Below are 72,089 nucleotides of genomic sequence, written 5' to 3' on the forward strand. Positions count from 1 at the left end.
TTTCTGCTGCTGCTTTAACACACCAAATAAAATGTCCAGTGTTTTTAATTATACATTTTATGATTATTTATATGATAGGACAGTAAGCACACTCGTGTGATCAACCTGCGATTTGCCCAGCATCAGTTTTTCAGTTTTCCAGTTTTCTTTTTCAGTTTATTTGTTTTGGTATAGCCCTGTTTGCCATTCGGCTCTTGAATCGGGTGCAACTATAACAAACAAATAAAAACACGAACAAGAAAACATCTTAAAGTGACTTTAGGGCGACGGCGCGCTGCGAATGGCACTGCGTCTGTGTTTCCTTGCGGTGGTGCTCCACAGCTGCCCAATGCGAATTCGGGTTGTCCCGTGTTTGACACGATTGTCCGACGTTTCACTCCACGTGCTGGAGGTGGGAGGAGCTTCTTGAGGAACGGCTGGATTAATGAATAATCCAGGACTAGCAGACCGTGCTTTTTGACAATCCCATAGACAGCAGTGGGTTGCGCATGACACCTTTCTCCCCAACAATGATTGCGGACTCGAACCGAAGTCGATGTCCCGCCCCCTCCACCGACCGACAGAGGAATTCATCCTTCTCGTATGCCGGGAGGTGGGCTGATGGATTTATGAGTGTGGGAGTCGGTTCACGATTGCAGATGCACGCAGCGAGTAGACTTGAAGAGGACGTCTCTAAGGCACGGCAGTTCTTCACCCAAACACGTGTTCCCATCCGACTCTAACCCTTCCTCCCACGGTCCCACGTGGTGCTCTCATCCAGGAGAATGCCAGCACGTGACCTCGGCCCGCCACTGTGTTACAAGCAGCACGTGTTGGGAATGGCAATTAGAGAACCAGACAGTGCTGTCCTCACATGGAAATATTAATAAATAAGACGCTGCCAAGTGATGGATGAGTTGAACAGTGTCACTCGGGCCTGCGGAATAATTATTCAACAGTTTGGCGTTTTTTTAAAAACGTCGACACGAGCCTGGAAAATGTTTCGTTAAGAGGGAATCATTTAAAGAGAGATTAAATTACTTTCTTTCCACCGATGATAATTGATACGTGGACATTTAAGTAATCGTATGAGCTCATTGTTGCGAATGAGCTTCGGTTTAAATATAGATGATGTGCAAATTCGGAGACACGTTTATTTTTTAAAATATAAACGAAGCCTTATTCCAACTGAAAGGGGTAAAGGCACTTAGCCAATACTGCCGAGATCCTGAGTTCTAACTCCGGTAGCCAACTCTGATGCCACGAGACTCCCGAGTGGATGGTCTCAGCGCTGTCACCAATCGCTGAGAGAATCAAAACAAAACAACTATCATAGTCTTGGTTCTTTCGGTAAAGTCACGTAGAAAGGAAACAATAAAATAATCAAATTTTCTTGCTGTGGTTTTCACACCTGATGATGATTGCTTGTGTTGCAGTCGAAACGTCGTGAGAATTGTATTGTTTTATATTTTTATTATTTTATTGTTTCCCTTCTACGTGACTTTACCGAAAGAACCAAGAATATGAATCCCTGCAGTCACGAAAGCTTTAAATCAAAATTTAAAACAACTATCGTGTCGACGTTTAGTTGAGTCTGACAAAAATTATATCTCTGAGAATAAAAAAAATCGCGCTGCCTCTTCGCAAGGAACTTCTCCGCAGCAGGGCCTGGCGGCAAAGTGTACGTGTCAAAAAGGGTTACTTGATGGGACCTCAGGAGTAGTTCTATGGTGACTTCTTACACAGGGCCCGGGGTGATCCTGTGCTTTATGAGGGTTCGGAATGAACACTTCATGTCGTGACTTGACACTCCTGGCGCAAATTAGAACAACGTTGTGAAAAAAAGGCAAAAACATGGATGTGTAATGATTGGAACGTCACACACAAGCGTTGTTATTGTTGCGTTAAGTGTGCGTCAGTTACATTGTGGGAGAAAGTACAACCAACCCATGCAATTGAATTGCCTTGATATATCTGCATGCATGCCAATGTGTGTGGTTTTTTTAAATCAAGCTTTCAAAATACAAAGCTTCATATGCTTGTGAAAAATCGCATTAGTTTATGCTTATAACGGAGTCATTAAACCAGGTTGGTCCGTGTTTGTACATACAATCTCGAACATTCTGATAGGAAAACCATTAATTCTAATGATGTCATCTGTGAATTTAGAAATGGAAAAACAGATTAAAATCATGCATTTGCAAACGTGGCAAATATTGTGTGGCGAATATATTTTTCATCATCAAGTTTTAAGAAACCCGAATGCAAACTTGAATCAATAAAAAAACAATTGAATGCTCCAGAACAAATAAGATAACTTGTATGCCTATATGTATTAAAACCCAAACTGTTTTTACAACACACGACATGAATATTGCATTGTGACGCGAGGGGATTAAAAATAATTATAGATTTGAAGTTTTCGTGACTGCAAGGATTCATACTTTTGGATTTTTCGGTAAATTTAGTGAAAGCACACCGCTGAAGTGATGTGCTTTTGCTAAGTTGTCCACACCTGAAGAAGGACGCTTGTGTTGCGCCCGAAATGTCGTGATTTAATTTATTTTAAAATTTTGTACCTACGTGACTTTACCTAAAAAAACAAAGAGGATTAAAAACAAGTTTGAGGCTGTAGTTTACAAGAGAAAATGCGTGATTTTGGCAAACATTCCACCGAGAAGCACAACAAATATTTGCTCACATATGAAATATGGTTACAAAAAAACTGGCATGATGTTCATAAAAACAACAACAACTTTGTGTTGAATATGACTATGCAAGATGGTGGATGGCCTACATGCATTGGCTAAAAGTGCATTGTGAAAGTTACATCAACGTACTCTGAGGCAACATGTTCGACAATGAAGCGTGTTCTTAATGTGTCACATGTGCAGCGTAAAACAACAATTAAGATATCTACAAGACAACCAAAAGTATGAATGTGCTTTCGTTTTAGATGATATAAAAACAAACAGCTGGGAGTAGACCCACTGGCCCAGAGGTCAGAGCAATCAACGGGCATCTCTGAGAACCTCGGGTTAAACCTGGTCAGGCACCCACAACTGAACCGGCTGGTCAGGTGTGGGTGAGTCCATGGTCTCAGCTCAGTCGCCAGCGATTGCAAAATAAACATACTTTCTGTTTTGCACTTTCTCCGATGGAACTCCAGCTGAGAACGAAATTCGGCGTAAGCGTCACGTGACGTTCTCAGGGCAGAGTGTGGGGGAGGGTGCCGGCTATGCTGTCGATGGGGGGGGGGGGGCACTTGAAGGGAATTTCAGAATCCCTCAAACAAATGTCTCTCGTAGCCTTTCCCCAACACGCAGGGTGCCTCTGCCCTGTAAGGTCTCAAAATGTATTCTCTGTCCCACGACATTGCTGGTGATAGCGCAATTGGAAGACATTGGGGAGCGGGGGAGGAGGAGGACCAAAGCATGATTGAAGTTTTGAATAAGAACCAAATGGCTCACAGGTCATTGGCTGATTTTATACATATAATTTATTCCTTTAATGCGGTGATTGCAGTAACTGACTGGGACAGTTATGTTATAGTTTGGTTGCTAACAACACTGCCACACGCAATTACTTTTTCTTGAAAATTGTTGTGACAGGGTCTAGGACTACGGTTGCCTCCTGTCCTGGTTTTCCCTGCACCGTCCTCTTGTTGTGCTGTGGCTTTGAAATCTGTAAATCTTCCCGGGACATTGAAAGTCCTTGCTTATGTCGGTACAATCATAATACGCTGCTAAGTCAATTAATTTACGCGTAACTTTCCTCTCTGCCAGAATATATTGCGAGATATTCTTCCCGTGATATGTCATGAATGTGCGTAACCTTAGAGGTGGCGACCCTATGTGCAAGTCACGTCACACTGGAAGCAGCACGTGATACTTTCTCCACACAACGTATCACGTGGCTCCACAGAATAGACCAGCGAGATAAGATACGATGGGCGATTGAAAAGTTTGTGCCCTAAGAAAGTAAACAATGACCATGAAGCTGCTATTTTCCTACATAGTCCCTGCTTCCGCCTCGATAGAACATTGGTTTCCTGGTCTGAAACTGGAAACACGTGAACCCCACCTAGAGCCAGGTCTGATTAGTAACGGGGTTTCTCCAATTGTGTTTCGATTTTCTCCGATATATTTCCAGATTTCTCCGCGCCATTTAATAAACACAAACAAAATTATTTTAAAACACATGCAAACACCGATAATATATTCCCAAAAAATGTTGGTAACCCGTCAAAGATGCTGAACGGTACACATTAGACCTTTTGTTTGTAAGCACACTCGTTTGACGAGGTATCAACTTGTTTTGTTGATTAGCTGAAACTTAGTCTAGGTGGTGTCCTGGACAACTTGGAGAAACGCTTTGCAAGTTTCTGAATTTGAGAATCACCCTTTACTTGTCTGGCAAATGTATGGATTTTACACAGCCCGTCTTCCTTCATCATCACCACCACACGTTGTGTTGAACTTCTTTCGCACCGCAACGTAGCCAACCGTGCTAATCGGATGATAGGCGTGTCAATTGGTGCATTCTGAAAAAAAGTCAAGAAGTGGTATCCCCATCAGATGAATAGTGAGGTGGCATTCATCTCAGATGAATAGTGAAGTTGCATCCCCATCAGATGAAGAGTGAGGTGGCATTCATCTCTGTTGGTGGTCCTGAATGTGTTTTCCACGTCCTCTGTTGGTGGCCCCGCACCTCTGATTAGCGCAGTTGGCTACGTACTGTGCAAAAGAAGTTCAATCAGACACACATGAGGCAGTAGTGGAACTTCCACATCCCACGGTTGGGTCCAAGCTCTGCGTGAGATAACCTCAAAGCAGTCGCCATTTTGTCAACCCCTGAGGTATGAGTTGACCTCCCAATCCGTATTTGCCCTCCTAGCCAATAATGCTATCAGATGTTCAATATGGATAAACCAGTAAAATTCTGTAAAACCTTTCCAGCTCAACTTACATGTGTAGACAACATATGTGAATAATATCCGAATAGAAAGCACTTCAATTATTAGCACTGCTTCCTAGCAATGGTTTATGCCAAAATCACTTAATTGGTTTATCCATTATGAGACCTCCTTTGCCAGTAGCTATATCCATTATGAGACCTCTTTTGCCAGTAGCTATATCTTGCTACTGGCAAAGGAGGTCTCATAATGGATAAACCAATGAAGTGATTTTGGCATAAACCATTGCTAGGAAGCAGTGCTAATAATTGAAGTGCTTTCTATTCGGATGTTATTCACATATGATTGTCTATACATGTAAGTTGAGCTGGAAAGGTTTTACAGAATTTTACTGCAGACTACTGCGCAGGTGGTTTGGGTTGATGCACGATGTTAGACGCTTCGATCCAAGTGGTGGGAGCTTCTTCAGGAACTGAATAGTGAAAGTGAATTGAAGCTCCCAGCACCTGTGAGCGAAACGTTGGACATGCGGTAAAACCCGTAACACACCAGAGAGCGAGAGTGCTGCAGGTCAGAAGCAAAAAAAGAGAAACACCCACACATCTTTATTTATTCTTATTTTTGTTTTAATATACAGTCAGCACCCCGAGACAATCAGTGCACTTATTCTAAGACTGGCACGTAAAGGCGAGGCCGTCAAATAAGCTCAGCGTTGGGTCAGCGCAGTTGTTCCCAAAGCGGTTTCACCGCCCTCCGCGTGCAATGTGCGTTCAATGAAACGTTCTTTATTTGGCAACGCTCATCGTGTTGTTGGTTGGCGGCTTTTTTCTCTCTCTCTCTCTCTCCTGACGCAATATTTTCAAATCTCCCGTTCGTAACACCGGCACACAATGGCCTCTGCTTCAGTGGACAACGCCACAGGGTCTTTAACGTCCTCAACAACCCCCACCGTTCACAGAAGACGACGCGCTCCGGTAATGCCCTGCCGATGTCACCGGACGGTCCTCGCGGGGATCGAACCCTCGGACTGGGTGCACACCGGCTCAGTGGCGAGCACACTGACCACTCGGCCTCCTGGAGGTGTGTGTGTGTGTGTCTATGTATACCGTACATACACTCGCACACACGGCAGTAGAAGTATAAACACAGACAAAGACAAAGATCTCTTGTGGAGACTTTACAGGCGGACACCGGCACGGCACACGAGGGGGTGTGTGGCCAACACCGCGCCCAGGCCGCCTTTGTCTCTCCCCAGTGGTAATGTTTTACACACCGCACCGGGTACTCATTTGAGGCTGAGTCGACCTAGAGGAGGCCCGCGACCGGTTCAGATAACCGGTGTTGGTGGTGGCCGTGAGCGGGAATCGAACTCGGGCCTTCGCCGCCGGGTTCGTAGCGCCAACCGTTGCGCCACCGCTCCCCGCCAGACGGACAGACGGACGTACGTACATATGTACACCTACATACAAATTTACACGCCCACATATACATTACGTACAAATATAAATGGTGCCAAAGGTTTCACGAGCGGTCCCCGTGCGGCGCGCCGCGGTGAGGCCCGCGGACGTGCGGCGCCGGTGCCCCTATCAGGGGGCCCAGGGCGGCCTACGGGGCGACGGCGGGGCCAGCCCGGGCGGCGCCCGGCCCCGCCCGGCCCGCAGTGCCCAGGTTGGTGAGCGCCATGGCTGCGTGCAGCTCGTTCCAGTAGCTGGACGGGTCGCTGGGCCCTCGCTTCTGTCCACTGTGGGTGAGCAGTTGTGGGTGAGTGTGTGTGAGTGTGGGTGAGTGCGGGTGAGTGTGTGCGTGTGAGTGTGTATGTGTGTGTGCGTGAGAGTGTGTGCGTGTGAGTGTGCGTGTGTGAGTGTGTGTGTGCGTGTGTGCGTGTGAGTGTGTGTGTGAGTGTGTGCGTGTGAGTGTGTGTGTGAGTGTGTGTGTGTGAGTGTGTGCGTGTGAGTGTGTGTGTGCGTGTGTGAGTGTGTGCGCGAGTGGGCAGGTAGGAGTGCGAGCGGGTGGTCGGCGTGCGGAGGGGCGGGTGGGTGTGTGCACGTGTCGGCGTGTGGGTGTATGAGTGGGATGGTGGTCGAGTATGTGGGCAGGTGGGTAGGTGAGTGGGTGGTTGCATGATTGGGTTGGTATGTGGGTGGGAACGTGCACGTGTTGGTGTGTAGGTGGGTGCGTGGAATGGTGTGTATTGATTGTTTCATTGTTGGTGTTGTTTGGATTTTCGGAATGTGTGCGTGTGGGGTGTGAAGTTTAGTGTGTTGACGTGCGAGTGTGTAAATGCGTGTGCGAGTGTTGGTGAATGGATGGGTGGGCAAGTTGGTGGGTGAGAGGAATGGGAGTGGGCAAAGGGCAAAACACACACATGCAGCAAACCATGTTCATCATCTGCCATAGCCTCCACGCGTCTCTAGGGTTACGTCTAGGCACATAGCTTCATCTATTTCGAACCATTTAAGTGTGTAATGGGGAGCAGTACAGCACCACAGTAGCTAGGATGCTAAACCGCTGACCCTGTGACCTGCGTTCGATCTACCGGCCAGGGTTAACGTTAGTGGGGAGTGAAGCGGACCTGGGTCTCCTCTTCACCAACCCACACTGACCAGCACGGTTAAGTACGGAGAAGCATCCATGCACTACTAAAGTGACAGTTCTGGGATGTATTATTGCGTGTGAAGGCAACGGCTCCCTGACCTGGCACCGTTACTCGAGCATTTGAAAGATAATTGGAAGGTTGCAGATTTAAAACCGGGTCAGCTCATCATTCCTCTGAGGACTATAAAATGAGTACCACTTTTAGGAAAGTCAACGGTGGCCATCCCATAAAAATTCTGGCATCTGCAATGGGAATGTGGATATTTGCCACTGGATCAATGCAACTAATAGTCACGAGCAGCATCCAATCACTCGTTTGAGAATGGAGAAAATGTGGCTTTGTCACGTACAAGCATGTGACGCGTTCATATTTGCAACAAATGCATGACTTCATTGGGCATGTTTACGTACATTTACAATACACGGATCATCAATAAAAATTAGATGCAATTTCACAAGTTATACGCAGATACACAGTTTTACTACAATCACAGCCAAATGGGATTTACCCAAATATATGACAAATGCTTACCGGCAAAATCATTAAGTTAGTTTTTCCCTCTCGGGGTCATTATAATTCCATTGTTTTTCAAGCTTTTAAAGTTTGCCAATATGACAACTAGATATATAGTTTTACTTCTTGTAAAGGATAAATAAACTAAAGCCTGTGATCTTTGAGAGCTGAGAATTGATTTTTTTTGTCATTAGCCTCATGTCATATTTGTTATTTTGTTAATTTTGTTTACACTTGAACACAATCCATCCAAAGGCTATCGTGTAAATCGTCTGCCAGCAGCAGTGCGGGGACATTTTATCCCAATGTATCTGAACATTGCACATTTAATTAATACCCCACATGGAAATCAAAGTATGAATGTACGTGGCCAGCCAGTCCTGGATTCATGGTGCTTGAAAAACAACTGTAAGTTTTGTAGATCAACTCAGTCCATTATCCTCCTGGGATCAGTAAAATGAGTGTTACTTTGAGGGAAAGCAAGAGTGATTAGATTACGGACAAATTTCCATTACTGACCACCAATCAAAATTAATGCCAACTCGAGCTCATGTGAGCACAGAGCCACATTGAAATTGATTGCATAAAATCAACGTCAAAAGAAAAAAATAAACTAAAATAGACCAAATTTTGATTTAAAGCTTTCGTGACTGCAGGGATTCATATTCTTGGTTCTTTTGGTAAAGTCACGTAGAAGGGAAACAATAAAATAATAAAAATATAAAACAATAGAATTCTCACGACGTTTCAACTGCAACACAAGCAGTCATCATCAGGTGTGAAAACCAACGGCAAGAACATTTGAAAGAAGTGGCGGTTTGTATTTATTTACTTATTTTTAAACGTTAGCACCACGGATAGCGATTTGACAGTTTGTTTAGATGGACGAGCGCTTTTTCAGGAGCGACCTGGCCACAAATGAGAATTTTATTGTTTATATATATTTTATTATTTTATTGTTTCCCTTCAACGTGACTTTACCGAAAGAACCAAGAATATAAAAGAGACCACTTCGTTTTACATCCATCCACCTCTGTTGGCTGCGTTAAACAAACTATAACAGGAAGTTTGGGCGACTATCGTTACATGGATGTCAGTCACCGCGTAGTGGCAGATTCATGGTTGTGAGTAGCATTCGCCCTGTAGATGATCATAATAACGCGTTTGCCACCGTAGTGTCAAACTCTGGGGTGCAAGTGGTACAAACATATTTAATTACCTTAAAGAATTCTGCTCCAGAATTTTGGCTGCACCTTAAAAAAGGAAAAAAAAATGCCATGTCATAGTAAGGTGCGCAGAGCGAGTAAATAATTATGTGTTCAGAGAATGCCAGTAAATTGACCAGAATGCTGAATATGAAATGCTTAACAATAAAGAGAGCAGTGTTCTCGTGTGTGTGGTTTAAATAGAAATCATATCATGTGGGTGCACACATTTTATTTTAATACATATTCTTCAAAGAGCTTATACATATTTAACGTTCTTTATAAGATAAAATTGCACTTCATTATCTGATTTTAGCTGGGAAATTATCCAAGCCGAATGCATGTCCTGCCCGTCAAAGTTTCTCCATCCTCGAATGAGCAAGCGACAGTTGCTCTTGTCTTTTAGTGCCTCTGAACCGGTTACAAACATCCACATTACTCTGGCAGAAGCGGGTTCATTCATAGCACATCTCCAGGTGACTCCCACAAAGTGGTACTTCGTCCCCCCCCCCTATAATGAGATACACGACTGACATTTTAAACTGCAAAAAAAAAGAGAGTAGCCGTTTGCCATTCGAGCGATCTAGCCACAGCACGACTCGGCCGTACAGTATGATCGTACCGAGTATTATTTAGCTGCGTGTTATTCTCAGGTTCGGGGATTTCAATGAGCGACAGCACACAAGCCCACTCACTACTGCGTCGCTGGTTCTCGTCCCTTGCTCACCACCTGACGTACACGAAAACTATTGGCAGTCTCAGCTTGGTGAGGTTTGATTCCTAGCGAGAGACGTGCACCAGTCATAGAAACGTGGAAATGTCGCTGTTGGTTTAGGGCCACCAGTGGAGATGAGTACTGTCCACCTAACTTTTGACTTTGAATTCCAGGCACCTGTTAATTGTAAGGTCTCACCTGCAATCCTCCATCGAGCTTTCAGACTTACAACAGATTTGTGTTTATAGGCAGTGCTTAATTGCAGCCATATGTGTGAATTTGTGTGAATTTATTTCGCACCATACGTAGCCATCCACACTAATCAGAGGTGTGGCGGGGGGAAGGACAACAGACTAAACACAAAAAGCAGCACTAAAGAAATCAATTTTCAATCTCGATTTAAAAGTGCATAGCTCCAATTGCTTCCTAATGTCGTAAGGAAGAGCGTTCCAGACGGCCGCAGAAGCGCATCTGAAAGCGCGTGATGTGGTGACCACCGCCTTTGTTCGATGGCCAGCAAAAAGCCGCTGCTGCGAGGATGAGCGGAGTCCACGTGATGGTTCATGCTCCTTGACGAGATAAGCGAGGTGTGGTGGTTCATTTGCGGCAAGCACTTTGCTTGTAGTGAGTGCGACCTGATGACAGCCTGGCAACACTGTTCTGACCATTACATTGGCACCCCACGTCCACCTCGTGACACGTACTGTAGTTGGTCTTCATAGCCTTACAAAAATATACGGGACAATATCGCAGATTATGAATGGGTGTATTTTGCACTCTCGCAGTAGTGCCATACACCCGCAAATCCCTCCTCCACACCGGCCCAACATATCGCTTGAGATGTGAACTTAGGTCACGGAGGGTGGTGTGGGGTGTGGTGTGGGTGCCATCGTCATGGGCCGTCCTGATGCCGCAGTGCATTACCGGCGGCAGGAGCTTGCTGCCTCCTCTCCGACTCGCTGGACACGGGCGACAGGGATCCGTCCTCGTAGCACGCCGAGCTCAGCGACGCCGGGTGGCTGCTCCGACGGGGCTCACGCTGGTGGCGCAGCACGCCTTGCTGGTGGTGCCCGCTGGCGCCGTTGCTGCCGACGATGTTGATGATGTTGCTGCTGCTGTTGTTGTTGTTGATGATGCTGATGCCGCTGCTGCTACTGTTGTGACTGTGAAGCAGGTGGTGGTGATGGTGGTGATTGTGGTGCAGCTGATGCTGCTGGTGCTGCTGCTGCTGCTGATTGTGGTGATGGAGTTGCTGCGCGTGGTGGTGGTGGTGGTGCTGCGCGTGGTGGTGGTGGTGGTGGTTGTGGTGAACGCCTCCGGGTCCCTCTTGCACCGCCGCCGCCACCACCGCTGTTGCCGCAGCGCCCCGTCCTGCGAGCGCGTGCTTGCACGAGTCTCTCAGGTAGCGGTGCAGGAGGCTGTTCTTGTACTTGCGAGGGAAGGCGCGGTCCTGCCCTTGCCGGCTCACGTTCTCCACCGTCAGGCTCGAGTCCTCCACGTCCTTGCGCCTCGCCTCGTCCTCGTTGTCCTCCGTGCAGAGGACCTCGCCGTCTGAAATCGGCGAGGGCGTTAGGCCGTGCGTGGAACGACTCCGTGTTGAGAGGTGACACCGTTCTCACCCCCGCCTCCCCCTCCCGAATTCAAATACAAATCAGGACGATTACCAGACCCTTAATATGGTTTTACACGGTTATTTCAAACTTGTAAAAACTATCTGACTTGTAAACCGGAGTAAAAACATAGCAATGCCTCTCTGCTCAAACCTCCATTGGTGGACCTGAGCCAGCAGTGGAAATTCCAAATTACTCTGAATTCAAATCCGAATAAATATAGAAAGCGAATGTACAGGCATTCCAACTAATCCACTCTCGTTTATATCTTGTCAGCATATCTCCTCTCTGCAGCGCTCAGCTACATCTCATATCACTTCATCTCCCACGTTTGCCCACACTTCACTCATCAGGCGACATCTACATGTCTTGCTCTACATCTATTCTCTCAACTCACTCGTAAATTAAATGGAAGGTCCCCTAAATCATTATTTTGGCGCCACCACTGCCACAAGAACGGTGTCTCCTCCAATCCACGTGAGAGAACACACTGAGTCCTGCATGCAATGTGGGGGTTAATTTTGGGGGAGTTTAGCGGGGGGGGGGAGGGGGGTTAAATGAAGACGTAATATCAAGCTCAAAGGTCAGAATCTGTATTCATACTGGAGGAATCCGATGAGCTTTTAAGCTCTTTTCACAGATGCCGAGTAGAGGCGGGTCACAAAGTCCAGAAGCGGTGGGTCAGCAAGTTGAGCCGCGTGCAGAGCACCGCGATCTGGGCAGGAGCTGCGTCTCCAGGTGGTCCCAGGTGAGAGCCGTGCTGTAGCATTGCTTGGCGCCATCCAGAAAAGACGTGTTTCTTTCGGTAGTTTCAGCTGTGGGTTTTGCCTGTCCTCTATATTCAGAATATTCTATTTGTGATTGATAAAAATCAATCTAAATAACATACCAAACTATAAATGGGCTTCATTTGGTCTTCGTGTAAACATTGGGGTTTTGTTAAGAAAACGGATAAACCGGTACTGGGGCAGCCCACCTCTGAATCATCCAGATATTCCGATGACCCCACGTTACTTTAGACGGCTGAAGGGTCATCGGACTGGTTACAAATGTGAACATTGTATGTATATGTTTTAAAAGACGAAGCAAAACTAAATAAAATGAAAATAGAGGCCGTTACACTGAAAACAAATCCTCCGGATGTGTACCTCGCACGGGTTTAAAACCAACGAGTATGGGTTTAAAACCTTTTGCCTAAATACCAAAAACAGAACTGGAAAGTCACAGCCACGTGCCTTTCAGGCACATCGCTACAGTGCCCTCTAGCGGCATCACCGCTACACTGGAGCTCTTGTCAGCCTCGGAAACGGCGGAGGAGGGATGAATGTGACGCTGGCTGGATCACAGCACAGGACAGGCAGCAGTGCATGGACGGGCCCAATCCATGTCTAATCTGAACTATTTATTTTATCTTACACCAGGTAAGGCCCACTGAGCTATGTGGCGCTTTTTCAGGAGCGACCTGGCCACAAATGAAAGCTCAACGACGTAGCTTATCATATGTAAATGTATAGCAGCCAAATAATCTAAATGTGGGTGGGAAAAACCAGAGGACCTGGAGAAAAATCCACGCGACCACGGGGGAGATAGACATGCAAATTCCAAATATACAGCAGGCGTCAGGGTCGGGATCGAACCCACAATCTCCTACATGCCAGGCGAGGTAGTTAACATCTCTGCATCACAGCATAGGGCAGGCAGTAGTGCATGGTAGGGGCCCACCCCATGTATTTGTTTTACAGAACCAGACTTAATCGTTCACATTGTTGTAGATTGATATCGTTGTTGTAATGTAATAAAACACACTTTCCGTATATTTTTTTGGATTGCGTCTTTCTTACAACAATGAGCCGCTATATATACTGTGTTGACAGCCAAGTTGTGACTCACCGCGTGCGCGGAAAGCACACGGCGAATCTGTATACTCCGCTCGCATTGTAACGCATTGTGTCAAGTGTGATGGCATGTGCTACAGCTAGCCCAATACTATGCTAGCAAACTGCACGTAGGGCGAGTGTGAGCAAATAATGCGCTATGTAATTTTACTTTTGGGAGACGGTGTTCATTGAGGACATGGTGTGGTGTGGGTTTTTCTGTCTGCACCACAGCAGATCCAGATGTGGTGACACACATGCAGAGCTTTGCAGGTGTGGTAGGTGTTATCACGCATTGTTATGTGTTATCACGACCGACAGGGCTGTGCAGAAAGTTGGTTGTCAACCCATTTGTACAGATTTTTTTGGTATGTCATAACTTCTATTGAATTATGATTGTTGTGAGTTCAAGTCCAAATCGAGGTCGACTCAGGCACCATCCCTTCAAGGTCAATAACTTTGGTATCACTGTGGAAATGTAATATTGGAGTGGTTGTAAAGTGGAGATCCTGGACCCAGCCCTAGTACTGTGGACTTTCCACCACTTGCTAAGGGCTGCCAAACGAAGATAAGTGACTGTAGGACCTTCCACCACTTATACCCTGTAGTAAGTATATCCATGTACGTACAAATATATATTTTTTATCACATAATAGAATTTTGCGAAATAGAAATCCGCGAATAAGAGGTTTGACTGTATGTATATAGCACGTGACATTGCCAGTATACATCGTTGTACACAGTCCTTGCACTCCAGCGTTGTGGAGAAGGCACAAGATACGTCGATGTTGAATTCACACGAGCAGCACTCTGCAACGACCATGCGCAGTTTCGCGCCGGACCGCAGGGGAAAAAAGAGTATAAACAAATCAAGACTCGACGTGCAACTGACTGCCATGAAAAACAAAGACGTTTGTTTAAACTCAAATAAATCTTGCAGGGAGGGATTCACACCAATGGTAATATTTTGTAATGCAAAGTCAGCATGTATATGGACTCAGGACAATCACCAGACCCTTACTATGGTTTGAAACAGTTGTTTCAAACTTGTAAAAACGATCTGATTTGTAAATCGTAAACCGAGAGTAAAAAATATATATGTCTCTGCACAAACATCCATTTGGTGAACCTGAGTCAGCAGTCGAATTCCACATTACTCTGGCAGCAGGAAGACGACTGGTGACTCGATGGACCGAGTCTACCTCTGACCGGGATTGGAAGTCACACTGGTGTGATTGTGAGCCGAACAGTCTAAACACAGCGTCAGACAGCGAGGATACTTAATTCAAAGCATAACGATGAACCTCGCTACGTGCACAGACAAAACATGTGCACGTTTCCTGAGCTACGAGGTGGATCTGGAAACATGTGACCGCACCAGGTGAATGTCCGTGTGAACACACACACACATCTCACCAGTGATGATGTCGTCATTCTATTCGTAGAGTGACATCCACGTGCATTTCAGTTTTGCCATCACTTTATGATGTTCATATCGACAATGCGATTTGGCGACTTAAACGATGGGTGTAAGATGCCTCTCTTTGCGTATGTTTGTAAGGCATACTATCTGTGTAGGCATACTATGTGTGTAGGCACACTATGTGTGTAAGCATACTATGTTTGTATGCAGTGGTGCTGTATACAATTAAGTGGAACCGACTGTACAATTGTTTTTCCGTAAAGGAATATCTTCCATCTTCTCGCAATGAGAGTCACTCTCAGCGAAATGCTCGCCAAGCCGCATTTGTTCTGAGCCAAACATCAATGAAGCAAGAAGGTAATTGTGTCTTCGCGATGTAAGATGAGTTAGTGGCCTTGTTTATTGCTACTGGCAACTGCTAGCCTAGTGGTGGAAATTTCCACCTTTCCATGGAGGGGCACAGTTAAGCAGTTAACCCCTTATGGATGGATGCATCCTGGATGGATAATTGGCTGAGCTGATCCCTGGCCAGTCAGTAACATTATCCTAAGACGACTCAATGTTAATGTCGTTAGACTCAGTGTTAATGTCTTAATACTTAGTGTTAATGTCTTAATACTTAGTGTTAATGTCTTAAGACTTGGTGTTAATGTCTCCAGACTTAGTGTTAATGTCTTAAGACTTAGTGTTAATGCCTTAAGACACAGTGCTAATGTCTCAACATTTAGTGTTAATGCCTTAAGACTCAGTGCTAATATCGTAACAGTGTTAATCACAGCACGATGTCTTCAGTTCCTGAAGAAGTTCCCAGCACTCAGAGTGAAATGTTCCGTTTGTTCAAACTGCAGAGGGAATTCCTCCTGTGTTGATCAGACGTCACCTTCAGGGTGTTCACAAGTTTCCATTCTTGGTCCGATTCCATTCTCCCTGAAAATATTACCTCTGGGGTGATGCTGCTCGAAGGCATAGGATAAACTTCCACTGAATCCGTGGAACATTTCACTCGCTAGCTTGCTGACATCGTAAACGCTGATGTCAAATGTGTTTTTGATGTCACATTCTGATAAAAAAAAAAACTGAGACGATGCTTTTGAGACCTCAGAACCAACGAAATAAATCTGTCTCAATGAGCCCTCGGTGATTTCCCCCCCCCCCCACCCTCGGTGTGAGGCTGAGAAATATTTGTGTTATTTTCGATCAAGAACTTTCCTTTGGGCAACATATCAGGAACGTCCCGAAGGTATCTTTTTTCATCTTACGGAATATTGCTAAACTTCGATATGTTTTCTCTTTTATATCTGATGCAGAGAGATTTATGCACAGCTTCATGACACATCTAGTGTTGATTACTACAATGTTCTGTTCTCTGGTATTTTTTAGTCTGTGAAAAAGAGCTTTATAGCTGAACGGATTCCTCCAGTATAAATACAGATTCTGATTCGTAGGATGCATCTCTGCTCAATATCCCAATGATGCAGAGGAACAATGCACGCGTAGCAGAGCAATTCGCCTACAAAGCACTCGATAAAATGTGGACTGAGCTGCCACGATCTGGAAGGGACGGTTTTCTCTCTTTGTACTTTTGAAGTAACATTGGAAAATGTTTCATGATATAACGTTCCACAATCCGACACCTTGCGGCGGTCCGCTCGCGAAAGGCGCTGTGCGACATGACGGTTGGTTGACTGGTCATGCCAACCGACGCGCGGCACAACGCGAGGTCACGTCAGAGAGTTGTGCCGCACAACCGAACGAACGACGGCAGTGGCGGTGAGATAGTCCTTGAAGTGCTCCGTGGATGCCACGAGCCATTGTCCACCGGCCAGAATGGTAACGCTACAGTGAGGGAAAAAAAGTATTTGATCCCCTGCTGATTTTGTACGTTTGCCCACTGATAAAGAAATGACCAGTCTTTAATTTTAATGGTAGGTTTATTTGAACAGTGAGAGACAGAATAACAACAAGAAAATCCAGAAAAACGCATGTCAAAAATGTTATAATTTGATTTGCATTTTAATGAGGGAAATAAGTATTTGACCCCCTCTCAATCAGAAAGATTTCTGGCTCCCAGGTGTCTTTTATACAGGTAACGAGCTGAGATTAGGAGCACACTCTTAAAGGGAGTGCTCCTAATCTCAGCAAGTTACCTGTATGAAAGACACCTGTCCACAGAAGCAATCACTCAATCACATTCCAAACTCTCCACCATGGCCAAGACCAAAGAGCTCTCCAAGGATGTCAGGGACAAGATTGTAGACCTACACAAGGCTGGAATGGGCTACAAGACCATTGCCAAGCAGCTTGGTGAGAAGGTGACAACAGTTGGTGCGATTATTCGCAAATGGAAGAAACATAAAAGAACTGTCAATCTCCCTCGGCATGTGGCTCCATGCAAGATCTCACCTCGTGGAGTTGCAATGATCATGAGAACGGTGAGGAATCAGCCCAGAACTACACGGGAGGATCTTGTCAATGATCTCAAGGCAGCTGGGACCATAGTCACCAAGAAAACAATTGGTAACACACTATGCCGTGAAGGACTGAAATCCTGCAGCGCCCGCAAGGTCCCCCTGCTCAAGAAAGCACATATTCATGCCCGTCTGAAGTTTGCCAATTAATATCTGAATGATTCAGAGGACAACTGGGTGAAAGTGTTGTGGTCAGATGAGACCAAAATGGAGCTCTTTGGCATAAACTCAACTCGCCGTGTTTGGAGGAGGAGGAATGCTGCCTATGACCCCAAGAACACCATCCTCATCGTTAAGCATGGAGGTGGAAACATTATGCTTTTTGGGGTGTTTTTCTGCTAGGGGGACAGGACAACTTCACCGCATCAAAGGGACGATGGACGGGGCCATGTACCATCAAATCTTGGGTGAGAACCTCCTTCCCTCAGCCAGGGCATTGAAAATGGGTCGTGGATGGGTATTCCAGCATGACAATGACCCAAAACACACGGCCAAGGCAACAAAGGAGTGGCTCAAGAAGAAGCACATTAAGGTCCTGGAGTGGCCTAGCCAGTCTCCAGACCTTAATCCCATATGAAATCTGTGGAGGGAGCTAAAGGTTCGAGTTACCAAACGTCAGCCTCGAAACCTTAATGACTTGGAGAAGATCTGCAAAAAAGAGTGGGACAAAATCCCTTCTGAGATGTGTGCAAACCTGGTGGCCAACTACAAGAAACGTCTGACCTCTGTGATTGCCAACAAGGGTTTTGCCACCAAGTACTAAGTCATGTTTTCCAGAGGGGTCAAATACTTATTTCCCTCATTAAAATGCAAATCAATTTATAACATTTTTGACATGCGTTTTCCTGGATTTTTTGTTGTTGTTATTCTGTCTCTCACTGTTCAAATAAACCTACCATCAAAATTATAGACTGATCATTTCTTTGTCAGTGGGCAAACGTACAAAATCAGCAGGGGTTCAAATACCTTTTTCCCGCACTATATATGCAAGGTAATGGTGGTTGACGTTGTCGATCCTGCCACACATCACCACCTTCACACGATTCCCCCACTGCTGCAACGGACCGACAAGCCCTGCTCTTAGTGTCCCACCATCTGGCTTTAGGTCTCTCCCCCTTAGGTGGCTGACCTCTGCTTGCTGCTCCGAATGCCTGTCTCTGTAACCCGCCCTCGTCGATTCTGCAACACGTGTCCTGCTCATCATCACCAACTCCTCTTTCCGATTAAGTCTACACTGCTCTCCTGCTTTGACTCATTCCAGACTTGTCCCTCCTCCCACGAAATCCCTAATTTTCTCCACGTTCACCTTCAGTGAAAAGGCAGATTATGATGTTCTAGCAATGTACTCTGAATTCAATCGCGTGAAACTATTTTAAGTGGGACTTTCCAATTCGCATGTCATTCGAAGTGGCGTAATTTCCACGTGTTTCTGGGTCAAGTGAACCTGTGTCAGAGGACGTCAAATTTACGGTGATGCCAAAAGGGGAATTGCAATAGCGGCTGTGAGCACACAGAAGTGGTGAGTCAGCAGTGGTGTGAGTTTGTTGGGATGTGGTGGTGGTGGTGGTGGGGGCAGGATGACGGGGAGCACGATGCACTACGAACCCGGCTACCCGAGTTCGATTCCCGCTCACGGCCAACACCAGTGACGATAATCTGAATCGGTACTGGGTCTCTCCTGGGTCGACTCAGCCTCAAATGAGTATCTGGTGCGATGTGTGAACATCGCCACTAGGGAGACAAAGGCGGTCGGGCGTGGTTGCTGGCCACCCACCCCCTCGTGTGCCGTGTCGGGTGTCATAGGTGCTACTCGCTAACAGCACTTGCCCCTACAGTCTGTTACAGGCTATACGGGGGATCTTTGTCTTTGGCGTTATTCAGAAATAAAATTAAGCATTTAGGGCTCAAGGTGCGCAGATTTCATTAAAAATATAGGGGTGTCACCAAATATTATTAAAAAAATCAAAATAGATAATCACTTTAATATAACTACTGCTGGTGAGCAATTATTTCCTTGTAATGAGTCGATTAGCCCAATTATTTCACACAATCGTGATAGAACTCAGCTGTGTAGATTGTCCGGCGTTTCATGTTTGTGGTCGCGTGGCGCAGCCAAAAACAACTCGTGCCAAGGGCCCCTCGATGCGCTGATACCACCACCACCACCACCAAAATACTCGTGGCGCTCACGAAGCTCGCCAACAGTTCTCACAAAGCGGTTCGTGCCGTCCGTCTATAAACAAGCTATGAACTCACAGATTGTCCCTGTGAGAATCCGTGATGTCCAAGGTACAAACAATGTAAAAATGAAACTAAAATAGACCAATTTAACACGTAGGCTTTCGCGACCAATATTATTCATAGTAAAGGTTTTTGGGTTAGATCGCGTTTATTTATAAATGTGTCGTAACCCTCCACCACCCGACACGGCCAATCAGCAAAAAAAGTGTCACGTTGACAAAAGACAAATAATTCACTACTTCAGCCCACCGGTGTGTTGAAGAGTTAACTGTAAATGTGGATTAAATGTGGATTAACTCTTCAACACACCGGTGGGCTGAAGTAGTGAATTATTTGTCTTTTGTCAACGTGACACTTTTTTTGCTGATTGGCCGTGTCGGGTGGTGGAGGGTTACGACACATTTATAAATAAACGCGATCTAACCCAAAAACCTTTACTATGAATAAAATAGACCAAATTTTGATTTAAAGCTTTCGTGACTGCAGGGATTCACATTCTTGGTTCTTTCGGTAAAGTCACGTAGAAGGGAAACAATAGAATACTAAAAATATAAAACAATAAAATTCTCACGACGTTTCGACTGCAACACAAGCAGTCACACCTGATGATGATTGCTTGTGTTGCAGTCGAAAGTCGTGATAATTTTATTGTTTTATATATATTTTATTATTTTAATGTTTCTCTTCTACGTGACTTTACCGAAAGAACTAAGAAAATGTATGCTATCGTTACATTTAGGGTAATGGGAGTGGTCAAGGCTTGTGCAAATGAGCCGGAACATTTGTGGGTACAAATGAGTTGGTGAAAATGAGACCAAACAAGAGAGAATGGGTCCTCGATAGTAAATCACTTTCACCAAAACGCGACAATTCATAACAATGTCTGTGCGGAGTGCGTTGACGCATGCCTGCAAATTGGCCGAGGGCACTCTGAGGTGATTGTGACGATTCTTCGACTCCTCATTAATATTCCACGCTCAGTAATTATTGTATCCGTCTGTGCAGGGTTGCTTTCCTTGTAATTTTAATGGTAAAGGTTTTGATTGTGTTGCAAAGTGCTGTGAGGCCTTGTGTGAATGGTGCTTTTACTTCGTCATTAAGGTTTTGTGGCTTAGATCGCATATATATAAACGTTTGTTAACCCTCAACCACCCGACACAACAAATCGGTAAGGTTTGTCAAATAAACAAAACGTGCCAATTAGTTGCTACTTCAGCACACCGGTGTGTTGGAGATAAAATCCACAACATTTACAATTTGACTACGGCATTTCACTGGTAATTACATCCCGCATCATCGGGCCCTTTTTTTGGCAAAAACATCTACTGCGAATAACATTGGTCGCGCAAGCCTACGTACCAAACTGAGTTTTAGGCAGGCGCTGCAGGTGATCCGTGGCGCGTACCTTCGGGGCAGCTGTCTCCGCTGCTGATGCTCAGTCGCTCGGCGTTGCCCTGCACGTACTGGTTGTAGAGTTTGATCCGCATGGCCCAGCTCAGCTCCGGCTGCCGCACCGTGTTCTTGAGCCTCCGTCGCGCGTTCGCGAACCAGTTGGACACCTGACCCAACCACAACGATGGAGCGTAAGCGGCGATCCTCGACGCGATGCGCACCCCCCCCCTCCCCCCTCACCCACCCCCCCCCCCCCCCCGTCAAGCGTTACGGAACTGACATTTCTTTGTAGATTTAACAGCTCTGTTTTGTTGATTTGTTGGTGAATTTGTGCCCATTTTCACATGCGCGTTGAACTCTTTTTACGTAGCCTACCGCGCGAATCGGAGGTGCGTCAATCGGGCCTCTCACCCGAGGTGACATGGTGCACCGCTGTCACACGACCGCGTGAATCTGGCTGTAGATGCACGTGCAAGATATGTGTTGTAGGCACAAAGACGTAGCGATGGGTGGCTAAACACGCAGGCACAATTCAATACATAAATAACACATAGGAAACACACAACAGATATGCAGACAAACCGAATGGATGGATTAGATACAATACTTAGGTGGATTACTAGGGAGGCTTTCATACAGCAGTGTTTTGACCACGGCTGATGATAATTGATCATGGCAAGTTTGAAAACGAATTTCTTCAGAACTGCTTTTTGTGTTTGGTTTGTGGTGCTTGCCCCACACCTCCGATTGGCACGGTTGGCAACGTACGGTGCGAAATAAGTTCAACAAACATACACACGGTGATCATAAACTAAAAACTATTTTTATTTTTTACCAGGTAAGGCCCACTGAGCTTTTTCAGAAGCAACCTGGCCACAAATGATAGCTCAACAAAGTGGCTTATCACGTGGAAATTTATAGCAGCCGTATACTCTTAAACACGTGTTTCTAAATGTGAAGAGTAAAACTGAGGGACCCAGAGAAAAATCCATGCAACCGCGGGGAGAGAGACACACGCAAACTCCAAGTATACAGGGGCCAGGGTCGAGATCGAACCCAAGACCTCCTATAAACCAGGCACGGCAGATAACATCTCGCCACTGCCGAGATATTGTCACGATGCACCACTACCCAATGCCCTACCCGCTGGGATCACCTGGACAAGCGTCATGTGGGAGCCAAGGGCCAGCAGGATCTTCTCCGTCTTGGTGGGGTAGGGGTTGTGCCGGTGCTTGTAGAGCCAGTGCTTGAGGGGCCGAGCCATGTCCTGCAGCGCCTGCCGCTTGTGCCGAACTCGCAGCGCCCCGGCCCTCCGTCTGCACACAGCCCACGCGAGACCGACCGTGACGTCGGTTCGTCCACTCTGCACGCACGTGGGGCGGTGGCGGTGGCGCCGCCGCTACGGCGTCACGGCCGAGCACAGGCCGGAGGTCGGCGGTTTCATCTCCCGGCGCGGCAGTTGACACAATGGGGGAAAGTTTCTGAATTTTTTCCCGTTCCGACGACATACGGTCCGTGTAGATCATCAGACTTTCTTCTGGTTCCGTTCTGATGACGTACGTGTACGTCATCAAAACGAAACGGGAGACAAACTAAAATAAAACAACTTTACCGGTACCGAGGCTCCCACAAGACCACGCGAGAGGGCGTGCAGCACAGTTTGGCGCCAGCTCTGATAAACCGCGGTCGTGTCGCTATAGTTTTCTGGGGTGAGTAGAACATCTTTAAAAACAATAGCGCTATGCACTATACCTTTACGTGTAGTGCACTGTACATCTATCGCCCTTTTGTCAGTTCTCTGCTGGACGAGCACTTCCACATGGGATGTGGGTCATCGGGGTTATTTGACCATACTTCTTCATATTGGTCAGTGGGGGTTGGTGATGGCTGCCCATGGTTCCCCATCCAAGTACTGTACTCGCCAGCCTCAGGCCTGCTGAGCTCAGGCCAAAAGGTCAAAGCGTTGTTGGCCCAGAGCCAGTGATGGAAATTCCACATTCCTTCAAAGGGAGAAAATATTTCCACAAGACAAAACAGTTAACATTCTTCTTGTTAAGCCGAGCTCCCGAGGTGATGCTCATTTACATCGGTGACACTGAGTCTGAAGCAGAAATTCCATATTCCTATGTAATGGGCCAGGAAAATCTAAAATGATCCATTGTTAACATTAACCAATTATAACACGTAACATGTAAAACAAATTCAACTTCAGAGGCATGATGAGATGCTCCCCCCCCAACTCGAATTTGGACGCTAAAACTTTATGAATCCACTTAAGTTCTGTTATTTGTCTCTATGCTTTACACTCCACTATGCACGGGAGATAACACACGCTGCTTATCACGTGACAGCATTCATATAGAGCCGCATGGCTCACAGGGCTATACCTAATAAATGAAACTTGAAACTTGAAATATAGCCAATGAGGCCAGATAACACTGTGGCTAAGAGGAATTGACTCATGGTCCTGGGTCGATGCAATCATAGCAATATGATTAATACAATGCGAAAACTTTTTGGGATATACTCTGGAAATACTGGGTACTGCCATAGAAATGTGGAATTTCCACGTCTGGCTCAGGGTTGCCGATGCAAATGAGCACTACCAAAATGGATACACTTTTTACTTTCCTTTCACATGACCCAAAGCCCTCTTTATAAGACCTGTTAAAATGCCGGGCAACGTAATTGGCAGCAAGTCATACATAATTACATAATTACATAAAATAACTTTTTTCATTTCTACTTTACAGTTAGTTTTTGTGATTCGGGTCAGTTATGCATTGAGAGGCGTATCAAAACATGTAAGCCTTGTTATAGCAGCAGTATGAGCATTTATACATGTCACACATGGGTAAGCGCGCACAATAACGTTGTGTTGATTCGATTTTCTATAATCTTTTCATTAGCTACGTTTCAAGGACCGTGCAGTTGTAAACACGTCTAGCCATAATTATCTTTTATTTTAAAATAACACTACGTCTAAAGTGTCTACAATGAGCCACGTTATTTCGCGAGGCGAAACTCTGCAGCCTGTTTAAAATGCGTTTTGGTTAAAAAAAGAAAATCCAAGAGTGAACCCCGTTATGCATTAGCACAGGCATTTATTCAAGCGCCACGTCTGATAAAAGCCATTGCTTAGATTATGTGAGAATGACTCAATAACTGGAGTCACAATGAGCAAATCTGTTCTGCTCACTTTTTTTGCTCCACAGTATGTGGCTTCAGGAAATGTTTTTTGAAAGTAATACTCTCCAGTAAAATAAAAAAAAATAGCGTGACCACAAATGTGACAGCCGTAATTTAAAATGATTCTATTTGACTTATTTTATTTTATGTTTTAATTACGTGGAAGAGCAAGGCAATGTGTCTTTCTGCTCAAAACCCTGTGTTAGGGTGGTGTTTGCCTTGCTGAGGCAAGACCTTGCCACTCGAAAATTGACCGCACGCAGTTCTTTTTGATGATTTTGTTTTTGAATAATTTTTGGTCTGTAGCCAGGTTTTTGTAACCAGGTCCCCATCGAATATGCACATTTATTGCCCGATCGGTTTTACCTGAGCCAACAATGAACCCAAACATAGGGGGGCACTCATCCTAAGCCAGTGGTGGGAATTCTACATTTCTATGACACAGGCCAGCGTTGACCTCCTGCACAATGGCATTCACTTTATTGGCCTGACGGATATTAGTATGGGCCGAGTAGATTCACCTTAAGGAGTTGAACTTATGACCTTCAGACCACGCGTTGAGCTCGAGAGCCATAGCACCACCCGGCCACAATCAGTGACCATACATCGAGCGACCAAATAACGGTGCCTTCACGTATCGTCGTGATTCTGAATGGCGCATGCCATTAACTACAGCCCTGGTGTTCAGCTCGGAGTCCTCACTCGAGCCTATAGCTCATTGTTTCCAGATATTTTTTATTGAGAGCCATTCTGGAACTGTGCTGAGCCAGACAGCCCGAGTCTTCACGGCAGTCTACTCCGGCGTCGCGGTCACTGCCACCGCTCTGCAAACTGCGACCGCGACTGCAAAACTCGCTCTCTCGCGGTCTCTGCCCATACCCTGGCTGCTGCTGCTGCTGCTGCTTGTCGCGGGCGTGAGCGCTGCGCACGTCCCACGAGGCCACGTCGGGCCTCAGCGCCGGGTAGCGGGGGAAGGGCTCCGGGTAGAGCCGCGGCTCGGCTCCTGGGGGGGCCGTCGCGTGGCTCAGGGGCAGGAGGCGCTCCCCAACGCCACCGACGCCTCCGCAGCAGCCCTCCCCGCAGGGCTCCATCAGGGGCGCCATCGGGACCCGTCTCGCCGCCTCCATGGCCAGCGCTCCCTGTGCCCAGCCGCAGGGTGGCTTGGCCGCCTCGCGCAGGGCTCCGGAAACCTTCCAGTGCAGAAAGAGACGGCGGCGGTGGCGGTGGCGGCGTCGGCGAGCCATTTGCTTTGCTAGCGAGAGTCGCATCACACGGAGAGCTGCTTGTGCACGGACGCAGCAGCAGGTACACAGCAGGTGACAACACGCAGAGTCTGACTCATGAAGTCAGAATTATGAAGTCAGAATGTGTGAAGTCAGAATGTGATGGAATAAACTGCGTCTGTTTAGACCCCCCCCCCCTCCCCATAGTTATTCTTTAACAATAGTTTGACCTCATGTTTTAAAATTTACGCGTTTTTTGTTTTGTTAACGGCTGCCCGCAAAGGGGCAGCCAAAGAGCCACGGCCACATGGGGCTGCTGAGCCGCAAGTTGCCGACTCCTGGGGCTTGTGCTGCCGCTACCGCTGCCCCTGCTGCTGCTGCTGCATACGAGAGGAGGAGCGGCGCGAGGGGGAGGAGGATGAGGAGTGTTTGTAATCGACAGCGCGGTGCTGGAACCATTGCGTCTCAAAGAAACGAAAACCCAACGCATACATGACTGACGGCGCCTTGAACATGTAAACAACGAGCAACGTTTTGAGCCAGGGACTTTCTTCACGGCACGAGAAGGGCCATTGCCCGAAACGTCGCCTATGCATGCATATGTTCTCCTATTTGAGGAAGGGTCGTTAATGAGAGTGCAATTTGTGATTGTGCACCACTACCAACGCGGTACCACCAAATAAATCTGCCCTCAAACTCGCCCACTCTTTACGCGGGGTGCATCTGTCAGGGTGCACGCACAGCGTCTCCTGTGCAAGCGATGGGGGCCAAGTTCCTCGCACACTTAGCAGTGGACTTCCTGACCACGTTTCTCACGCGGTCGACACGGCCATCGTGAACACGCGGGCTGTGTGCTCGAAGTTTACGTGATTCACACGAAACGTTCAAAAGCGTGCGTTTTGAATGCACTGTTGCTGCAGGTGGGATTTCAGTGCTTGGCCATTCAAGCTTGATGCTTGGAAAGCGTTTGTTCAGGTAATGCCCCGTGCGCAACGCGTCTTAGATTGTTTTCACGAAAGTGCAATGAGGAAGCTGTGCATGCTGCAGTCGTCTGATCTGCGTTGGACAACGCTGCATACATATTCGTTGCTCAAGGCAGGTGGTGGAGTCCAATCACAGAGAGAGAATCATTGTTTGACCAGGACCGTCACAGACAAGGCAAGAGATCGAGGCAAGTCAGAGTAATGCCTTGGCCAAGTTTGCTCGGGTTATGAAATAAAGTTCAAGGCGTTGTAGAAAACGGTCACAGTGCCGTCGTGGAAATGACAACTTGAAAACACGAAATCATTCCTCTCTCCCCCGTCCACCAACTGGCCAGCAGGGCGAAGTAACATCACATAACCTCCATGACCAACATGGTACGGGCAGACCTTCATCTAGCAGTGCATATATTGCAATATTTTGTTAATTAAATAAGTTTAAACTCATTAAACCGGAGAGCATCTTCCCAACTAAAATCAACGTTTTCCCTCTACAGAAGCATATTGCAACAGTTGCATTGCTGCAGATAGACGTTATCTTGAGAATGACATTAAAGAGCATTGATTGTTTGTTTTTATTGCGCCTTTCCCTCACTTTACCTTAACATAGTGGGAGATGATTTTGTCTCTGTTTATTTTTAAAATCTCAGCTCCACTGTCCGGCGCTCCGCAATAAAATATATTTTGCCAACCCGTTGTGTATACAGAGTGGGCTACAGCTAACCCTGACTGTGAAAGACACACACACACACACAAATATATGCATACACACAATACATTTGTATTAGTTCGTTTAATACGTTATTACCCAGCAAGTCAGCCAGACAGTGCTTTGCCTGAGCTACTCATCTCACATTCGAATGTTGAGCGTCTTTCACACCGTACGTAGTCAACCGTGCTAATTATGAAAGTGACCAAATCATGGTTCATCATCATCATCATCATCCTGCCACCAGCGTCAATAAAAATAGCTACCATTTTGTGAAAAATGCACGGGTGGATATGTCCCACGATGAGACTGGTCCCTGCCATGGCAATGTATAGTTGCCACCACCAGCTGAGGACCACCGATGGAGATGAGCCACCACTCGCTGCTCGTTTGAGTGGAGGGACACAGATCGGTGTTGTTGCCCTGTCCTCGGTTATGGAAACATGGAAACTTTTCACCAAAAATCAGGCCAAAAACTATTTTTTTTCAGCACATGCATTGGGCACGCTGTTAAAAACTCTTTAAACGGGTCACAGCCCCATTATATTTGGCCAGTGATCAAACTTTTCGAAGTCATTCTATGGAGATAAATGTTCCTGTCATGGAATGAGGAATTTCCACCACTGGCTTGAAGCGCCAGTGATGATGAGCCCTTTAGCATTGGTCATTGGAGCAGGGAGAGACGTTTTCTCTTTGAGTTCACGATTAGATTTTGCTAAGTGGACGGTGACATCTGCACACAATGGGAGACTCTTGAAAATTCTATCAAATGTCTTTATCATTCATGCGACAAGATTTCCACATTCTTGGTTCTTTCGGTAAAGTCACGTAGGAGGGAAACAATAAAATAATAAAAATATAAAACAATAAAATTATCACGACGTTTCGACTGCAACACAAGCAATCATCATCAGGTGTGAAAAGCACAGCAAGAAAATTTGAAAAAGTGGCAGTTTTTAAAATGTTCTTGCCGTGCTTTTCACACCTGATGATCATTGCTTATGTTGCAGTCGAAACATCGTGAGCATTTGATTGTTTTATATATTTTTTATTTTATTGTTTCCCTTCTACGTGACTTTACCGAAAGAACCAATAATATGAATCCCTGCAGTCACGAAAGCTTTAAATAAAGATTTCCACACTTACGAATGATTCACACACGTTGCACAATTATCACAGGCATTTCCAGCATGTGTATTTTCCTCCAGTATAAATACATATTCTGATTCTGTATATTTGAAACTCAGTTGAATACCTTTCAATGACACTCATGGTTATAAGGGACATGCTCTTATAGTGTGGAACATTCTCACTTCAGTATATGACTCAATGTTGTATATTTTGACATTCATTTGTTGTTATATATAAGCGACAGTAAACTATATTAATGTGTAGTATATACAACTACTCCTTATGCATGAAGTGTACATACAATACAAATGAGGCCCATTTCCTGAAATGTTACCTATCACATATATGTGTTTCCTGTAGAGCATTGGTGTTGACAAATGCTTGTACCCAAACAGCCTTCGTAGCTTTATATATATAAAAGGTTTAATTATAAATAGCGCATTTACACACTTACATGTGACATCTTATATGCCTACACAGGCAACGCACTATAATATTCAAAATAAAAAAATAAATTATGTTATTGTTGAAAATATCTGCCTGGTTTATTTCAGTGTCCTGTAATATATTATGCACAGTAGTTTAAGAACGCCACAGTGTATGTTTTCAATGTTGTGGTATTCTGTACAAAAATTATGATTGTAATCCTCTGTTCACTAAATATATCAGCACTGGTATGAATAAAACATGCTCGTTAGAATATACGGCCTCACGCATGTGTTTGCAAATGTACTTTGTGTCCAAAAAGGAGCTCAGCGTGTCACCATTATTGTCAAGAAATATTGAATGTTTTCTTGAAATTAAACACCGTCTGTAACTGCGGAACAAATCAACTGCATTTGTTTCTGAAGAAGCTCCCAGCATGTGGAGCAAAACATCGGACATCTCACCAAACAACGTGTGGTGCAACTCGAAACACGTCTGAGTAAAGCATAACATTATTTCAGTGAAATGTACAGTTATTAACAGATTCCACTGGTTTGAGAAGAGGACTCTATAAACCGAATAACACACTCACACAACTCGAGAGAACACATTCAACCTCTAGCTATAGGAGGACGCAGAGAACGCCACAATTTTCATGGCAGCACTGGGTTAGCACCTTGGAAGTTAGGAATAGAAAGTGGCAACAGGAAGCGAGTGTTAATTTAATCGTGAAGAGGACATTGAGCTGGTGGGTGGAGTGCGTACAGGGATTGGAGCGGGGCAGGTGAGGAGACAGCGGCCGTTGAAGAAGTGGCACAGGCATCAGAAGCAGTGGCACACACATAGAAGTGGCACACACAGAAGCAGTGGCACACACAGAAGCAGTGGCACACACACTGAAGTAGTGGCACACACAGAAGTAGTGGCACACACAGAAGCAGTGGCACACACAGAAGAAGTGGCACACACAGAAGCAGTGGCACACACAGAAGCAGTGGCACACACACTGAAGTAGTGGCACACACAGAAGTAGTGGCACACACACAGAAGTGGCACACACAGAAGTAGCGGCACACACAGAAGTAGTGGCACACACAGAAGTAGTGTCACACACACATAAGTAGTGGCACACACAGAAGTGGCACACACAGAAGTAGTGGCACACACAGTAGTAGTGGCACACAGACAGAAGTGGCACACACAGAAGTAGTGGCACACACACAGAAGTAGTGACACACACAGAAGTAGTGGCACACAGAAGTAGTGGCACACACACTGAAGTAGTGGCACACACACAGAAGTGGCACACACAGAAGTAGTGGCACACACAGAAGTAGTGGCACACACACAGAAATAGTGGCACACAGACTGAAGTAGTGGCACACAGAGAAGTAGTGGCACACACAGAAGTAGTGGCACACAGAAGTAGTGGCACACACACTGAAGTAGTGACACACACATAAGTAGTGGCACACACACAGAATCAGTGGCACACACAGAAGAAGTGGCACACACAGAAGTAGTGGCACACACAGAAGTAGTGGCACACAGAAATAGTGGCACACACACAGAAGTAGTGGCACACACAGAATCAGTGGCACACACAGAAGAAGTGGCACACACAGAAGTAGTGACACACTGAAGTAGTGGCACACAGAAATAGTGGCACACACAGAAGAAGTGGCACACACAGAAGTAGTGGCACACACTGAAGTAGTGGCACACACACAGAAGTAGTGGCACACACTGAAGTAGTAACACACACTGAAGTAGTAACACACACAGAAGTAGTGGCACACACAGACGTAGTGGTACACACAGAAGTAGTGGCACACACTGAAGTAGTGGCACACACACAGAAGTAGTGGCACACACACAAGTAGTGGCACACACACAAGTAGTGGCACACACACAGAAGTAGTGGCACACACACAAGTAGTGGCACACACTGAAGTAGTGGCACACACACAGAAGTAGTGGCACACACAGAAGTAGTGGCACACACAGAAGTAGTGGCACACACAGAAGCAGTGACAAACACAGAAGTAGTGGCACACACACTGAAGTAGTGGAACACACAGAAGTAGTGGCACACACAGAAGTAGTGGCACACACACAGAAGTGACACACACTGAAGTAGTGGCACACACACAGAAGTAGTGGCACACCCAGAAGTAGTGACACACACACAGAAGTAGTGACACACACAGAAGTAGCGGCACACACACAGAAGTAGTGACACACAGAAATAGTGGCACACACAGAAGTAGTGGCACACACAGAAGTAGTGTCACACACAGAAGTAGTGGCACACACACAGAGGTAGTGCACGCACAGAAGCCAGAGGCTTGGAATGGATGGTTTTACTCTCCCACGCATAACATTGACCTGTACTTGTTGTGAAGGTGAAACGAAACCACGTGTGAGAGGCGCGATCGTGTGGCTATAGTCAGCGATTGAATTGGATTTTCACTCTTCGGGCAAAAAGCGTACAATTTCCGTGCTGGCAATGTTGAGTTTGGATATGTTAAGTGATGTCTTAAAAGGTTAACTTTGATTGGGATTTAATCGCCCAATAATCACATCATTTGGATATTTACGGTGACATATATAGCTAGCATATACATTTAAACAAGCACGTGCCTTATTAAACGTCTAAGTAAAGCTGTACAGCACATCTTTTTACGTCGACGAGTCATATGTTTATAATTTATATTAATAGTGATTAAATATATTCATAGGTATACAGTTATATGCTGTATAAATATATTGTAATAATCGATATTCACAATCTAATTTGAAAAGCGTTCCGGGTGACATTTCAATATGTAGCTGTGGGTGATTTTGACATTTGATGTTTTTTTCTGAGAATGATCATTTTCATTATAAAGCAGTATAATCATTAAAAAATGCACTAGTACAGTACTTGTAATGTTATTGGATTCATATAAATCGGATATATTAATGTCCCGACATATAAGCACATTGTCGTTGTTTAATATTACAAGCACGTATAAATAATAACAACAGCCAACCATTGATATGCCCACTCAAACAAGCACCCTAGCCGCTTTCATCTTCATTGTCAACCCCAAGCAAAGCAGTGGAAATTCCACATTCCCACGGCGAGGCTACTCGATCAATCACAAGACAGTCACTTATTGACTTCCCACAAAGTGGTACTTATTTTGTATTAACCCCGGATGGACGATGGGCTGGATCGCCACTCGAACATCATGATTATCATTATCTACACCCTATAGGAACGTACTATTTACTATCTTGTGATGACTACATTCACACGTGGACGTACACCCTGAATAGCCTGCACAAGACTAGATATGGGGGGATGGAGTGCTTCACCAACCCGGAACTAGCCATCGTGGTGAAGTATGGTCAAACAATTGCCGAAATGCACGAGGGAACCATTCATCTGGCACTTAATTGATGAAGGCGCTGTACATTACATTCATCATCATCATCATCCATGGTCAATCCACTGCTGGTTGAAGGCTTCCCCACGCCGCCGCCACCTCTCCACTATCCCGCGATGTAATAATACAGCAATAACGATACACAAATTGAAACAAGCAACACGCACACACACAAACTGAATGTAGTCTCAGACTAGGAACAATGAATGTAGTCTCAGCCTACATGTAGTGTCCGTGACCCCAGCAGGCACTACAACAACGACAACAGCAGCACATAGCTGCTGCATACCCAAGCGGCAGGGCTCGCTTGTCTTGGCAAGCCAGAGTAAGCGAAGGCTTTCGCGACAAAGAATCGAGAGCGCATGGAGAGCGCTCGTCGCAAATAAGCAGAAAAACAAGCGCGCGCGCGCGCGTGTGCGATGGACGCGCGCCCCGCACGCGCACGAGGGAGCCCCTTGGCGCTGCGTGCCCCGACACGCCGCGCCTCTCCCCGCGAGCACAACGCGAGCCCTTGGCACCGCCGACTCGCCGAGAGCGTCCGTGGTGGTGCGAGCGCGCTCCCGAGGTATGCGACGCAGCGTAGGGAGGGGTGTGGGGGGGGGGGGGTGGATGGGCAAGCGATCTCGGCACAGGAACGCCGACATCGTCGTCGTAGTCGCCGACGACGATGCCGTGCGGCCACGACGAACGCCTCTTGTGATGGCGTGAGTTGCGTGTGTGCCGTGCGTGCCTTCTTGCCACAAAGCGATCTGGGAACGCGTCTGAGAAAAGGACGCGTTTCGGAGGGAGATGGAGCGATTAAATCGGCTCGGGTGGAGGAGATCATGGCTGATGATGATGATGATTGTGATCTGGCAGCATTGATGTGCCACGGATTTTATTTTGTATTCGTAGCGCGCAGTGACGGGGGCAGGGCGCTGTGAAGCCGGCTTTCCCGAGTTCGATTCCCGGGCACGGCTCACATCACTGGCGAGCGACACGAACCGCTCCTGCAGGGTACCCCCTTTCACCAACCCGCATTCACCAGCCTGGTGAAGTATGGTTAAGCAGCCCCCACTACCACCGACTCAAGCGTGGGAAAGTTGTAAATTATTATTATTATACATCTTGTTTGTAGCGTCATTTCGAGTCAGAATGTATATTATTTCTAAATTGAATTGTGCCCGTTCTTTAACGAACGCGGTGCAGTATTTATTTCTGTTGGCTGCCAGTGATGGACATTCCACATTTCTGTGGCGGGTAGTCTTCAACTTAGGAATTCCATCTTTGCCACCTGCGAACAATAGCTTCCTGTTGCGGATAATAGCGGCGCATTTAACGTGCGCTTAGCTGGAACATTGCACTTTGTTAAGTTACCATGCACAGCTCCGTAGAGGCAGTGAAAACCGTAACGTCAACGTTGCACTAAAAACGGCACGCCTTGCTCTACATTAATTTCCACCACCACAACGTTCCGCTGCATTCATTTTCAAGTCCACGCGAAAAACGGATTCCGGTAATTGGAGGTTAAACCCCAACTCGCCTATCGAGTTACAATGCGGATTCATTATTTTACGACACGTTCACCTGCAATGGACACTCTAAAACTTGTTGCTACGAGCGCAGCTATAAGTACAAAATAATTTATTAAAATAATATGAATAATGATTATCCACTTCTTAGCCCAACACCTTAATTGATGTTGAAGCACTTCGAGAGTTCAAGGCGCTATATATAAGTTGTAATTGTTAAGAGTGTTTTGCCGGAACTCTGTCAATCCACCGGTGGACGAAGGCCGCCACGCCAGGCCGTGTGGCGGTCAAGGGGTTTGTTTGGCCATACTTCACCACTCTGGTCGATGAGCGTTAGCCGTGGCCGGAGGAATCGAGCTCAGCTCGTTAAGATTCTTAGCGCGCCGGGCGAACTAAATAAGTCGCCACCAACACGCACGATCTAATGTTGCGGTGCCCCTCGGCGTAACTCACTCCACAACAGAAGCTAAAAGTAATCGCTCACTTAGAACAGTAATCGGGATTCCAGCTCATCGTCGTCGTCATCGGTCGAGTCCTCCAGGGAAAGCGCCCAGTCAGCTGTTGAAGCTGCGTGTGACCCGCTGGGTGGGACATCAGCAGTGGTCGTCACGTGGTCACATCAAGAGGACACTCGCTTGCCATGGGAATGTGGAATGTTGACCCACTGGCTCGGGCCAATCAACGGAAGTGATCACTACTCCACCGCACATTCTACAGCAGGCAACGTAACGTTTGGCTAACGTCAGTGATTACCAAATTATTATGATTAGTATTGGTCCGTGTGCAAAGAATACGTTTTAAAATAATCTTAACAGGTAATGATGCAATTGGTCTTTCACCTTGACTGCATATATGGAAACACTGTGCGTATAGTACAAACAGACATATGTATAATAATACGAAAAAAATACGTATTTATGTACGCTCTATGACTACTGACAACGAATTCACGATGTCCAACATCTCCAGTAATATTGTGTAAATATTTAATTCGGGGATTATTCATCATGAAGGTAAACACACCTGTACGCAATTATCAGGACGGTAGCTCGTTCGCTCAGGACAGAGGATACATTTATTTTGACAGCACGATGTATTTAAATAGATCCACGTGCTTGATGTTAATTATTCCAACGATAAGTGTCCGTGCACCGATTTTAAACAAATCCCACGGTTGATGCCGTGATAACTATGCCCATACGAACACAATGACATAATGCATGGAATGCACATATGTGTATACACACAGATATACCTGTCCGCACAGACTACTCATATTTCCACAGAGAAATAGCAGACCTAACGTACACGGCGAATCTCAATTGGCCTTTAATCCTCACAAATAACGATGCTGCATACTTCAATAAGTCTAATCAAGTTAGCACACGGATACTTTGACATACATAACTTGAAATGGACACGTCTAAAAGGGTAAATACATGCTTAGTTTTAATGAGTATTTGTGTACAAACACGTGGTAATTGCGCGGATAGGCAAATGCAACTGAGCAAGTATCTGAACAATAAATATAACACATGGACACTACATACGTGAGTGTATTGTTTACATATATACACAGAAATACGCGTTATTCACACGTATAAAGTATGCAATGGTGTAGTTGAGTACATGGATGTATATCGCTGGATACGAGTGGCGAAAGATATTTATCAGCCCACGCATGGACACACACACACACACACCTCATTACACTTACTACACACGCATGCATATACATACCCTTCAATGTCGCCGATACGTTCTTAATTCCTGAATGATAACATCGTTGGTATATTAACAGCGACGAAAGGACTACAACCGCTGATTGATGGAAATTAACAACCAAATAGTCGCCTTCCTATTTAAGACTGGCCGCGCGTCATGGGCACGTGGAATTTACAAATCATGTTCCCAGTGGCCGTCAAACACAAACGAACGCGCAGCCACTGTCAAGGCACACTGACACGTGACGCTTCACAAGACGCGCGGTCGCCACGCACACGCCTCTGCTCGTGCACGTGTCGCACCTGTGCACAGCCCCGCAGTGAAGGCGACGATGCATCTCGGCAATGTGACAACGCGCACGCGGCCAGCTCACCTGTCGCGCGTCGTCCGCCGTGTCCCTCCTCCTCCTCCTCCTCTCTCTCTCTCTGAGCGCTGTCTCCGCCAACGCGCGCGTCGAAGAGCACGCGCCGTGAGTCCCACGCACGGGCAGAGCGAGCGCCGTGAGTCGCACGCAGCGCGCGCGGTGCCCGGAGAGAGCTGCCCGCCCTCTCGTCTGTTACACGCCGCGGTGCTGAGCGCGCGGTGGCCCCACGCCGCGCGTCACGGGGGCTTCTTCCTCCTCCTCCTGCTGCTGCTGCTGTGTGTTCTGAGCTCTGTCTGCCCAGCGCACGAAACATCAGCGAGCTGCGCAATGCATCTTTGGGGCTACCGACTTAGCACCAGCACCCCCACCGCCACCCACCCCCAAACACCCCACCAAACTCCTTCACCCAACCCCACCTCCTGAACATCATCGCCGCCGCCACTGCACACGCATGCACGCAGATGCACGCCCCACCTTTTCGCAAGCCTCCACACGCATCTCTCTGCGTTTGAGATTGCAGATCTCCCCGCTTACATCAACCGCCGCCTTCCAGCCATGCGGATATCTCCTCCATAGCAGCACTCACAGAGAGATCGACTGACACACTCGCACACAGATTCCCCCGTAGCGTTATAACCCTGGAAAGTGATGTTAGCGAGTACTTACAAGCACGTGCGTACGTGCGTAGCATAGCTCTGACTCAACGGCCACACGTGTTCGCAAGCTCTTACACGCACGTCTCGAATGCAGGCTGCACCCCACGCTCATCAATCAGCCTCGTCTACATCATTACCAACGTTTATCTGGAGTGCTCGCGCAGCTGTAACCATCCAAAGTTCTGTTCGCGAGCACCCGCTTCGATTCGTGAATGCGCATGGAGGGGCCCGCGTGTCGAGCACGAGTCACGTCCGACCGACTATTCTCTCCCCACTGATGTTGTGAATCTTTACACACCGCGTCGTGTAAAGCTTGCGTGGACAGATCACCACTTGACAGCGGTGATGTGCACAGCGCGGTGGGCGAACGCATTCCAACGCACACCAGAAATGATGCTCCGCTTGAGCCACACAGACTGCAAGGACGAGTTGTGTTTTGCATGTTTAGCACGGCTGGCTACGTACGGTGCGAAAGAAGTTCAACATACATACATCCATGTTAGTGATCACCGATTCACACGTATGACAACACACACGCACACACAACACCAAACAATTACTCTTTTCTTGTATGAAGTCAACGAGTATCTGAAGGAGGCTGAGCAGTCTCTCCGGAACACACCACCCTCTGGCTTCAACTTGCGCCACAGACAAGCAGCCAGTCAGCTGAGCTTCACCAACAGTCGCCGATCAGAATTTCAATTAAATTATAGCTCCGTGCGTTACATGACACGTAGCAATGAAGGCGGAGCGGGGGGGGGGGGGTCCATTACATCCAAAAATAGCACCCTGTTACTCACTAACACTGAGCATTTACAATTTATAGCGGACAAATCGTGATGCTCATTCGGCAATCTCCATTCATATACCGCTGCTACGACTCTCAGTTATATTTATTAATTGCATGTAGGCAATTGATACGTGCAGGTCTACGGTGTAGATTTGATGCATATTAATCACGAAAAACAGTGGCCACATGGAAAATGGTCGTATGTCAATCGTATGTTAATTCAGTAATGTTCATATGTCAAGTTGTGATCTCCCAGCATTTTAAAGACCAAAGTGTCGCTCTCCAAACGCTGTATGAGTCAATCTGTCTGTCCTCTCTCTGCTATGAAGAAGGGACGTGGACCGAAACGTCACCTTTTGAAGAGAGTTGTTGTTGTTGCGGAGGCGGTGAGTCTTCTCTTTGCGCTGAACATATACCACGTGTTGTTGTTGTTGTTAACACATTACAAGTAATCACGCAACGTAAACAAACACAACTAAGAACTCACGAGGACGGTATACAAACAGCAAGTGGCGTTATAAACGGATATTGTATAAGAGACGTAATATTACCTACACTATGAATATATACATTAGCCTAGCAGTTTAACATCTAAAACGCGACATGTTGGATCATAAATAATATTTATTTTAAAAATATATAATATAAATATTTAACATTGATAACAGTCGCGGGCAATAATTGCTCGCAACTTGGATACACAACTCAACGGCTTCTAGTGCAACGCTGCACTTAGATAATCGTATGAATCGTGAGTTATATCACCGTGGAATGCGAGTGTGCTACTCGTCCGTTATTTGTACCGAGTAATCTGTGTTTCGCGATCTTCAGTGACGAGTCCACGTGCTACCCAGCGTATATCGCAACACGTGTCGCCGTTGCTGAGCCCCCCGCTGGAGAACCACGGCCAACGGTGGAAATTCCACATTGCCGTGACGGGAGGCCAGGCCGTCCTCCAGGGCGACCGCTTTTAACGACACGTGACATGTGGTTACGTGATTTGTCGACCGCGCACGGGATAATGGGCTGAATTTGGCCCTATGCCTGCATTTGAGATTCTGATTGTGATATTTACACTACATAACTGAATACACGAACGCGTTACTTTGACGTTTATAATTCTATATATATGAAAAGTTATTTGATCAAATATAACACAGTGAGCACTAAACCATATGTCTAATTCTTATATAATTGGTAGTGAACGGAGATCAATGGATTGATTGTACATACATAACCGTGCAAGATAGTTTCCCTATGTATCTTGACCCTACATGCGTGGTGCAATATCACACGCAATGCATATATCGTTTGTACATTATGCTACGTTTAGAAATGCATTTATATACCAATGCCAAATTTAATATATTTTAAAATAGTTATTTACGTGTATATTTTATACAGACGTTTTGAGTTAAATATATCACTTGAATGACTTCATGACTGATAACAATTACCTTCCTAGTAAATAAACTCTCAACAGACATGCACATTCATTCACATGATACAGACCCCAGTCGAGCCAGCTGTACTGTTGGGACTGTTAGCAGGAGGGGTTGGTGTGGTTAGCACCACGCTCGGCCGCCTTTGTCTCCCCATTGCTGATCTTTACACACCGCACCAGGTGTACATTTAAGGCTGGGGTCGATCTCGGAGATGCCCATAATCTTGAAGAAGCCCATGATCTAGGAGAAGCACGTGATCTTGGAGAAGCACGTGATCTTGGAGAAGCCCATGATCGGTTCATATTTATCACTGATGTTGGTCGAGAACGGGAATCCCACTCGGATGGTCGGGTTCGTTGCGCAGTGCGCGCTAACCACTGCACCACCGCCCCCCTACTACAACACATATAACAACAACAACAACCGCCATTCGCCACTAAGTGGCGGTGACGTCACCACGACGCTTGTGCCAGGCCATGTGCACCTTGAGGCCACGTAACGTGTCGAACGCCCGCTGGCAGGAGGTCACGGGGCAGACCCAGGTGCCACGGGTCGACTGACTGAGATGACTGGCTGATGCACCACCTGTGCCCCGTACTGTGCCAACCTGCTGTGCTTTAGCCACCCGGCGCTCCGCTCGTTGTTGTGAGCGTCCCTCCTCCGCCCTCCGTTGTTGTTGGAGGGCGACTGCCTCCAACTGCCCAGTAGCGTCCTTCAAGAGCCTCCTCCACAGAGGCCGATCTTGACACCGCTGGTACCAGTCATCGACAAGTCCACTCAGCTCCACGTCCTCCTGTACTACATCACTCCATCTCTTCTCTAGCCCGTGACGCGCCCGTTAAGCCCCCTCGATCCGGCCAAACAAAAGCTGTTTCGGCATGCGGTGGCTGGGCATGCGGGCTACATGACCCAGCCAACGCAGCCTTGCCTGCCGGAGGAGCTCACCGATGGGACCTTGCCCAGATCTTTCAAGGATTTGTGAACTCCTCACACAATCTAGCCTAGTTAAACCCAGGATGGATGGTAGGCAGGTTAGCCTAAACGTTTCTAACCGGCAAAGATGTTCCATTAAGGGGGTCCACGTTTCGCAAGCGTAGAGAAGGGAGGGAATGACCGTGGCCGAGAAGACCTGAAGCTTAGTGCGGAACGACAGACCAGGTAGCTTCCACACAGCGTTACGAACCGATGAAAAGATATTGCCGCTCGACTGATTCGGAGTGGGACCTCTGCTGTTAAACTGGAGCCGGTCAAAAGCACACTGCCCAGGTATGGGAAACTCTCCATTCTCTCCACAACTACCCCATCACCGATTGGGAGTTGTGGGGGTGGAGTGTCCGATGGTACAAAATAACCAGGCAGGTGCTTAGTTTTGGTGGGGCTGATGGTAAGGCCCCATCTCTTAGTGGCACGCTCCAGTCTCAGCAGCAGCGTCTCCAACTCCTCCTCTGAATGAGCAGCTATTACCAAATCATCGGCAGACATAACGTGGTTGAGCAATAGGGAACCATCCCTTGACCGCACCCGGGCATCGATCAGCCTCCCATTATATCTGTACAACACACATGCACACATACACGTGTGCCTGTACTGTAGGTCTACATTTAATCACGTACCGTGTTGCTCGTTGGTTTATGGCAAGCCGTCATGTGCATTCACTTTGTTCTTAAGATGTAATTTGTAATTCCCTTATTCATCATATACGTAGCAACGCCTACATGCACGTTTAGCACATTCTCCGAATTATAAGACGCCCCGGAAAATAAGACGCACCCCAAAACGTTATGCCCAGTGTCAATAAACTGAGACAAATCTCACCACAAACACACACACACTCTCACCCCATTATAACAACGCACGACCATAAATACATAAGAGACATGCGCCTTATAATCCGGATAATGCAGGGACCATATACTGTATCGTAACCAAATTGTATTTGACCGTTTCACGTACATATTCTCGTTACTTTGCAAAATAAAGCTACAGTAAAACTAGGGAGTCGAATGATAGTGGTAATGTATATGTACATATATGAACGCATATGTATATATATGTACACGCATATCAGCATTGGTGGAAGTCACTGATAATTAATTATTTGTACACTCTACACAGCATATATATAGCTGGTATGCGACGGTAGAGAATACGGGCACTTCTCAGAACACGTGTACGCGGTACTTTCCATTGACGGTGCCGATGCCCTACTCTGCGATGTTTCCGCAGAGGAGACGCTGCAGGGAGTGTGAGTGTGTGTGTGTGGTGAGTGTGAGTGAGTGTGGTGAGGGTGAGTGTCAGTCCTGGGAGCGGCCACACGCGAGTTCGATTCCCGCTCGCCACGGGAATATTGTAACCGCTCTGGGGGTGCCTACACTGCCTACGTCCAAGCTCAGCCTTTGCACTCCGATCAGCACGGTAGGCTTACTTGCGGTGTGAACGATGTTCCACATTGACGCGCACGACGGCAATTTGCGGGACGAAGCGGCCAGGTTCGGTTACCGACCACGCAGCCAAATCTTGTGCGGTGCCTGCATCTTAATCGGTGTTCGCTAACGACGCTTGCCCCGACCGGTCGCAGAAACACCGCAAGTTTCATGCCGGCATGCCGACATCCGCACGTGTCCCCCGCTGCGTAGCAGCCCATACACATTGAGCACGTGTGACGCATTCATTTATACTCACAAGCGTCGTACGGTTTAGGTTTGTGCCCGAGCATCATGAACACATTAAGGCCATTGAAGTTGAATTGTTATTTTCTCAATACAGCGAGAAATGTGTGTGTGTTTTTTTAATTGCCAATATCAAGTTAACTTGGCAGCATTCGTGTCCTTGACACAATACGGGCTGTTGCAGCAACACGTACAGAGTTTACACTAATTGTGGTCAGCTACAACGCGTACACGTATACACGCACGTGTAATGCAGTGATACACACACGGACAATTAGTAACCAGGCTCAATGCCTGCTTAGATTCCGAGACTTGATATTGGGCACATTCAATGACCTGACATAAATCTGCAAATACAAAGATCCCCCGTATAGCCTTAACAGACTGTTGGGGCAAGTGCTGTTAGGGATAACCTAATGAAGACCAGAACGACACTCATCGCCACTTTGTATTCCCAGTGGTGATGTTTACACATCGCACCAGGCACTCATTTGAGGCTGAGTCGACCCAGGGTAGGGTCCAGGATAACCGTCGCTGCTGTTTGCCGTGAGCGGGAAGCGAACTCGGCTCGCTGGGTTTCGTAGTGCAGTGCGCTGACCACTGTCCCACCGCTCCCCATAGCATTCCTTCCCACACCACACACACACCACACACAACACGCAACTGCGCCCTCTGCCGACGCCGCAGGTGCCCAGCAGCCTACAACACCTGCTGCGAACGTCTCCAGGCTCAGACTCCCCCGGCTCAGCTCGGCGACAGACGTCGCGCGGCTTTGTCGGGGCGACGAGACGACGAGGGGAGAGGGGCAGAGAGGCGGGCGAGCGGTTTAGCGGTGTTACACGCGCGCAACAACAACAAAAAAAAACACGCGCGCGCGCGGTTTCCTTGCGGTGGGGGACCCTTCGGGACCCGCGTAGGGCAACGGGCATCCCCTGCATCACCCGCGCCGCGCTCGCCGCACCGAAGCAAGCCCCCGCACGCGGGCAAAGACGCGAGATGGTCATTGGGAACACGACCGAGCATCGTGCGCGCGGCCGGGTGCGGAGCGGGCGAGGTGGTGGGTGGGGGGGGCATTGCGAGCTGATTCGAGAGAGAGTTCGGAACTCGCAGTTGGGAAGTTCGCGAGCTCAGATCTCGCTGCGGCGTTAGCGACCCAGCGTACTCATCCACTCGGGGGTCGACAAAACGAGGGACTACTGTGTGGGGAGTCGTCCGATTGGCGGGACTGTGGAACCTCCAGAACCCCTGGTGGCGATGAGTTATTTCCTCGTGCTGTTTTGGGTATATAGGCATTGTGTATTGGTACAATAAAGGATGTTTACATGTTTAATGATCGTGGGTTAACGGCTTTGATCTTGAAACCGGAAGCACGTGCGTCCATATCAAGCGAGAGACCTTTCGCATGCAGAAAGTTGTAAACCATCGCATTTGTATTGTCATCATCAGACGTGTGTTTTGTTTACACGCCCTTCCGCGGATCGGGGGGATGAGTAAATGATTCACAGCACGCTTTGCATTAAAAAACATAGAGAGGGAATTGTGTCACGCACCCCTGAGAGTCCGGGTTAGAATCCAGGCAGCCACTTTAAATACAAAATTAGTTTGTGAATTTCAAGAGTTGATTGTTTCATCCCAGGCAGTAATCACCGCATACACCCCACACACACCATTCATAAAAACACACCATTCATACAAACGTCAGTGTCTCTCTGCTTTAATGGGATAGGTGCACTGCTCACCTAAGTTGGCAGCCCCGAATCTGTGGTGAAAATTCCACATTGCCATGGTGGAGGCGAGTATACTCGACGGAAGGCCAAGGGCAGGTGCAGATATCACTCGCCACGAAGTGCATGGCCGTGAATCGATTGTAGGCTGCACACCCCTACGCACAAACACCTTTGGCATTGTAAGTCACCCATGACACACACCAATGCACTCAACTCTAATACCAACCCATACAGATGGGACTTCCAAAGTACACTCAACAACCGAGCATTAGGTCAGTGAGACATTATAAAAAATACTCCTCTATATGGGTCCTAAGCGTTTTTTGACAGCCCGTTCCACAGCACAGCCTATACAAGGCACACATCCCTCCCTTCCCCTAGAAAAAAAAAACCTCTTAGCCCTTGAGTTACAACACCGTGGTTTACACATTTGTCCAAGCTTGTCGACATGAACAGTCACATGTCTGTGTGTGTCACTCTCCGCGGGAGGCTGCCTCTAAGACGACACCTCCTTCTCCTCCCACTGTCAGCAGAGTCCACTCCGATGTGATGTGTTGGCCTCTCCGTAGCAATCAAAGCGCTCCTAGTGTAGTCTACCGGGCAGACGAGAGCGCTGCGACCAGTATAGCCCTTTCAGACGTTTGACCGCAAGCATACATCGGCGGGAGGTGTGAAGACCTGAAGGGAGACCATTATGTGTTCATGTAAGGGACACTTACACACACACAGTTACAAGTAACACGCTAGTGCGGTGGAGTATTGGTGCCCTTCACAGTAACATATTTATTTGGCATTAATCAAATACATTGTCAAAAAGGAAAAGGCGCGGCCCTGCGATTGCTTGCTCACAGCACTGCTGACGACACGACCTTCACTCGTGGTAGATCTGGAGAGTCAGTCTACTACCTGGGGGCTACCAGACCCACTCATCCACGCTGGGTAGCATTGTTGGACGAGGTTGGAGTACTTACACCTGGCCCCACCACACACGCGAACAGCCGAGCGAGTGCGGTGAAGCCATTTATACTTTTGGGTGCACACAGCTGGGGACGGGGGGGGGGCTGTGAAGACGCTGGTCCGTTATTCTGATTCAACTGGCGAATTCTTGATAGAAAGTAGTATCCTGATTGATAAATTACACTCGGAGTCAACATCACTTGTGGTAGGTAAATGCTAATATATGTATGATCACCACGGATTCTATTAATTGACATTGTTTATGGCCGTGATTGTATTCCAGAATCGATGCTGCCTGTCTGACTTTTACTGTCTCGTTTAAACTTAAATGTAACATGCCCACATATCTTGCATATTATTTGCACACATCGTAAATGCAAATCTCAGACATGATTTGATGCATGCACGTGCAGTCAGCGAAAGTAACGATTTCGTCCATTGAATTGGAGAATCATTAAATGCCTAACCTGTAAAATGTCTGCAATGAACAATTAGAAATATGCACGATTCACTGTACACGAAAATTGGGCTCGAGAAGTGGAATACAATCGTGCACGATTCTTAAACCGCCCCACCTCTGTCCACACAGCAGTGTGGATGGTTACACCAATTAGTCCATCGGCAGGTCGCGTATAGTGGGTTCAAGCGTGGGGTACTCACACATCTCCCGTGCGTCAAGCGTGGAAGTGGAGGTTAAAACACCCCCTTTGTTTGGGTTCTCTAGAACTCCCTCCAGTGGAAACCCTTCCGATAGCAGTGGCGTGAGCAGGACATTGCAGGGCTGCGCCTTCAGCACCGTTGTCAACAATGCGATGCATTCTCTTCCGGGTAATAACAAGGATCTATCGATGGTCGTCTCACAGGGCCGAGGAGGGGCGACTGCCTACGTGAGTGGGGTGGATGACGTTGGGGCTCTCGAGACGACGTGAATATTCGAAGCCGCCCTGCTCTCTGATTTGGCAAACGTGGCGCTCAGCACTCAGTGTCGTGAAGCCCTGGGGGATGAATTTACGGCGAACGAGGAACGGAGACACTCAGCGATGAGAAGGGGTGTATTGCGTTGTTTTAAAATTTGCAGATGCTGTAAATATTACAGTAAAGATGCAATGAATTGTGCTAAATCTAAAGGAATGAAATTCAGGTGGGACATCTGGAGCATCATAATCTTTATCTGAGAAATTATTTTTTCTCTCCTGTGGTCTATGATTTTTTTTTCTACAAAGATATGCTTCAAATTCCTACACTTGTGTGTTTAAATTATTGTGTCTTCATTATTGACTTACGTTTCAGTCTTGTACTCGAAGAGTTATCATGTTGTAGTTTACCAATGGTGTCATTTTTGCTGCTTTCATGAGTCAGTTGTTTATTAGGACATGGTTTTGATATACATTTTATAAATACTTTACATCTTAAAGGCATTACACAAGAACAAGCACTTACTATCCCACTCAGCAAACAATCAGGTGAAAACCTGACCAGCTCTTGTCTACTCAGCCCTAATCTAAATCTGAGTCGACCTAGGGGAGGTCCGGAACAGGTTCAGATACCGCTAATCATAATGTTCACAGCCAGGAATTGAACCCAGTTCATAGTGACTGCAGTGCAGTGCGGTAACGTCAACAACAGCAACAGTGGTCGCCGTTCGACAACGAGTGACTGTGACATCACCACGGCACTCGTGCCCGGCTAGGTGCCATTTTAAGCGACTTGAAGTGTCAGCCACCTTCACCAGGTAACAACTTCACGAAGACAAGGATCCCCCGTATAGCCTTGCCAGACTGTTGGGGCAAGTGCTGTTAGCGAGTAGCGCCTATGAAGGCCGGAATGGCACACGAGGGGGTGGGTGGCAAGCACCACGCCCGACCGCACCAGGTACTTATTTGAGGCTGAGTCGACCTAGGGGATGCCCAAGACCGGCTCAGATAATCGTCACGGGTCGCCGGGTTCGTAGCACAGCGCGCTGACCGCTACAAACAAATATACAAAGATCTCCCTTGTAGCCTTAACAGACTATTGGGGCCAAGTGCTGTTAGCGAGGCAGCACCGATGAAGCCCGGCACGGCACACGAGGGGGTGGATGGCCGCTACATACACATACAAACGTGCGAATGCGCACGTTTGAATTAGATCACTCGGCCTATGTAAGTACGTCGTGGGTACAGCTTTATTGGTCGTAAGACATAGTTACCACAAGTGACATAAGAGGTTATGTAAGCAAAGGGCTGGCCGCATGTTAAGAATGCAGCGCAGTAGGGAACATGCACTTACAGGCAGCCTCATTCATTCTTAGCACATTCATTCAATGTATTTTAAGCAAACAGACCTCTGGTATCTTAGCACTATTTATACATAGTGGCAATGCCAATGTAATTTGTCACGATTGTTCATATTAAGTATTTTTAACGTGTTTAAGATTTCACGCCTATTTTTCTGCCACTTATATATTATTCCAACTGGTCACGCTGTGGTTGGAGTGCTCAGCTCACAAAAGTAAAGATGCAAGTCAATATCTTGGTTCGAGGTTGACTCAGCCATCACACCACAAATTAAGCACCACGTTGTGGTGGAATCAGTAGTGGCCACCCTATAGTGAGACTGGCCTCGCCATGAGGATGTGGAATTTCCACCACCGACAGAAATGAGCGCCACCCCGTTACTGATTTTGGCAGGGAGATACTTTAATTGGACATTTATTTATTTATTTGATTTTTAAAAATTTACATTATACACAGACGCAGCTGTAAATCGTCAAACAGGTGCTCTGCAACTCCAATTGTTTTCGACATTTAAATCCATCAGAATTCCGTTAATATCGTCATATTTTTAATGTGTATGGCTCTCTGTATTGTATAGATCAGTCATGTTTTAATAATGATAATAACTGAATTCATGGATTTGATGCAGATGTCACCACATTTAAGGGTCTTTCAACTGTCGGAATATATTGCAAGTTCTCTGTGACTGAGCCAATCTTCAAAGTGCATAATAAACACTCAGTGCTTCTATGAATGCTTCAGACTTGGCTACTTTTCGAAGGTAATTTATGAGACGTGAAAAAATAATTTGTGAACCTGACCAATGTAATGTTGTTACAACAATAGAAAAAATGTTCAGTAAAAAAACAGTACGCTATATATGGGATTAGCACATTGCAAAGCAACACATTAATTCTGTAAATGTATTACCAGGTGTTTAAAATCGCATTTTAAAAATTAAAACTTGATCAACTCCGTTACATGTCAGATAAATCTGAACGACACTCATGATCAGCACTACTGGCTCCCAGGGATGTCCACGTTTACAAATTTAAAGAATCGCATTTTGGATGAGCGGGAACATATTTGTAGTAAAAAAAGGCAATCCACAAAAATCCGCCAGCATAAGTTCTAAATGATAACCAAAGACACAAACTATTTGACGTAATGCAGTGAAAAGTCAGAGTATTTCTTTGCTCATACAAAGGTGGGGCAGTGCTCATCTTCATTGACAGCTCTGAGCCAATGGTCGAAATTCCACATTCCTATGATGGGGGCTAGTTTATCCACAGGACATCCACTGTTCACTTTCCTCAAAGTAGTGCTATTTTTATTGACCCCCAGATCAGAATCAGAATCTTTATTTAGACTCGACGAATCCGATGAGCGATGAAGCTCCTTTCCGCAGATGTCCAGTTTAGGCGGCTCAGCGAGTAACAACAACCAATATAAACAGATTGGATTACGAAATAGAGAAAGCAAGTCACCAAATATGAATAAACAACAAATCAACTATTTATATAAGTCCGATTTATCCACTCGCATAAAAAAAACTTAATTATGGATAATATTGGTCGCAAAGACTTCGTGTTAAACCGATTTATCAAGCTTGGGCAAGGCAGCAAAAACAACGACAAAGCAGTCCCAAACAACACCAAGATAACGCCCCACAGTAGTCCCTCAATGCAATAGGAAATCCACTTGTAGATGATGGGTCAGGTCCAACTCTGACCAGTTCATGACTAGCAACCCTTCCTTTGGGTTGGCCACTCAGCCACGATGACATAAAGGCATCAATAAAGTGTTATGCATTACAGAGATATATAATCGGCAAGGGTGCAGCGCTACAATTGATTTCACACACCACTGCTGGTGGATTGGGCCTCCACTAAAGGTAGCCCCAGAGAGTCAAATCAGAGGGTATTTTGGCCTACTCTTTCGCGTTGGCCAGATATGTATTGGAAGAGGTTCAGAGGATCCACACTTGATCCCACCACATGCGACAGAGGTAGGGGCTTTAAGAAACTTGCACCATTGTTTCAACTGCCGCTCTGCGAGATTGAAGTGAGCCAGCGACCTCCGGATTGCGAGGTCAGAGTGATATCCATTACTCCCCAGCGGCGTCCACTATACAATACTCTTTGGAATTATAAAGCATAACAATCTGATGACATCAAACAATGCTTTGCAATACGCATTCCACGCATATTGTTTCACCCACGCTGTGCGCAGTTGAAACCACTGCGTGGTAGTCTGTGCATCCCAGCACATGTTAGAACTTTCAAAGAAAAGTTTTGACAGCAAAATCGACCACGAGCTAGAAGCAGGCATCTCACGTCTACAAGAACCACTGTCATAAATCGAGCGTTAAATATCGAGGGGCGAAGCGGAAGTGCAATGGTTAGTGCACTACTCGATGAACCACGGTCCTGAGTTCAATTCCTGGCCACGGCTATCTGAACCAGTTCTCTGTCCCCTCCTGGAGGAACGGGTGCACTCTCCAGGGCGATGAAGCATCGACAAACAACCGCCATGTCAGACATGACATGCGGAGAGCCTACGTACATTGACCAAGGGGTTGTACATTATTATTATTTTGTACGTTAAAGAGCGCGTTGGGTTGGATCTTCCCTCAACAAGAAGCAACTTCGCACAAACCTGCTCTCCGCTCTGTCGCTCCCTCCCTGGAAAGTTGCCGGCTCAGGCCAGACACATTCTTGAAGCTGACAACTGCCGTGACTCTAAACACGGTGGCAAGCGGTCCCTTCGTATACATTCACACGGACCAGCTGACGCAATTGTCGGACCTCCTTGTGAATAGTTGTGCTCGATAATGGTGGCGTAACCCCAGGTGAACAATAAAGTGACTTTGAAGGGCATCTGCCATCCTTGTGCTGCTGGAGTTTTTGAGCAAATGCAAGAAGTCATCAGGTTCAATGCGGTTGGAATGGTGCGTCCGCATCTTGCCATCACTTCCTTCCTCCTGCCAGACCCCTCAGCTGTTGTGCAGATGGCGGTGAGACTGCTCTCACAGCATCCCACCATCTGGTATGAGGTTTGATGGATTTTATTATACTTTTTAATCTCATAAATACCATTATACAATCTCTACAACGGTGTTATGGAGGTGACCCTTTAGGGTGGCACTCATCTCTGTTGGTGCGAAAGAAGTTCAACATACTATATACATTCTCACGCAGTGGGTACTTATTTTATTGGCTCCAGAGAGATAATGAGCTGAGTTAACCTTGACCCGGACTCAAACCTCCAACATTCCGATTTCAAGTGAAGTGCTCTGCCACAGTGACACGCGGTGTAGAAGTAAATCTTCTGAATGTATTTTGAACTCACAACCTTCTGAGTGTTCATGCTCTTAGCACAGCATCATCTGGCGAGATAATGACAGCCTCGAAATCAATTTCCGAGGTGCCACGACATTTTCAACTTTTTAAAAGATCTCTCTTCCCTCCACGTTGCAAGTGGCAACTCCAAATCTCCTTCTCAGTGTTCTTCCCCCCCCCGACTCAGCTCCTACCTTGTTCACCTCCTCCAGACCCTAACACCAGCAGTCCTCCAGTGAGCAAACACAGGCGGCTTGGCTACAGAGCTAGCGAAAGAGTGAGAAACCCATTACTCAATCTCTGTGTTGGCTTTTATGGCGAGTGAGAAAAATACCTCCAGTATTGCTTGAGAGTACATTAAGCACACCATCGTCACCCCACTTTCAGCCTTTGATCCTTGCGCCCTGGGCAAGGCATAAGAACATCTGCATTAATGTCTTCTGCGGGCTACAATGTCCTCTTTATTAGCGATCACTTAACAATGTAACGTCACTGGCTACGGTCCAATGCCACCATTCCCTGCTTCTTCGCCTGGTATACAGGAGTTCGTTGGTTCGATCCCCCTTGACGCCTGCTGCTGTATAGTTTTAGTTTACACGTGTCTCTCCCCATGGTCGCGTGGTATTTTCTCCGGGTCCTCCTGTTTTTCCATCCACATTTAGAAACATGCGTTTAGAGTATTTCGCTGCTGTATATTTGCACATGATAAGCCACTTCGTTGAGCTATCATTTGTGGCCAAGTCGCTCCTGAAACAGAGCTACATAGCTCAGTGGGCCTTACCAGGTAAAATAAAAAAAAAATTAGTTTTGTTTTATTTTCCTTCATGCAAGTGGAGATCACGGTTGTGGACTTATAATTTATAGGTATAATGTTACATTTATCATTTTCATTCAAAATATTAGTACCGTTGATTTTAATTAAAACTTTAAAAGTTATATTTGTATTCACACTACTGGACAGAGACAGATCTGTGGACGGACAAAGCTGAACGGGTTACTATGACAACTAATGAAATCACCGATTGTTTGGGTTTTTTAAAGTAGTGTAAACTGCTTAATTGCTAACTTTTGTAGTTACTTTATTCAAATTTAATGTCAATGAGCTTTTTTAAACCCCAATTAAAATAGTTGCAGCACTTTAATTAGGGTGATCTATCCAGTAACATCTGTCACGTGATCTTTTTTGCATTGGCTGCTATCACCCTCACATTAACACAAGTTGCTGACCTGATAATGTTTTACTTTGAATTGGTTTTGTAATAGTAAACAATTGCATCGATGAAAATAATCGTAAACAGTAGTGAACCTGCCTGAATGGAAGTATTGGTATTCTGATGACAATGTGCAGACGTGCGGTAATTACGACAAGCACATTTATTAACACGAATTTCGGAAACACATCACGTGTACACTAACACATCGCCCCTCCACACTGCGGACGGAGAGATGGAAACGCTCAGTCAGGGATAAAACATTCGGGGCAATGGAGAGATAACACGCAGGGCAACGGAGAGAATTCCTATGGAAAGGAAGGAAAAGAGAGCAAAATACGCAGTATGGAAAATGTTCTACTGCAATTAACTTTGCACAGCAGTGTACATTTCAGAATGATGCATTATTCGGTGGGTATTTATTTTAAGATATTGGGCAATATATCCACACATCAGGTCCTTTGTTTTTCCATGCCTTGCTTGGCTTGGCAGGACTCAAATATACTGTTGCTATAACAAACAACATTATTTTACCCAAAATGTGAAGTGGCACATCGCAGCCATAACAGAGAGCCAGTGCGTCTGTGCAGAAAATAGGAGCCCACACTGGGCACGAACTATAATAAAATTAATTTCTGTTTTCTTTTAAAATATATCACAGCCACTGCTCTAGCTGTGACCCTATAGAACCCATGTGCAGGGCAAATAGACATTTGAGGAAGCATTCATGTCTGTTAACAATATCCCCTCTTACCTTTCCTTAAACACATATGCCCCCTGCTGAATGCTGCACCGGCTGAAATTTGTTTTTTTGGGAAAGGTTCTGCAGCGTGGAGATTCCAACGATTGCTTACCACTAGAGCCAACAGCCGCGTTTGTGATCATTGGGTCAAGGATGAACACATTAGCGCAGTGAGTGCTATTAATCGTGTCAAGGTCAAGAGGTCATTGTGGCCAGGGCTGTTGATGCTACCACACTTCTCCATCATTGTTACCTGCTAGGTCTCTCAACTGTTACACAAGTCAATGCCCAACCTCTTTGCTCTGCTCCTACAGCATCCCACCATTTCTCTTTGAGTCTTCTCTTATATTTGTGTATATATGTTGAATTTCTTTCGCACCGTATGTACCCAACCGTGCTAATCGGAGGTGTTGGGGAAGGACAACTAAACACAATCATTTTTTTTCTAAAGAAATGAGCTATCTTAGATCACCAACCTCCGGGTGCCCCCCTTCAATATCTACATCTTATAACCTGCATTAATCCTGCAGACGCGCTCAAATCATTGCACCCTCTTAGTCGTGTCTACATTGCCTTTCTGCCATGTTTAACTAGATTTCCAAGTTGTTTTCCCGATGCGACCATGAAATTTGACAATGCATTATAGCCATGTAAGCTGCTCCTGCAATGCAGAGCTTCCACTGTGTGATTACCAGATTGCAAGTAGATGCATTTGCAGTAAATGGGCTTCGGCTGAGTAAATTTGCATTGTAGATTTTACAAACCTGTCATGCGATGCATTACAAATAAATAGCGAGTAACTGCATTGGCAGTGGTGCAGAGACAATGGCTTCAACTACGTCTATGCAACACAGCCATCAGTAACACACCTGCCCCTAAGAGGACACAATAAACAATAAGCTAACGTGCTACAGGGGCCCTTATTTGCAGCACAGAGCGAAGGTACACCATAATAACCGAGGACATTATTGTATTGTTTTATGGATGGACCCGCCCATGCCAAGTACATTTGAATGTGTTTCCACTGCTAAGGAAGACGAGGACTTTGTTCGAATGCTCCTTTCAGCAGGGAGATAACTTGACTCGAAAGCATTGTTTACTCGGCAACACAAAGTGTGCATAGGTTAGCCTCCTGTAAAAAAAAGGTCTACGACAATGCCTATATCGGTCAGCAGTTAAGAAGTGCAACAGCACGCAGCAATGACTCTGCGTGTATTTACTGATTCACGCTCGTCAGCCCATACGGCCTCCCCATGGCCTCATTTTTGTCGGCCCCACGGCCACACGAGGCCCGTGCCACCATTCCCCAGCCCTGCAGGAGAAGTTCGCCACCGCGAGCGTCTGAGCCGCACGTCCAAATCCCAGGCGAGAGTCCGACAGCGAGGGGCGAAGCCGGAGCAGGCATCGCGCCGCGTGCCGTTAGAGGAGAACGAGGGCCCTCACTGTTGTGGCCCGCCAAGGCACCAAACGCGCCGTCCGTGTTTGTCATTTGCTGTGGCCGGCCAAACGCCTTATTACGAAGGTGACGACTGAGGCCTAAAACCGTGGGAGGTTGTCCACTCCTGGACGATGGAGATGCCTCATCTGAAGCACGGCAACCACGCATCGTCGCCTTGCCCGGTCTCACACTGCCACGAGGCGACCTCACTCGCTCTGTGGGCTGGCTACACCAACTTTCCCCCCCCCCACCCACCCCAATATTTCTCCTTCCACTGTCAATGACCGAGTCAATCGGCTCAACTCGATAGAGTAAAGAGAAAGGTTTCATATTGGATGTACTCCCATGTGCACCTTGTACACGTGCGTCTTAGATGTTGGCTCCAATCCACACGGGAGGTGAATCCAGTTCAGGCTTTAGAGCACACCGGCCCTCCGACGGTATGTGCAAATGCATTCCTAAGTGCCATGTTAACGCGTGCTGCTTGTGCAGATGAACGTAAAACCACGTGCATTTACCCTGAAGGTATTGATTTATTCCAACAGAGATTCTCTGAGCGACCTCATACCATATGAATGTACGGCTAAGCGTTTGACATTACATGGGTATGGAAAAGTGTCCACGTGTTTGCTCTGTCTGTCTCTCTCTCTCTGTCTGTCTTTCCAATATTGTATCCTGGAGTAAAGGAACTATCCAGCTGGGTGGCACTGTGCTCTGGGTGAACTTTGACTCAAAGTCGGAATCCGGTGAGTTCAGATGTCGCTCAGGGGTCGACTGAGTCCACTTTGTTTTTTTTAGTTTACCAGTGATCCTCCTAATGGGGGAATGGCCTGGGCCCTAGCATAGTAATGTATAATTTACACATCTGGCTCCGAGTCCCAATTCCTCTCATGAGCAGGCAGAGAGACAGGTTTCGTGTTATGAATCGGTAAACGTGTTTAACCTGATGCTATCATGTGTGGTGGGGTAAAGTGTGGCTACTCCCATCTTTTCACAAGCTGTCTGTCGGGATTTTACAGGAAGAATAGGCCAAAGTCCCATCGAGGGGCTCTCTCGAGCTCCCTCTAAGGCAATCGCTGTTCAAATTGATCATTTGTTCCAAGAATTTAAAACACAGCAACTTCAAGGTCCATATTTTATGAATATCATTATGCGTGCTGGCTATATCTAGGCAACTAAGGCCGCAAAGCATCGTGGACAATGCTGTGAGCGCTCTTTGTGGGCGTGTGCGCTAATCGTCGTCATCCACCTCTGAACCGCAACAATCGTGACGTTCTTGGGGGGGGGGGGGTTGGCTGGCCGCATAAACCCCCGCGGTCGTCAATTCCCCACCACCGCGCTAGTGTGTGTAAAGCCTCGCTCTGATTCCAGGTCACTGCGGTTCCCATTGAGAGCATGGGGAAGACCAGACGGACGGACGTTCACATTGCTGGGCTGTGAATCGCACTGGAACACGGGGTCGGTGCACCACACGACGGTGGCCCTGAGTAAATAACGGCACGAAGCGGTCCTTAAAAGCCGCGTGCGGCTCCGAAGCAGCAGGTTGCTGACCCCTGCACTTGAAGCAGTGCAATGTCCTTGACACGCAGCAGCAAGGTAGGGTTGGGTGAAAGGTATTTCGCCTACTCAGGCGACACTTTGTGTTCATCTCACGCACGGTATATATCTAATTAATGTATGCGATAGGACTTCTGGCTTGATGGCATCGGAGTCACGTGCGCTCACAATCATCGAGTTCCGTGTGCAATCCTGGATTTGGTTCAGCTCAGCTCTTCACTCCTTAAATGTTGATGAAAATAAGAAGCACCTGGTGGAAATTCAGCAGTGGTCATGTTCGGCAGAGATCGGCTCCCGTCATTGTAATTGTAATTTCTTTCACTTGCGTGGGATTGAAAGAACATTTACCTCTCACAGCAGTAGTTTTTAACAGAAACATTTCTTATTTTACGTTATTATACGTATTAAATGACGAATATAAAAAAATAGGTAAATATAAATATCTTAATATAGCCAAAATCTAGTCAAGAGTCTAATTTCTGGCCTCATCTGTATTCGTGTCCCTGAGCCAGTGGTGAAAATTCCATATTTTAACTGGATGACGACTATTGAGTAAACACAAAATGGTACCTACTTTACTGACCCCATATGGATGATGGGGTATACACCCTCAGTAGAATTTCAACTCGCAACCTGCCGTCTTTGACTCAAGGCCCTTCGGCCAGTGTGGCACTCAGCCATATTGCGAAAATGTACTTTACCTAAACATACTTTGGCAATTGAACAAAGAAATGCAGTTATTTTTAAGTCCTTATAGATATATACGCGCATAAATATCATTTTTATGGCCGCTTAATTGCCGTGCCAGAGTTTCCAGCGGTCGGCCATCCATTAAAGTTTGAGAGCAGCCCTGGGAGGAGGGTTTAGCCCAGTGTTGTCGTTCCGGCGAGAGTGCAGGAGCTCGCGAGTGACAGTGCTGACGGATGAGATCAGCAGCAGTAGCACTGCCTACGCGGTCATCCTGGGTCACACAGTGTGCCTCCAACACCCCCCCCCTACACACACCACCCCTCATCTCCAACCACCTTTGTTTCGTGAACAGAGATGCCAAGCAGCGCAGCTCAGCACTGCCCGGCTACAGAGCGTCTCCAATGCAGACACAGAAGCCAAAGAGGCGAGTCAATAAGGTTCCCTGCTGAACAGCGCAAACTCTGTTTTATACATATGTCTTTACTGTACGCGTATCATGAAGTAGTGGCGCAGCGGTGAGCATACTGCGCTATGAGCCCAGCCACCAAAGTTTGATTCCCAAACCATGGCTAATATGAAGTGGCAAGGGACATCTGAACTAGTCCAGGGCCCTTCCACCTTGAAATACCCACGCTACCCAGATGAGTGAAGTATGGTCAAACAACAGTCACAACTGGCACAGCGTGTAGAGAGGTCTCTTACTTGGAGTAGTGGATTGACAAACGGCTGTATATCAAATTCAAAGTCGATGTGTAAGAGTATCTCCATATTCAATCAAGTGGTGGGCAGGGCTTATCTCCATCACTGTATGTAGAGTAACTGGGCCGGTGGTGGCTGTGCAAGTGGCCGCCTGCAATCCAGCAGTGTGGAGGCAGCAGCGAGATTGGTGGATCACACACGCACGTGCTGTGAATCTCCCTTCCAGTGGGCGTCAAGGAGCCATGCCCTGGCTCGCCAGGAGAAGGCAGAACAGCAAGTGGACTAATCGCCGTCTGTTTCCATCTGTACGGGGCAAGAGTGTTGCTCCCTCGCACGTGTATATCAAGTGACGATTGCGATATAATAATGGATTTTTTTATGGAATACATAATCCACATTGGATATCTAGAGTCAAATGAAATGTTAAGAGGTGGGTGTTTGAGCCAGATTTAAAATGTCTTGACAATAAGTCTCAACTCTCTGAAATATACACACTTTGGAAGGATGCCTGGAACTTAATGGCGATGTAAGGTAATAGGATAAGCAACTTGTAATTTCAGATGGTAAAACGGCAGCTTTTGTAGATGTATTCAGAATTTTGGAGGTTGGGGTGAGGCACGTATAACGGCCGAACGTAGTGGCCCACGACTCATGGGAAGACGTTCAGCTGGATGGCGAGATGCTGTCAGAGAGGCCCAGAGAGGTCCCTGGAGCTGAAGTGTTGACTCGACAGGTCGCGGCGTGAGAAATACAAGGGACGCGGTGGGTTAGGAGATGCAGTGGCGTCAACAGCAATGATCGTTACCACCCTTCGATCCTCGGTGAAATATGATCGTCAAAGAAGCAGAGTGTGTAACAAATGTTAATCAAACCTCATTGACCACAAGCGGTTTAAGGCTTTGGAATAAGACGAAGGGAAAACGTCGACAGAAAGGGGAATTAAACCGTATGAGCAGCAGAGAAGGAGTTGAAGGCTCCGTCTGTAATACTTTGTAAAGAAAAACACGCCTTGCAGACTGCGCCGAGTATTTGTGGCGAGGTTATTGATGTTGGTGCTGTCTCGTAATTTGTTCATTAGCTTTTCCGTGTTGAAGCCAGCATTCAATGCTCATGTTGTACGTTTATTTACGTATTCGATCTCAAGCCATAGCTACACATGCTGACCTGTTTGGCCAGTAAGTTCACTGTCAATCCACAAGTACTTTTCAGTTTGTCATTCTTGCTTCTAAAGAAAATATTTGGGAATGCGTACTTATTTTGAAAATGTCTTTAAATTTTTATACTTAAATAATTATTTACAGTTTACACAGTGGGCAGCAGTGCATGGCAGCTCGCTTGCTGCTCTATGATCTGAGTAATACTCATTCAACGGACGCCACGGTGGCGAGATGCTAACTCCCTTGCCTGGTATACAGGAGGTCGCGGGTTCGATCCCCACGCCTGTATATTTGAAGATTGCATGTTCTCTTTCTCCCCGCGGTCGTGTGGGTTTTTCTCCAGGTCCTCCGGTTTTTCCTTCCACGTGATAAGCCGCTTGAATGGCTTATCACTTGTGGCCAGTTCGCTTCTGATAAAGAGCTATGTAGCTCAGTGGCCATAGCTGGTAAAATATAAAATAGTGAAAATCGTTGTATAGTTGTAGCGGAGTGGTAGCGCGATCGTCGCTTCACGGTTCTAATCCAGCGGCCGCCCTAGTTATTACCGCGCATGAATTAACCGTAAAACTACCACGAACCGTCCGCTTCGCGGTAGAAGTTGAAGAATCCCGTGGATGCCGTTCAAGTTGCGTGTGGGCGTTATGTTCCAAATTTGCCACGTTTTAAAAATGACCCGCAAATTACTCGATTGGGATTATACGCAGCAATCATCGCTCCCCACTCTGAAAACTTGGCAAGAGCTTTGAGTGTCGAGTCTCCGTGAGGCTTTCCTGCATAAACAAGTGGAATAAAATTGTAAATATAACCGCATTCTTGGAAAAAAAAAGACACACACACATCAATTGAAATAGTTTTACGGGCCTCGACTAAGCCCCCCCACTCCACCACAATCACGCCTCATTGGCAGAAAAGTCGGCTCACAGTGAAGATTCCATTTGAAGTGAATACCTCTGAAATACGGACGTCGCAGTGGTGTGCAAATCACCTTGGGACTGTCGCTGATCCTGAGCTCCCTTTCTCAATGCACATTACACACGGAACAAACACTGGAACACGTGCGTCGACGCTTGTCTTGGCTTCGCGTGGATCAGTGAACAACGCGTGGGATGAGTGAACAAATACAAATTAGAGACATCGCATTGCATCTTGGGGAAAGTAATTGGGCTTGAGCCGAGCACAGTGCTGGTCGTTGTTGGGATGTCAGCCCAAAAAAGAGCAATGGCGGAGTGACGAGATTGGCTCGCGAGCAGCAGCCATACGGATTGTTGTCATCCCGAGAGAGTGAGGATGGTGAAGACGGGTAGAAGCCTTCGTCCAGCAGTGGATAGACAATGGTTGATGGTGGTGGTGGTCCTGGCGATGATAACGCGTTCGCAAAGAGAAAATAATTCAAAGCTGCTCGGGATAAATATTTCCAAATGAGCAGGAAGAAGCAAGTAAATGCGTGTCTGTTTTTTTGCAAATGGTGATATAAATTGACCAACGCATGAGTTATCCCGCCGAGTTGCAGGACTTCAGAGAAAGAAGTCAAAAGAGCCTTATAATGTCCAGCATTCTACAACCCCATAACGTACGAGCATTATCTATTGTGTAAAGTACGTGTTGCCATATAGAAAGCACCACGGAATTCAGAAAATTCCGACGTGCATAACAATTAGATTATGTTCCATCCACAACGCCAAAGGATTGTTCTAAATCAGAATGGGATGAATGATGACTTCACGGTTACGTCCGACATAATACAACACTCCTTTCACACCGTGCACACGTCTTTGTGCGGTTTGTACCGAGTGATTCGTAACCGCTTGGCCGCTGTGCCACAAAGGATTGCGTGAAATATGTGCGGCCGTGAAAGGAGCGCAAGTGAAACTCAACCTTAACCTCGGTCATAACCGCGTCGCGCTCAATTATGGCACGATTGATCGTTGGGGATTATTTACGGTTCGCAAACGAGGGCCCTTGTTTTAGAGCGCACGTGTGCACGTCCACGAGAACGACCGACTTCTTTACGCGGGTCGAACCTTCACGCCACCCAGGAAGATCCGCGGTCAGCGCTGGGGACCGCCGGCCCACCCGGTTAAACAAAAACACGTGCTGATTAGGGCCATGAGCTCGCGTTTATACCTGTGTGGAATGGGGGAGGGGGGGGGGTCTGTTCGTTGCGCGCGTCGCTGGTTTTTACTCCGCCTTTAAGCGTTCGCTTTTCCTTCGCGGATGTGTTTGTGGTCACATGGGCAAGCGATCGCTAGACCTCGATGAGCGTTGAGTTGGCTGATACTCGATCGTGGGTGAAGTTTGCGGGGGAGGGGGGGGCAACGCCCAGCCCAATTTGGACACATTTATTCATTTATTTTCAGTCGTTGACAATTTAAGTAAAAAAAAACATTGAATGCACCCACGATTCCTAATGTGAGGGGACAAAGCGAACCATGCCACCGACCCACAAAAAAATAGATAATTCAAAGTAAGCCTATGCGGCTAGAGCCACGTCCCGGATAAACCGCTCACGGATAATCTAGAGTTCACCGTATTTCAAGGACAATGCTTACTTCGTTACTTAAGGTGTACGCGTGAGTGTGGTGATCATCTACATTGTTTTTTTCTGAGACATTGGTGGAAAATGTACATTCCTATGGCAGCGCTCACCCTCGTTAGAGGACGATATTGGAGTCCCACAAATTGGTACTCATTGTGACAACCGTTCGCTACAGATGGAGGCGCAGAGGTGACTCATTGATTAGGCACTGAGCTGTCAAACCGGTGTCTTGAGTTTAATTCGCGGCCATGGCTCACGTGAGTGGCGAGCGACAGCCCAACTGGTCCTGGGCCCTCTTACCTTTCAAAAGCCCTCATTGACCCGCATGGTCAAGTATGGTTAAACAACTCTACCAACTACATGACATGGGCAGGCCTTTGTCCAACAGTGGATTGACAGGAAGCTGAAGATAATCACCACGATTACATAACACATGCATAACGTACGCATGTGAGTGTCAGTAAATCATGTTTTCAACATTACTTTTAAATTACATATTTCGAATTTAGACAGAGGCACTCTGATTTCTGGACATCCAAAATTGTCAATGCGATTAAAGCATTCGACTCACAATCGGATGGTTGCAAGTTAACATCTCTATCGGCTACCAACTGAGTCCAATGAGTATCACTCTGTTGAAAGTTAACAGTGGTCTTCCCATGGTGAAGCTTGTCCTCAGCACAGGAACGTGGAATTGGCACCACTGGCTCAGATAGCTATCAGTGGGGACGACCTTCACCCATTCCATTCCCACGAGCAGCAAGGCATTTTGAATCCCGGCCATCTCAACGTAATCAAGGTCAACGCGGCGTAGACAATGCCGAACGTCAGCCCCATCAGTGGCATGAAACGTATCCGACATGCCCTGCTGTTGTGTTCCAGAGAGGGTTGACAGCTTGGCCGGGTGCTGCCTTCGGCATGAAGTGTTTGTCTTGGAGTTGTCACGAGCGTGGCTTCCACCCAGTCCTCGTGCAGCGCTGGGAATTCCTGCACTCGTTGGGGGGGGGGGGGAGAGAGAAAAAAAATCACCCAGGGGAAATGGTCGAATTAAAAAAAAAACCTGTGACTGATGAGGTGATACAGGCCTGCCAGGAAGACAAGTCGGTTGCCCGTTGATTATTTGTTTGTTTGTTATTTTTTTCGCAAGTTGTTACTCGTTTCATTTTGCTTTGCCACGACAAACGAGAAGGGCACGTGGTTGTGCATATCCCCGTCATCTCGAGCTTCAGAGGTGGCGATTGGTGGATCGTGCAAAGATCACCGTGTGCTGTGCGACTCCAAATCGATTGGGTTGCAAGGAGGCCAGGAGATGGCAGCAAATTAGGTTTTGACTGTCTGTCAGACACGTGGTGTCCGACGAACAGCATACGGTACGACCCCGAACCACAGTACAGCTGCCAAGTAGCGACGATTCAATGCTGCGCCCATCTATGGCTGAGTGAACCTAGGGAAGAAGCCCAGGGGCAGGTTGAAACACCACTTTCCACTCACGGTATTCGTGGCCAGAACTTGAATCGAGGTCACCGGGATAACAGTGCCGTGCGCAATCCACTCCCTCCACAAAGGCAAAGATCCCCCGTATAGCTACAACAGACCGTTGGGGCAAGTACTGTTAGCGAGCATCTATAAACGCCGACACGGCGCACGAGCGGGTGGGTGGCCGGCACCTCGCACGGCTCGCCTTAGTCTCCCGAGTGGCGATGTTTACACACCGCACCAGGCTGACGCGACCTGGGGGAGGCCCAGGACTGGTTCAGATATTCACGACTGGCCTTGACAATGAGTGGGGAATCGAACTCAGGTGGCCAGCTTCGCAGCGCAGCACGCTAACCACGACATTACCGCTCCCCACACACGCGCGCACGCACACATTCACTCGCTCGCGCAAAGTGTGTTATTAAAACTGCGCGTGGCATGGCATGAATGCAGTGGACAAATGCCATGCAAGAACACATTTAAAAGTAATTTTTCTGCAGGAGCCGTCGTTGGACGGGGGAGGGTGCGTGATTTTGAAGGGTTTAAGGTATGCAGGTGCTTTCAGGCCCCTTTTGCAGAATGCCACAGTTGATGGTGAGCAATAATTTAACGCAAAATTCCAGCTGCTGTGGCCAATACCGCTCATTAGGGAGACACCGGTACCTGCGGATGATGCTGGAGAGCTCTGAACAGCCCTGGTTTATGAGCCAGCTGTTCAATCTTTCCATAAACATTTGAGACACTAAAAATGTCGTTTGTTCTTCGCAAATTTTCTGTGCGCCTGACATCAATCACATGGCAGATGCCCTCTTGGGGAGAAGTGTGGGGGGAAAGAAAAAAATTGAACCAAAGCTTACAAAATAAAAAAAAAATTATGATGACCATAGCTGGGGCAGATATAAGACAAGTACTGATGGTAATTGTGTATGAATGAGAGGTGCTCGAAAATGCTGTCATCTGCCATAATGGTACTTCAAAAAGATATTATTTAAATAAATACATTCACTTACAAATGCAATCACAATGCACGAACTGTATTTATTACTTTTCCCCACCGCTGTTTGAAATCATCTTGTTCGTGTGTTATTTGACAACTTGGATACATTTTCCAAATTGAGAGATACCTGGATAAAAAGCAGAGAAAACCCAAAGACATCTGGCAAAATCCCATATACCACAGCTGGCTCTTGGTGACCTTCCCATACACCACAGCTGGCTCTCGGTGACCTTCCCATACAACACAGCTGGCTCTCGGTGACTTTCCCATACACCACAGCTAGCTCTCGATGACCTTCCCATACACCACAGCTGGCTCTCGGTGACCTTCGCATACACCACAGCTGGCTCTCGGTGACCTTCCCATACACCACAGCTGGCTCTCGGTGATCTTCCCATACACCACAGCTGGCTCTCGGTGACCTTCTGCATCTTTCCACCGTTCGGAGCACTTGCATGGAATGCATCCCTACCGTGATAATGAAGTGATGCACTCTTCACGAGTGGTTTATATAAATCGAGGCAAACAATACCTTGGACTAAAGTATTGTAACATCAGCGGACCCAAATGCATCGCCACTTCATTGGCACGTGTAGAAATAAAAATAAGACTTTCATCGAGCTAACTCATTGACTTCAACTTCCAACACCCATCATTTTATATTCAATGCACACCGCACAGCACATTGTGCATATGTGAGAATACTGAGAATTCTTACAGCCAGGAAGCGCTTTTGGCAGAGTGCTCACATCTCAATTGGACGAACGTCAGTTAAAATCCTGCCACCACTTCACGTGAAGTCAACATTGGTCACCCTATGGAGAGACGAAGCCCTGGCATACGAATGTGGGGTTTCCGCCGCTGTCTTTGGACTTCCAGGTGAGGTTCGCGCCCCTTAAGCCTCAACTGCTCATTGAGTAGGGACATTGACGACTTACCTCGGGAAGATTGCACGCAGAAAGTTTGAACAAACACAAAATCGTTGCAGCAAATCGGATAATGTTGCCCCGAATGTCTTTGGAAGCTTTACCATCTGATAATATTCATACAAAAACAACAAAGGGAAAAGTGACGTTGTGCTGAATGTGTTCTCTCCATGATTCACGTACAGGACGCCTGTTCCAAAATAATATATGTAAAAAAAATACGTGGAAAAGTTGTGCAGGAATTTTTCTTCCGTGTCAATGCGCATGCAAGTTTGGAAACGGACTGTGTTGGTAAGGGGCGGTGCTGTATTTATGGTAGCCGGGTCACATTCATCGTGTAAAAATATATAATGGAACACAATTGCAGTGGTTGTGGTGCCTCTGTCATTTGCGGAGGTATGTTATTGTAAAACATAGCTCAGTGTTCGTGGCAAGGAGTTGGTCCTGTCACCTTGTATGGGATTTTAATTCTGGGCTTGTTAAAAAAAGTAAAAAGAAACTCGCGGTTGAGCTGGCAGGACGAGAGCAGCGAGTTGGTGGCCTCAGCCTGGTCACGAGAGTTTCCGCGATCTTAATTCTCGCGATACAAATCCTCTATTGAACTTCACGATATGAACAATTATCGCAATATCGGTTTCCCTTAAATTGTGCAATCGTCTTGCACATTGTTAAAAATCGCTTTGGTCTTGTACATTGATGTGAACCAAGATACGAATAGGCATTGCTTAAAAGTTATTGGACTGCGTTATTTCACTCAACCAGATCCTGTCCCAAGTCTTTTATTTGTGCAACTTTACAATGGTCGTAATACAAGTTGTCACGATCTGAAATCGTCACACTGCCTTCAGCTACTCTGGAACATGCTTTACACGGCAATTATGTCATGGGTAACAGCAAAACAAGTTTTCACGTGTATTACTATTGTGAAATATAGCCATTGTTATTGCATAAGCAGTTTGTCATGATGTGACATATTTAAGAAAAATGTAACGCACGGCGATAATTACGATGACAAATCACAGCAGCCCCACTCCAGTCGAATTTACTCCGCCACTCTATTCGCTTCCTTCTCTCTTCCATAACCGAGAATGTTGGCGTGGTTGCCATGCAACGGGCGCCCATTGCAGTGCATGTTAATGCTGACCTAATTATTACAATTCCACATTCACATGACAGGGCCCGGACTCTCATATCAGCGAGCACGGTCGACCTCCCACGTGGCGGTGCTCACCAGGCGGATCCGATTGGCCGTGGGTGTGACACGTGCTCAAGCTCGCCACTCTAAACAATCGGTATGGCCTCAAACTCAGCCCATCATCACAGTGAGATTGATAGAATAAATACCGCTGTGTGGGGAAGTCAACAGGAGGTGTCCTTGGGATGGATGAACTGGCCCTTCCATAGGAATGTGGTATTTCCAACTCCACATGCCTGCTTTATCAGTGACACACTTTGAGGCACTACAGTTGACACCCATTGGGGGTTTGAACTCAGGACCTTGAGATAATTAATCCGCTTTTATACTCAAACATCTTTCATATATATCATATTTAATTTAAAGTGTTTCACTGCAGACATTTTCATGAGGTGGTACGTATCTCCGTGGGTAATTTTGAGGCGATGGTAAAACATTCTTATCGAAGGCCGAGTTTCTTTCCACAGGGTAGCCACTGTCAACGTCACACAAAGTGATCCTCATTTTATTGGCCCCAGGAAAAGATGATGGGTTGCCTTGTGGAGAGAATCCCAAGCCATTGTTTGGGATTCAAACTTACCAACTCCCATTAGTGAGTGGGGGTCTTTTGCCACCGTTTCCGCTTGGCCGGATTTCGCACAATAAACATTTTTGTAAAAAAAAGTTGCAGCTGTTGCCTCACCATTTGCGGCTGCAAATACATAAACCCCCTCCCCCCGCATCGTTCCAGGTCACCTCAATTCACAGCTTCTCAATGGACCTCCGACAGGAAACGTTTTTTGAGGCCTCCCGGCTGCCCTTTGCACGCGCAACAGGGAGAGACGTTGGTCGAACGGAGCGGCGCAGACCCCGCGGAAGTAAAATCGTCACCGAGAGACGCAAGCCAAAGAGCAGAAGCGGAACAGCAATGTTGGAACAAGATGGGAATTTTTGTACATTCGATACTGGAAGTTCGTTAGTAATGCGTATGAAGTTGACGCAACGTTACATCCGTGTCCTTTCCTGGCAGTGGAATTCCAACGGGGGCATTTTTCTCGGTGGATCATTTTGAAGAGCGAACGACACGTTAAGTGTGCCCCGTAGCCGGCTGTCGACTGCTGGGTGGGGGGGTCCGGCACACTGAGTGAGCCGGCACTGATGACGATAGCAGAGGCGGTTTTGCCTAAACGGGTTTTATGAATGTATATAGAGACTCACGCTTTACTGAGCTCTTTAATTCATTTGTATTGTTAACAGCAACAACAACAACAACATTTACAGAGTAGAACAGGACCAGAGCAAGCGCACAACTCTAGATTTAAAGCTTTCGTGACTGCAAGGATCCATACTCTTTGGTTCTATTCGGTAAAGTCACGTGACTTTACCGAATACAAGCACACAACGTCAAGGCCGACCAGGAAAAAACGTGAGAAAATGTAGCTGCCCCAAAAGCTGCGATCGAGGTGAGAAGGGAAGTATAAAAGCAAGCGAACACAAAGGGAGAGAGAGAGGAGAGAAGAGGAAGAGAGTGAGGGAAGAGAAAGGCAAATGGAAGAGCGATGGGTGGGAGGTGCACAGAGGAGTGAACGGAGCGGATCAGCAAGGGGACGATATTTGCCGACCACATGCTAAGGTGTTAAACTGGTGGATGGCACAATGAGCAGAGCCCATACAGTAACTATCAACAGCACTGAGTTAAATTCACGTCAGAAGTCGACTCAGCTCATCATCCAACCAGGAATTAGTGGGGACCACTTTAGTAAGACCGTCAAAATTGGGAATTTCCACCACTGCTGCAGGTCTATACTTGTTGATGGGTTCCATTCCTTGGTCATCTAAACTGGGAAACCTCTTGGCTTTGTGGACTGTGCAATAATTACTTTTCAAACCATTTCCCAAATAAATGTATGTTATGGATGCTATATATCCCTCACGATTTGGCAATATACTTGCCACTAGGGGAAGGTGAGCGATGACACTTCCCCAATGCTTCCTGTGCGTGCTGGCAAAGATGAATGTATCACTCGAACCACGAGGCATGGCGAAAATCTTGGAGATGCCTTCATCCAGCAGTGGCTTGACCATGGCTGATGATGGCGATGTTGACTGTGTATATATAAAAGTACCTCAGTATAACGATATCAGGTTATCCAAAGGGTCTCAATGGCCAACCGAGTGTTTGGATGGGCAAAACCATTCTCCCCATAAGACACCCATAATGTCGTTGCTATTTCATTGATCTTGAAATTGAATTCATCTTTTGTTATTGAGTTGAGAGCAGCCTTAAAATGTAGTATTTATGTCAATACCTTGACACACATTGGTAAGCAATGGTGAATGACGCTACAGGTTCCATGATGTCTGCTTGAGTGGCTGCAAGAGATTCACTCAGCTGGGCAACAACTTGACAGGGCACTCGATTCACAGTGTTGTTCAAATCCCAGCCGAGGTTGACCGAGCCATTCATTCCTCCAAAGTCAACAAAATGATTACCGCTTTTTAAAGAAGTCAGCAGTGGGTTTTTCATCAACAGACTGATGCCTGCCATAGGAAAGTGGAAATTCCACCATTGGCTCAGGACCACCGATAGAGATGAAAACAATCCACGGCAAATTAAGCATGGAGATACCTTGACTTTGGAACCGACTCACTAACCCCACGTAAACTTACTCAATGGTGAGTGCTCACTTACATCAGCTTTGGTTAACATCGGATCAGCACGTGTCCAGATAATTACAGCGATGCTTGTCATCTTCCAACCACGTGCCTCTCACAATAAGTGGGAACATATTTTAGCTGAGGACACGGTTTCTACCCGAAGTGGATCGCAGCCTGACATTTTAAAAAAGCTCCACGCTTGGAATTAATGTATTGAACGTATCACTACGGGCTCCGTGATGAGTGAGCGAGTGGAAGTTGCCTCAAGAAATTTATTAAATAGCGGTAAGTAAAAAAAACAAATCTACCGCAGCCCGCATAGCCACAATAAATGCCTGCCATAGAAAGCAATAACACGTTTTTTTTTAATATACCCTTTACTACAATGGGTGCTGATCGAGATTATATGAGAAAGCTAAAATGAACCCCAGTCCACACACAAGGATACACACAGTGTAACGGGAAAATACGCGGGATGAGACGTGACATGGGTAACCTTTATAAAATAAAAGGACTTATTGTTAGGACAACTGTGTTAGTAATCTTTAACATGAAATATTATCCAGTGGAATACAGCCACTTGGCTTGCATTGACAGAGCTTGTATTCAGACTGAACGTCTGTGTTTTAAGACATTCAATTCCATGTTTAAAATGTTCAAGGCTTGTAAATGCATTCGTACTGTAATTCATTTAAACAGATTTTATTAAATTCTCTGCATTTTCCTCATACTTTACCATACTCATGTCAAATTTGAGTGCAAATAAATGTGAGCAATCCACCGCTTTGAGAATGTGCTTTATAAAACAAGTGGGACTCTGTGGGAGTGAATGCGGCACCCATTTCATGATAATTATTGCACTGTTCAGCGTAGCGAAAGCACACGGCGAACAAGCGAGATCCTACACACCCATTATCTGTTTTGTATTTAAGTCCCTGGGTGACCACACTCAACTCAAGTCGGACTTCGTGTCTTGTGCTGCATCGCTCTCTGTTGTTTTTGCAGGTCGCGACTCATCGGTGTAACGACGAACCCGGCAACGCACGATAACGTTAACTATTTAAATATGAAACATCCAGTGTATGTATTACAACATGCTAATGGAGAAAGCATAGCTGTTTTTTTAACACGTCAGCAAAAAATAAACTGACAATAAGTGGTGTCTGTGTTTAGCCACATCGCATAAGGGCATGAGTCAGTTTGTTTAATCGTTTGACGATCAATTCTAGGAATGAATCAGCAGTGACTACCATACTATAAAATAGGAGTTGTGTGATGTCACTTGGTTTACTTTGTATATTGAACTAAAACTGGATGGAAAAAAAAACCCACCAACCCAGTATTAATTCAAGTAAAGACCGGAAGAGTTTGGAAAACGCCACGCGTCCATTGGGTGGCCCAAGCCAGTGGTCGAATCGATGCCCTGATATGGGCACAGGGTCCATTGAGACTTGATGAACCAGCGAATGCACGTTTTGGAATCTTGTGGTTTTCTCAAGCGGCACAAGCACCAGGGAGGCATATGATCAGATATGGGATCGTTTCAAATGCAGTTTTCAACTGCGGGCCAACAGAATTACAGCCAATCCTCTATGCACGTATTAACCATTCGTAATATTAATATGTTTAAGCGCACGAGCAGAGTAGATATTTATCCGTGTAGAAAAATATATAAATGTATACATGAAATACTAAAAATAATCATCAAATTGAATGGTCCCTTATGTTGTAAAATTACGCGTAATGCATACAATCTAAATTTACAATCTACATGTAAAATATATATAAAGAAACACGCACGCGTTTTAACGAAGCTTTACTAAAAGCTGCGTCTTGCTGCCCTCTGCCTCATCAATGTCCTCGTCACATCCTTTGGTTACCATCACCACCACCCACCCTTGCCACTGTCTCCTACCAGTGCTGCCACCTACTCCCTCGCCTGACACCTCCTCACCTGCAACCTCCTCACCCGCCACCTCCTCACGTGCCACAACCTCCCTCGGCTGCCACCTCCTCACGTGCCACAACCTCCCTCGACTGCCACCTCCTCACCTGCCGCTGCTACCTGTGGCCACGGCATTTTTAGGAGCAGCAGTTTCGTTATTGTGGCAAATGAAAGTGAATCACGTGACGACCTTTTCAAAATGTGTGAGATATCACCTAACTTTCTTGTATCGTGCCAAAGAAATGAATCCACATCAATAAAAGTTTCGCTCTCCGATGTGTTTCCGTGTTGCGCCGCACGTCGTTCGGAAACGATGTTTAACTCTACGTGCTCGGGAGCTCCTCCGGTTCCTCAACTTCCTGACAAAGCTCCATTGTGCTACAAATGAACAACACCTGGTGTCACCAGGCCACACTGTGAGAAGCTATGCAGCACAACTGCAAACGCATTTACATCACCGTGGTGATGTTTTCATACATCCGTGGGCTTCAATCCAGCGTCTTATCGAATTTTCAATCTTACACAATAGACTTTTAAAATTGTACAATGTTACACAATGTATTTTTCCATTGAACAATGTTACACAATACGCGTTTAACTATCCAGTGAATAGATGAGGTTTGACTGTACGGGTCTAACGGATATAACACTTGTGTTGAACTCAACAACAAGAGGTGAAATCACAAAAAAGCGTTTTACAATCACATGTTTAAACGTAGGGTTATATTATTTTGTAGTAACCCTGCACTTGGCCACGAATATTAGCGTAACATTTTACAAGTCGTAATCGTTTTGAACTTAGCTTTGCACCCCATGTCGCCTTTGGAACGTTTAACAAGAATTTTCTCGCAACACTCGCCACTGTTTTTGCAACCCATTCGACGTGGTACCTCTGCATATTTATAGCTGCAATTATTTATATTCCATCCATTTTGGGTTGGAATGCCCCAGCTTGTTAACGCACTGCTTGCAATCCAAAATCCTGGTCGCGATGGCATTGCCATCACCAACGTCAAGCCTGTAAAAAAAAACAATCAATGGTGCCCTGCTCATACAAGGCAGTAAGCTGAGCCAGTGGTAGAAATGCCACATTCCCGTGATGGCAGCCATTCTATATACAGGACTTCCACAAGCGATACTAATTTGTATCAGTTCAATGGGGTTGGGTTCCAACTGGGATTTGAACGTGCAGTGCCTCGACTGTGAGTTGAACACTCTAACCACAGCGCCACTTGGATGGATGGAATCAGAGGGAGGGAATATTTTCCTGATGGCCCTGCTGTTACCACCGCATCCCAGGAAGTGTCCCATTGTCAGACAGCAGCAGCAGGAGTAACAGCAGCACGAGCTGATGTAAACCCTTGGGATTTAAAGACTCTTTTTGCCAGTTTACCACACAGACAGCACCGCCGTTTTACACGTTTGCTCAACATTCCCAACAGGAATTCGTGAATACGCTCACGTGCCCTTTAGGTGTCACGAATGCACGTCGACAGTTTAAAAAGGCATTGCGTGCGGTGACGCTTTGTGACCCGGTCACATTGCCGGAGGCTGCGGCGAAAGGAGGCATTGTGGGGCGTTGCATCCAAGGACGACGTCTCAACTTTAGAAATCAGCCGGCCGGGTGGCACCGTGGCATGATCACTTGACTACCAGTAGCCAGAAGATTCTGAGTAAACTCAAAATCCGCTTGGGAATTGACTCAGCCCATCATGCCATCGTGATGGACAATGAATCGCGATCGTCTTGAAGAGATGTCAGCGCCAATCGTGAGAATGCAAATTTTAAAGTCTTCGTGTTTGGGCCACCAATGGCTATGAGATATGCGAAACTTATTTGAGCACGGATGCACCGACATTGTTTTGGTCAACAAGATTAATTCCCAGTATTTTTTTGGGGAAAATTACTATTGAGAGAAAGACAGTGCAGCACACGGATTAGAGAACCCACGCGGGTTAAAGACAACATTCGAACTGCTGATAAAAGTAATTGGCTTTGGGCAGGAGGAGTCGCTAGGAGGGTTAATGACCGATGGGCAAGAATGCTGATGGAGTCACATGCCAAGGGATGGAACGCATTCGGGAAGTCACCCGTGGAGGGGATGGAGCAACGAAATCTGCTCGGATCATGAAAGATGGCAGCGGCTTGGGACGCCTTCGTCCAGCAGTGAATTGATCGTGGCTGATTATGATAATGATTATATATATTTTTTAACATACACATTTTCTTTTTTTAAAGGAAACGAACATGAATATAGACGTAATTCCCTGAATAAAAATCCGACGGTGGTTGTTCTCTGGATAAAATGGCGCGGTACATGCCTACGTGGAATTTCATTTTCTGGCTCAGGGCTGACAATGCAATTGCGCACCACTCCCACGCTCCTTTAAGCGCGGAGGCACTTTGCAATGTTGCGCGCACGCGCAGAGCATTCGGAGCAACGCTCCCGCTACTTGATGTCCTTGCCTGAAAAAGCAGCGTGTGTAGACCACCGGCAAGAAACGCTTCACGAGGGTGGCAGAAGGAAAAAAATCCTTTTCGGTAAAAGCCCCCGGAGAAGCCCCCTATAAAACTCTGCAGCTTTTAATTCGTTTTGTGTTAGCGTGGAAGAATGACTTGTGGTTCAGTAAATGCGTTGTCGACGCGGAAACCTTTGGGGATTCGAGTTAACCAGAGTAAACACGGCAAAAATGCACTTGCAGCGTTACGAGATCAGCAGAATTTTTGTTTAGTTTCAACTCCCACAGAGTGCAGGTGGGGTTACGTTTGAGACCTATTCAGTTTCTGATTACTGATTACGTGACATTTTTAAAGCAATAATTCTACATTTGGTATTGTTAAAGTAAATAATCTGATTTGTTTAATGATTGATAGTAATCTACAATCCTTTGTTAATTCACTGGTAGGTGGAGACTTCCCCATACCATGTCGGCCATGGGTGCGAGTTTGACCATACTTCACCATGCTGGACTGTGTGTGTCGGTGACGGAGGTGACCCAGGACTGGTTCAGATATCACTCAGCACTGATGTTAGCTATGGCCGGGAATAAGCAACATTTCTCCACAGTCATGGGAGGATTGATTATTACTATAATGGATGATTATTAATATTAATCAAGTGTGGTCTCTATTCATTGGCTGCTACTGCTTTCCTCACAAACAAATTATAATCACATCGATCTTACTAATGCATGGTGTATAATCCGGCCTAGTGGCACTTTGCTTCGAGTATTCTCGTCACAATCAGAAGGTTGCAAGTTCAAACCCTGACTGAGGATCAACTTGGCCTGTGATCCTTCCGAGAGGAATAACATTTCGGAAGCCAACACTGGTCATTCAATTGAGAGGACGACCTCTGATTTTGGGCGACTAACTAGGATGACCACTGTACTATTTATATTTTCAAGTAGGGACAACACT

The 72,089-nt window shown here is 46.5% G+C and overlaps 1 protein-coding gene across 1 annotated transcript; it reads right to left on the minus strand.

The window, feature by feature from the left end:
• Nucleotides 1–5,727: 5,727 nt before the first annotated feature.
• On the minus strand, nt 5,728–35,973 carry LOC116941142 (uncharacterized). Its single transcript, XM_076066204.1, has 7 exons — nt 35,633–35,973; nt 25,000–25,310; nt 22,088–22,247; nt 20,945–21,098; nt 10,848–11,474; nt 9,223–9,256; nt 5,728–6,635 (listed from the first exon to the last, which is right to left on the minus strand). Exons 2-7 carry the CDS (start codon nt 25,245–25,247, stop codon nt 6,500–6,502), a joined length of 1,359 nt encoding a protein of 452 aa, XP_075922319.1. The 5' UTR covers nt 25,248–25,310; nt 35,633–35,973; the 3' UTR covers nt 5,728–6,499.
• Nucleotides 35,974–72,089: the final 36,116 nt, after the last annotated feature.

Source organism: Petromyzon marinus, chromosome 10, assembly GCF_048934315.1.
Source record: "Petromyzon marinus isolate PM22_M1 ecotype Great Lakes invasive population chromosome 10, UKy_Petmar_22M1.pri1.0, whole genome shotgun sequence".
In the NCBI taxonomy this organism is placed as follows: Eukaryota; Metazoa; Chordata; class Hyperoartia; order Petromyzontiformes; family Petromyzontidae; genus Petromyzon; species Petromyzon marinus.

Excerpts from the sequence above, each read along its gene's own strand:
- LOC116941142 (XM_076066204.1), bottom strand. The coding sequence starts at position 25,247 with ATGGAGGCGGCGAGACGGGTCCCGATGGCGCCCCTGATGGAGCCCTGC. Across the intron at positions 22,248-24,999 it reads CAGCAGCAGCAGCAGCCAGG|ACGGAGGGCCGGGGCGCTGC; the intron begins GTATGGGCAGAG and ends GGCTGTGTGCAG. Across the intron at positions 21,099-22,087 it reads CCCACATGACGCTTGTCCAG|GTGTCCAACTGGTTCGCGAA; the intron begins GTGATCCCAGCG and ends TGGTTGGGTCAG.